General features: G+C 44.6%; 5 protein-coding genes and 1 non-coding gene across 11 annotated transcripts; 4 read left to right on the forward strand and 2 right to left on the reverse strand.

Annotated features, from left to right (window-relative positions):
* The first annotated feature begins 4,088 nt into the window (after positions 1-4,088).
* On the forward strand, positions 4,089-10,186 carry LOC132579385 (putative defense protein 3). The gene is made up of 5 exons (XM_060249699.1): positions 4,089-4,600; positions 6,094-6,206; positions 8,294-8,409; positions 9,337-9,401; positions 10,024-10,186. The coding sequence occupies exons 1-5, from the start codon at positions 4,393-4,395 to the stop codon at positions 10,119-10,121; spliced, it is 600 nt and encodes a 199-aa protein (XP_060105682.1). The 5' UTR covers positions 4,089-4,392; the 3' UTR covers positions 10,122-10,186.
* A 3,942-nt stretch (positions 10,187-14,128) lies between these two features.
* NDUFA1 (NADH:ubiquinone oxidoreductase subunit A1) lies at positions 14,129-18,628 on the reverse strand. Its single transcript, XM_060250236.1, has 3 exons — positions 18,077-18,628; positions 14,913-15,002; positions 14,129-14,216 (listed from the first exon to the last, which is right to left on the reverse strand). Exons 1-3 carry the CDS (start codon positions 18,176-18,178, stop codon positions 14,196-14,198), a joined length of 213 nt encoding a protein of 70 aa, XP_060106219.1. The 5' UTR covers positions 18,179-18,628; the 3' UTR covers positions 14,129-14,195.
* On the forward strand, positions 18,317-30,821 carry UPF3B (UPF3B regulator of nonsense mediated mRNA decay). 3 transcript variants are annotated; one of them, XM_060250233.1, is made up of 10 exons: positions 18,317-18,808; positions 22,291-22,397; positions 22,549-22,655; positions 23,692-23,790; positions 24,345-24,455; positions 26,471-26,514; positions 26,948-27,136; positions 28,046-28,224; positions 28,787-29,105; positions 29,863-30,821. In XM_060250233.1, the coding sequence occupies exons 1-10, from the start codon at positions 18,407-18,409 to the stop codon at positions 30,007-30,009; spliced, it is 1,704 nt and encodes a 567-aa protein (XP_060106216.1). In that variant the 5' UTR covers positions 18,317-18,406; the 3' UTR covers positions 30,010-30,821. The 3 variants fall into 3 exon arrangements, with proteins under 3 accessions (XP_060106216.1, XP_060106218.1, XP_060106217.1); XM_060250235.1 differs by having other exon boundaries at positions 28,046-28,206; XM_060250234.1 differs by having other exon boundaries at positions 28,055-28,224.
* A 3,679-nt stretch (positions 30,822-34,500) lies between these two features.
* On the forward strand, positions 34,501-39,265 carry RPL39 (ribosomal protein L39). Its single transcript, XM_060250010.1, has 3 exons — positions 34,501-34,641; positions 37,288-37,391; positions 38,932-39,265. The coding sequence occupies exons 1-3, from the start codon at positions 34,639-34,641 to the stop codon at positions 38,978-38,980; spliced, it is 156 nt and encodes a 51-aa protein (XP_060105993.1). The 5' UTR covers positions 34,501-34,638; the 3' UTR covers positions 38,981-39,265.
* Positions 37,720-37,851, forward strand: LOC132579789 (small nucleolar RNA SNORA69). The gene has a single exon (XR_009556007.1). It is a non-coding gene; the product is annotated as a small nucleolar RNA SNORA69 (small nucleolar RNA).
* A 1,599-nt stretch (positions 39,266-40,864) lies between the features above and the next one.
* Positions 40,865-53,867, reverse strand: SOWAHD (sosondowah ankyrin repeat domain family member D). Of its 4 annotated transcripts, none has more exons than XM_060249978.1 (2): positions 53,689-53,867; positions 40,865-42,659 (listed from the first exon to the last, which is right to left on the reverse strand). In XM_060249978.1, coding segments are annotated over exons 1-2 (1,179 nt in total). In that variant the 5' UTR covers positions 53,691-53,867; the 3' UTR covers positions 40,865-41,482. The 4 variants fall into 4 exon arrangements, with proteins under 4 accessions (XP_060105961.1, XP_060105960.1, XP_060105964.1 ...); XM_060249977.1 differs by lacking the exon at positions 53,689-53,867 and adding an exon at positions 48,330-48,403; XM_060249981.1 differs by lacking the exon at positions 53,689-53,867 and adding an exon at positions 48,175-48,206.
* Between the last annotated feature and the right edge of the window lie 10,970 nt (positions 53,868-64,837).

Genomic DNA, 64,837 nt, shown 5'->3' on the forward strand with positions numbered 1-64,837 from the left:
CCATTCCACCATGTTCCCCCAGAAAAAAATAACAGCCCTTGGAAATAATGATCAAGCCTGCTTCACTAGGCATCCAATTGATCACAGCACTTCTTCCTCCCAAAAGCAGCTTGGGGATGTTTAATTACCTGTGTGATTCTACCTTCCAAGTTCTTCTCTCTTGTGATGAGATGTGCTTTATTTCTCCCAGGGACGCTGCTCCCCAGGGCTCATTATGCAGTGGACTGGCAGGCGTCCCTAGTAAGTGTTTGGTCATAATCGTCACCCAGGCAACACCAGTTCAGCCAATAGAACGACAGCATTGATGTACAGGCATTCCATCCTGTTTAAAAGAAGTGTGCTGTTGAAGAACGGTTTGTTGTGCACATCAATGTTATCATTGGGCAGTGAGAGGCCAGAAGGAGATCACTGCCAAGTTTCTGTTTTCCATTTTGGAGTGGTGCAGGATCTTTACCCTCCATCCATTGCTAAATGTTGGCTGGGCAGTGTTGGAAACAAAATGTAATATGGACTTTGGCCTGTCTCATATGCAGGGCAGTCCTATATGAAAAAAAATGTAACAATTGGGGCCTGATTTCAATGTACTGCCTGATATGCCAAAGAACTCACTCATGCAACTTTGCAGTCACATAACACCTTATTGGCTGCTATTCATGCAAAGTAGCTAATTACAATGCCAGCATAACTCCCACCTCCCAGAATTACAATGGATTTCCAGACTACAGAAATGAGCTCCCCTGAGAAAGTGGGGGGAGTGGAGGAAGGAGAGCTAGCTTTACCAAGCTCTCTCAATTGCACAGCAGAGCTACTGAACCAAGACTCTCTTCCTTCTGTTGACTGAGGCTCAACAAGCCAGTGAGGTGGATTAGGCTGAGTGTGTGCGTTTGTCTGTGTCCTTTATAAAGTTTATATTTCCCCTACCTAACATTACATTTTATGACACACATGGCCTGGCCCAAGAAGGTAAACGGCCCTCATAACAAATTAGTTTGACACCCCTGCTTTATGTACCACTTCCCCACATCAAATTCCCTCCCTTCTCAGGAACCACCTCCAAATCTTCCAGATTTTTCCAGTCTGGAGTTGGCAACCCTAGCTGTACATCTCTGCATGAGTCGCTGCTCTGGGCTTATTTCTGCTAATTAGATTAGTTCAGGGCTTTTTTGGTAGAAAAAGCCCAGCAGGAATTAATTTGCATATCAGGCTATACCCCCTGACATCACCATTGTTCCACACAGGGCTTTTTTTTGTAGAAAAGGCACAGTAGTGATTCATTTGCATATTAGGCCACACCCCTGATGCCAAGCCAGCTGAAACTACATTCCTGTGCGTTCCTGCAAAAAAAAAAAAAGCCCTGGATGAGTGAATCCTGCAGACACAATGGGTGGGGTAGGCTCCCTGGCAGGTGGGTATTTCTTGTTCTCATCCTAAAAGTGTTCCTGTAAGAGTAAGTTCTGCCTCCAGTGTTAACTTTAAAAAAAAAGATCAAGGTAGGCAGCCATGTTGGTCTGAATAGAACAAAGTTAGAGTCCAGTGGCATCTTCAAGACCAATGAAGTTTTATTCAAGGTGTGAGGTTTTGTGCACAAGCACGCTTCCTCAGACAATGAAATGGAAATAGAAATAGCAGTTGCACATAAAGAGGGTGGGTTGTAAATTAGCATGCAAAAGAATGTAGATGTTTTTAACAAATTAAAAGAAGAACAAGCTTGACTTGTGTTTATCCGTTTGTGTTCAGCTATGGGGGCAGGGATAACATAGTATGTTTCAGAACTTTACGAAATGATGACTGCAACCACCTGATCCCTGCTTTTCATGGTTTTGCCAGAGCAGCCAATGATGTGAGTGAGAGCTTTAAGAGACATTCCGAATTATCAAGATAATGCCCAGGAATTACAGAAACGTACCATGCTTTTGGGCACAGTACTAATTTCCCTAACTTCTTTTAATTTCTTCAGCTTGTGACAGGAAATCTGGGTTTCAGCTTTAATCAATTTCCAAGCTCAGACCCACTTCCTTTGCAGCGAGGTGCTAGATTTCCCACAGCTAATGGCTGGGGTGCTTTGTAGAGAGATCTCACTCCCTGCAAAAGACAAATTCAGACAGGAAGTATGATGAGTTTGTCATGGGTTAGCATTTCCAGCCCTGTCAACCTTTGCAGTATGCTTTTTTGTTCATTCCTATGACATCCCAAACTTTATGACATCCCAAAAAGAAGGTGGGAGGCATATTTGTCTGCTTTTTCTTTTCCTTATAATCGGCTAAGATACCGGTGAGAACAATTGTGCATTTGTTGTCAAACTACAAAGCAAACGCAGGTGACCTTGAAGTTTGGCAGAGCAGCCACTGATGTGGAGACTTTGAAGAGACAGTTCAGTCTTATCAAGGTAGTGTCCAGGAATTACAGAAATGTACCATGCTTGTGGGCTACCTTTCCCTGAAAACTCTTGATCTCTTGGGTTCAACATCCACATATTTCTCATACTAATAATAGCTCTTTGCCTTGAAAACTGTTTAAAGTGGGAACAGGGAAAAGCGACTTTAAAAATCTTCAAATATACTTTGGAGCAATATATGAACATGAACATATGAAGCTGCCTTATACTGAATCAGACCTTTGGTCCATCAAAGTCAGTATTGTCTTCTCAGACTGGCAGCGGCTCTCCAGGGTCTCAAGCTGAGATTTTTCACATCTATTTACCTGGACCCTTTTTTGGAGATGCCAGGGATTGAACCTGGGACCTTCTGCTTCCCAAGCAGAAGCTCTACCACTGAGCCACCGTCCCTTCCCGAGTATGTATAATAAAGAGCTGATGCAACCGTACTAGAATTTTGTGCGTTTGGATGCAAGAAGTCCTGACTCCTGAGTTCAAACTTCACTGCAATCATGAACTTACTTGCCTATCTTACAGAGTTGATACAAAAATATGTAATGTGAACTTTTCAGTAACAGCACCAAAGCATATAAGGCCCCTCCTGAAGGAGGTCCAATTGGCAGGCTTACCAAATTGCTTAACACCTAGGCTTCCCAATCCCCAGGTCCCAGCGGGGGATCCCCCGGTTTTACAGCCTTCCCCCCTCCCCCAGCCAGCTGGCTGGCGGGGGAAGCCCCACCCCCACAGCCATTATGCACCTCCAGGAACGATTCCCATAGGGAATGATGGGGAATTGATCTGCGGGTATTGGGGGCTCTGGGGGGGGCTGTTTTTTGAGGTAGAGGCGCCAAATTTTCAGTATAGCATCTAGTGCCTCTCCCCAAAATACCTCCCAAGTTTCAAAAGGATTGGGTCAGGGGGTCCAATTTTATGAGCCCCAAAAGAAGGTGCCCTTATCCTTCATTATTTTCTATGGAAGGAAGGCATTTTAAAAGGTGTGCTGTCTCTTTCAATGTGATGGCCAGAACTCCCTTGGGAGTTCAATTATGCTTGTCACACCCTTGCTCCTGGCCCCACCCCCATGTCTCCTGGCCCCACCCCCAAAGTCTCCTGGCCCCACCCCCAAAGTCCCCAGATATTTCTTGAATTGGACTTGGCAACCCTATTAACACCAGGACTTTTTTGAGCAGGAACACACAGATACACAGTTCTGGCTGGCTTGGTGTCAGGAGGTGTGGCCTAATATGCAAATCTTTCCAGATTGGCTTTTTCTTCATGCCCTGTATGAGACAATCAGGGGGTGTGGCCTGATATGTAAATTAATTCTTACTGGGCTTTTTCTCCAAAAAAGCCCTGTTTAACACTATTTGGCTTGGGGGGGGGGGTTGAGAGGTGTGTGTGTGTGTGTGTTTGGCTTGTTTTTGTCAGTTATTTTGATGGTTTTGGTTCTGACTGATCTTCAACTTTGAGATAAATAGGAATATTTAGTTATTCTCTGGACGCTTTAACAGATTTTGCATGCATAAACAATGCAATCATGTGAACCAGAATTAAATCAATATGGGAAAGTAAAGAGCTACCTCCATGTAGGGGAAAATGTGCAAACTGCACATCATTATTTCACCAAATACAGACTCCAGAAAGCAACGCCCCTCATGGGTACATGCCATGAAGCAAATGCATTCAATGATCATGCTTTTCCAGACACAGAAGTCCTTTTCAGTGGAGGTAAATTAGTATCCTTTCAAAGGGGCAACGCACTGTGTAATCTTTGACTGTGCAAATTCCTAAATCCATCTCCTTATTTTTCCCTGAGAGGAAACCTAGTTCCCAGTAAAAAGAAGCGACATGTGAACAAGAGGTCTTTTGAATCCAAAATGGGCAGAAAATGAAATTGTTATGGCTCAATGACTCAGCAGGGCCCTCCCTTTAATTTTAAAGATTTTTTTCCCAAGTCTCAGATAGTTCGTTATTGAGATCAAGGAGAGCAGGCATAACAGCTCCTTTTCTCCTTGGCTATGGCTCACTGGAATTTCTCCCTTCTCTTTGGCTCCGCAGTCCTTTGGGCTATGCTGATTCCATGCCGTGCCTTCCCAACAGGAGCTCCTGCCTCAGCCTGTGAGAACATGTTACCTGTGCACACTGGGGTCCAGCCCCAACCAACTCGGGCTCCCTATGAATTTCTGTTGAGCTCACCGTCTTTCCTAAACGGGCAACCAATTAACAGTAAGTACCTCTTTCTAACTTTTGTTGAAATAATTCGCTTCAAAGCTATAATATTGGGGCGATCAAGTGAGATTACTTTTATCCTCCCTAATCTTTGGTTATGCTAGTAATTGAGGATATTTCCTTAATAGTCACAAAGGGTTGGGAAATGTTTTTGACCTGGCATTTGATAGCTGCTGGCTACTAGGGAGAGTTGCCAGCTCTGAGTTGTGAAATTGCTGGAGATTTGGGAGGTGGAGCCTGGGGTGTGCAGAGTTTGGGGAAGGACAGACCTCAGTGGGCTGTAATTGCATAGTGTTCACATTCCAAGTAGCCTTTTCCTCCAGGGGAACTCACCCATTTTACCTGGAGACTGGTTGTAATTCCAAGAGATCTCCTGCCACCACCTGGAGACTGGCAACCCTACTATTAGTTTGGAACCTTGAAGGGGAGATGGCTGAAAAGGATCAGTAAAGTAAAAAAAAATGCAATCTTTAAAAAGAGAACAACCCCATGTAAGACTGAGGCTGGCTAGGACCCTTGGGGGAAAAGACAAAACGCCAGCATGGATAGGGTGAAGTAGACCTCCATTGAGAGGGAGTTCCAGAGTTGTGCAGGCTCTGAAAAGAAGACTCGGTCTTCTGCAATGCATGTCCACATAGAGCAGGTCCTCTAAGATGATATAACCTTTTTTCACTCAGATTCACCCAGTTTCCCTCCTTACTGTGCCTCATGGACTTTTTTGTCCACGCAAAGCCTGTAATCTTCAAAACAGCCTTTTTTGTGGTCAAAGTGATCTTTTCAGCAGCAGGTAATTATATCTAGCCCTGATTTCAGTGCCAAAGTCTATATAGAAGGAGGTGAAGTAAGGTAGTCTGAATTTGGCACTGGTGACCAAGCTGTCTTTCCGGAATTGGGTACTACAATTAATCCAGAGGATCATAGTTTCCTATGAAACTATGAAAGAGCACCCAGACCTGGTTTACACATGCAAGAGAATGAAATGGCAGGACATGAAATGGTGGAACAACATACTAAAAATGTTGGGCAGCTAAAATAGATTTTGCCATGTTGGCCTACAGGGAATGGGGATGGATTCTAGCTCTGAATGTCCCTTGAAAGAAAGAGAACTAGCGCTGCTAGATGCAAGGTCTTCTCTCGTGGTTGGCTGCACTGGTTCTACATTTACAGGGAGTCTTTAAACGTCATGGAACATTATAAAATGTGATTATCTGTTATTTGAAATGGCATGATCCATTCCACCACCCTGAGTCTCCACTACCTCATTGCTCCTGTTATGTTTGACAAAACCGAGTATTTGTTCCATGTGATTATTGGCTTGCAGCCGATCAGAGTTTCCTGTAGGTGGTAGGGTCTCTGACCATGTATTGCAGCTTTCCCATTTTCCCTTTTCCTGCTGCAGCCTGAAATGCCCCCTTTAAATGCTGGCAACCCCCACTCCCTTGTCCATGCAGATGTGTGTGACAGGATCCAACCCCCTGTTCTCTCTCCAGTTCAGATCCTTGGCCCTGCCTACAAAGGACTGTTATTAGAGGCTCGCTCCTTTGGCTCCAACGCTGCCCTGGGCATTTGGAAAACTCCACCTAACAACACAAAATTCTTGCAGGTAAGAGACACAAATCCATTCCTCTTTTCTAGCCCAGAAGTCCTGGAAGTTGAGCAGAAAGCCTAAAGATTGAACTGTACAATTCTTAAATAATGGATTCAGTTTGGTATTAAGTGGTTCTACCACCCACACTTTCCTTAAAAATTATAATTCTATAATCTGGCTCTTACATGACACCCCCCCCCAGTATCTTCCCAACTTCTGACTAGGTCACACCTGCTTCGTTTCAGTAAATTGGCTGTATCTAATGTTTTTTAGAGTATTTGCTGGTCCCAAGGAGGGAAATTTCTTACCAGTACTGTCTTCTTTTAGCAGGCTTGAAGCAGAGGAGGAGGGAGAGTGTACTATTTCAACCATTTGCTTACTGGTGGTCTGCATTGGCTTATTCCAAATTACATACACTCAGGGCTTTTTTGGTAGAAAAACCCAGCGAGAACTCATTTGCATATTAGGCCATACCCTCTGACATCACCATTGTTTTGCATAAGGTTTTTTTGCAAAAAAAGCCTAGCAGGAACTCATGTGCATATTAGGCCATACCCCCTGACACCAAGCCAGCCAGAACTGCGTTCCTGTACATTCCTGCTCAAAAAAAGCCCTGCATGCGCCTTGCTGGGTTCCCTAATGCTGTGCAAATGCGACTGGACCCCCACAGCCATGGTCTAGCAAATTGGCTGATGATGGTAATGTGTTTAGACCAAAGGGCTGTACTAAAACTATTTTGCAAACCATTTGTAATTTTATTTAGTGGAAAATGTAATGCTATTATATTGCCATGATATTTGAAGGGACCAACTGGCAGAAGAGACCAAGAGCCCTGTAACTACTGTTCCCAAATCTTTGCAGAAACCATATAAATATTACTGGAGGCTGGGACCGTGGGTCTGGGATCATAAGAGCTGCTTAGAGATACAACCAAACAGCTTGAGTATGCTCAGTGGGATTTTTGATTAGCAGCCTCCCAGTTCCTGTTGTACAACATGTATTTGGAAGCCCTTCCCAGGGGCAAAGCACTTGGCCATGGAACATGATGGGAGGCTGTTCAGTATGCACAAATTCTTGGGCACATAGAACAGGCTGTTCTACGGATACTGACAGGGTCACTGAGAGCAGGAGAATGGGTAGACAAGATTGTGGGGAGCTTAATCACTCAGGGGGCCTGTGCAGCATAGGAAGTCATGTTTTGCTTGGGTCCAAGTGGTGGAGGAGATAAATCTTTAACTGGGGAGGACCCCGAGGTTCTCAGCAGCCTCTGGTTGCCAACCAATGCTATTATAAACTCATTACTATACTTCAATGATGTGCCAGTCTTTTGAGGAACAGTCACAAGCTGACCTTTCTTTTAAACAACAAGAACTAGAAGTTGATGCTTCAGCTTTAAGAAAGCCGGAAGATCCATGGACAAAATGTGTAATGCTAGGGGTCTGCAATCAGACTCTCCCATGCATAATTTAGGAGCATAAAGCAGCTGTAGGGTGATAGAGGAATGGGGCCTGCAGGGGTTAGGCTGCAGCAACACCAGGGAAAGGGGTTGAACTAGAGTTGCCAATCTCCAGGTAGTGGATTGAGATCTCCCACTATTACAACTGATCTCCAGGTGAGAGAGCTCAGATCACCTGGAGACAATGGCTGCTTTGGGAGATGGACTCTATGGCATTATACCCCATTGAAATCCCTCCTCTCCCCAAACCCCACTCTCTTCAGGCTGCATCCCCAAAATCTCCAGATTATTTCCTAAAACAGCCCTGGCAACTCTAGGTTTAACTCTGCCATTCACCATGTTGTTTCCCCAGTGGAAAATACCTTCTCCGAGTTGCTTTGATTCCCAATAGAGAGAAAAAGGCAAATAAACATATTGGGCCTGTCTTATTTCTGTCATAACACCAGAGAAGGGGCATTTTCAGTCAAGAATACCCCCTTTCCCCAGCACTGAATCCATGTCAATCTCCTCCATGGCTTTTTGTGACATATCTGGGATATCGGGTCACATAATGACACTGTCATGTGCAGAATAGCCTTTAGGATGAGAAAAAGTTGTACAGCCACAGTTGTACAGATTATGTAAATAGCTTTCTCCCCTTTTGCAGTGCTCTGGAAATCCACATGGAGCTGTGACTCACTCCAACACTAATTTAAAAACAAGGCAGACTACGTATACATGGCTCCCGCCTAACTCTGGCTGCCCCCCAGTGGTTATGTTCATGTAAGTTTCATGAATTCTTTTTAAAAATGATGCCTTCCTTTAAATGTATTTTAGTTCCATTCCTTGTAGAAACAGAAAGTTCTTTAAATGGGCATAAGGGCTGCCAAGAAACCAACACAAGCTTCTTTCTTACTGTTCACGGTAATTTTATTCTTCCAGGATGCAAAGGATGTTTTTTTAAAAAAAAAAGTAGAAAAAATTTTCAGAGACTGAATCCTCCCCCATGCACATAAGAAGTGCCCTGCTGGATCAGACCAGTGGTGCCTCTCATCCAGCATTGTTTGACAAAGAGGCCACAGACAGGACATAGAACCCAAGGCCTTCCCTGGTGCTGCCTCTTAGCACAAATATAAAGAAGAGAATAATAATAAGAAACTGGATTTATACCCCACCCTTCACTACCTGAAGGAGTCTCAGAGCAGCTTACAATATCCTTTCCCTTCCCCTCCCCTTTCCCCACAACAGACACCCTTTGAAATAGGTGGAGCTGAGAGAGCTCTGACAGAAACTGCTGTTGAGAGGAAAAGCTCTGTGAGAACTTGCGACTGACTCAAGGTCTACTGCCTCTGAATGCAGAGGTTCCCTTTAGTCATCATGGCTGGAATGTTGATGGATCTCTGCTGCATGAATCTCTCTCATCCCTTTTTAAAGCTGCCTATGCTTGTGATCACCATTATGCAGTGCATTTCACAATTACTTGTCAAGTGACAGAGTACTTCCTTTTTTCTATCCTGAATATATTGTCCCATCAACTTAATTGGGTGTACCTGAGTTCTTAAGTAAAAGGGAGTTTTCTCCATCCATTTTTCTGCACCCCATGTATAATTATGTAAATTTCTATCATGGCAGATTGCAAAGGTCTATTTTTAAATGTATATTAGAAATCTTGTCTCTCTGCCTCCCCCCCCCCTTTATTTTTTAAATCAGAGCAACGGTTGCCCAATCTCGTGAAATCTACTGGACCAATGTCAAGTCTAAAGTGATCTGGAAAAGTGAGTAATTCTCTAAAGTGCTATTTTGAAATAAGGCCCTGCTTTCAAGGTAACTAACGGCTTCCACTAAAATAGCATATTATGCATGGAAAGAATACATTGTATTTGGGAGAGCAAGACAGCACTGCATTTATCATTACAGATCTGATCCCTCTACTTGGAATCAAAAGAATGGTTTCCTGTTTATCTAGCAACTAACTCTTGGCATTTCTGATACAGTGCATGGCTTTCCAATGGTACAAAAAGTATGCACAAAGTAAATAAATTAACAAAATGTCATTCCTGAGCTGTTTGGAGAAAGAACAGGATAAAAATGAGATAAAGTCCAAGAAAATTGTTACAGCTCATTAAATTGTTACAGATCACTAATTTGGCCCTCCGAGTACAAAGGAGATATATATTTGACAATGGTTAGGAAGGATATCACCTGGCTACATTGTCTCTGTCCATCTGGTTAGTCTTGGAAATAAGAGTGTAGTGGACTGAATGACCCTTGGTCTAATCCAGAAAGACAATTCTTAATGTCCTTGAGTAAAATAAAAACTGAACCTCTGGTTTTATATTGTTTCAACTTTAGCCCAGAGTAGAAAAATCTTAATCTAATTTTCTTTCTATACTACAGATCCCAAAGCTACTTGTGGAGCCCAGATGCTAACCAGAACATGGCCTGCTGCAGCACTGTTATCATCTATGCTACTCATTTTGCTTGTATACCTTTAGAGACCCTTACAAAAATGACTACTTGGTAGTTGTGAATGAATGGAAACAGAATAATAATTTTTGTCCAAATATTGAAGAAAATCCTCTTTTCAGCTCTTCCCTAAGAAAAGAATGGTGTTCCAACAAGCCTCTTCAAATAGAATTTATGTTTCTTATAATATAGGGCAACTAGCCCCTAGAATTCTAGCCCCTAGAATGGGAGAAGTGAAAATAGGACATTTCGTATTTAATGAAAATATGATTCCATTGCTAGGATAAACACTATAGATTTTCAGTGTACAAATAAACCCTATCACATTGTTTCCACATCATCTGGTTTGGCGTAGAACTTTTCAGATTTATTGTGGGCAGTGAAACTACTGGATAAATGTCACTTAGTGTAGCTTAATTACCCAGATCTGGCAATGTTATCTCGAGTAAATGAACCATTAATAATCAGGACTAGGGATGGGCACGAACCAAGCCATAAACCGCGTGGAAGAACATGCCTTCTGCAAACCCTCCCTGAACTCCATGGAAGTTCATGAGCTTTGGGGAGGGTTCATACAGATTACTCCAAAGGCATTTAAATGCTTCCAGAGCTTACTTCTAGGTCAGAGCTCACTCCCAACAGGCCAAATTATGAACCAGGGGAACTGGTTCATAAAATGAAGGAGTTCATTGGAGGTTCAAGGTTTGTGAAAACTCTGAACCACAAACCTCCGTTTTCCTGGCCTATGCTTAATCAGGACTATAATTAAGTCTGCCCTTACAGGAAAGAATATTTGAGCACACCATGAAGTAGGTATGAAATGTTAACACACCTGATGCAAATATTAGCATAATATTGCATGAAGAGGAATTCTTCAGAAATTATAACCAGTACGTTGGATTAGGATTTGGAAGAGGAAATGGGGATGCCCAAGCAGAAGACTACCAGTCTCCTCTTTAGCCAGATGAATAAAAGCATGGCCTCCCCCCTATATAGCTTGGGACCAAAGTATCTGAGGAACTGCTTGCTCTTCTATATATAGCCTGGACACTGATGTCATCTTTACAGGCTATTGTTTTGCATTCAGAAGTAAGGTGTGCAGACATAAAGACAAGGCCTTCTCAGCAGTGGCACCCCAACTGTTTCCATCCTGTCAATTCGCATCAGTGTTTACTGCCTATCATAGTATTTCAGGAGGGTAGCCACATCAGTCTGTACAAGCAGAACAAAATTCAAGTCAGTAACACTTTAAAGGTCAACAAAATCTTTCAGGGTACAAACTTCTGTGAGTCACTTTGTCAGACATACTCTCATCTGTATCTGATGAAGTCAGCTTTGACTCACAAAAGTTTATCCCCTGGAAAATATCATTGGCCTTTAATGTGCTACGTGTATTTTGCCTGCCAGAGATGAGCTAAGACTTTTTAAAAAATCCCAGATCATGTGTCTCCCACTCTCCCATGTTTAATGGTTCATTAAATTTAATCAATTGGAATGAAATTGATACTAAATTAATTATATGTATTTGCTAATTTGAAATTAATTGGATTTTGTTCGTACTGATTGACTTATTAATTGGCTGCTGGGAGGGTTTTAGTAATTGATTTAATGGGTTAGTATTTATTCATTCTGTTTAACTGTTGAGAATTTTTAGACACTAAATTAATGATTGAACTGCTGATTAATTAGATTTAATTTATTAATTTATTACAGTACTAAATTAAGAGGGAGAAATTAGCATTGGGTAGGGTGTTATATTAATTTAGTGGGTAGACATAAATTGGGAATCCAATCAGACTTAGTGGGAAATAGGAAAAACGAAACTAGTGCAATATTATATTACCAAATTGGAGTATACCAGGTATTGAACGATTGGTTTAATAGTGTGGTTACTAAGTGCTCCATCTTGATTCGTCTGAAGCTCCTACGAAGGCCACTAATGTGAGATGACTGAGCTGGGGATCCCGGTGTTCCTGGGGAGGGGAAAGTATAGTGGTGGGAACAGGCATTTATGTAAGGGAAGGAGGCCAAGATCCATGAATGCTCGACCTCCTTCCAGCCTGCATCCCATCCCAACAGTTGCAAGCAGTGGGTCCAAGTTAAAGCATCCGCCTCTGTCATTGGTGCTGTGCCTATTAATAATAAGACCTCTGTCCTGTGAGAATACCTGCAGGAGCAGAATATAGACCTGGCTTGTGTGACTGAGACCTGGGTGCGAGAGGGGGAGACAGTTGCTCTCTCCCAAGTAGCTCCTCCTGGGTTCTCAGTCCTCCACCAATCACGGACCAGCGGATGTGGGGGGGAGTTGCGCTGTTCATTCGGAAGGATTACTCCTTCTGGGCACTTCCGGCCCCAAAGATCACCGGTGTTGAATGTGCCGGCATGTTGGTTGAGGCGCAAGAGAGTTTGGCTATTTGGCTGGTGTACCGACCGCCCTCTGCACCAGCCAATGCCCTGCCAATCCTTGTGGAGGCTATAGCAGGCTGGGTGTTGCAGCACCCTAGACTTCTGGTCCTGGGAGACTTCAATGTCCATGCCGATGATGTGGGCTCCACATTGGTGTTGGACCTGGTGTCATCCATGGCAGTGCTAGGACTCTCAAAATATGTAACAACTCCCACCCATCAAGCTGGTCACATCCTGGATTTGATCTTTGCGGCAGGAATGACAGTGGACCGAATTACTGCAGATGCAGTGCCGTAGTCAGACCACTACTCCCTGAAGGCTCATCTGAATGCCCCGCTCCAACCCTGCTTGGGCGGTAAGCATTATTTTTGCTCGCCCACAGAGCCAAATGGATCCTATGCAGTTTCAGATGGCTCTTTGGGATCCTTGGTCCCCTGGCGATTCCCTAGATGAGCTAGTGGAGACCTGGCAAAACAGGCTCACCACAGCCATCAATGAAATCACTCCCAGGCTCCCTCTGTGCCCCCAAAGTTGGTGCCCTGGTATACACGGGGGCTACGGCAAATGAAACGGAGGCTCAGACAACTAGAGGCAGTGGCGACAAGCCCGCGACGAAGTGACAAGCAGCTTATAGGATATTTATGAGAACCTATAAGATGGCGGTCAAGGCCGCTAAGAAAGTATACTTTACAGCCATGATCGCGTCTGCGAACTCGCGCCCAGCACAATTATTTAGAACAGTTCGGTCTCTAACTACCCTACTGATGGGTATACCAAATGCTAGGGAATTCGATAACAGTGAGGCCTTTTCGAGCTTCTTCGCAAATAAAGTCCTGTCACTCTGCTATGACCTCCCAGTCACTTTAGAAACAGTAACAGAACTCGAGGCTCCGAGCACATCTTCTAGTCCAGTTTTGGATTTTTTCACTCCACTCAGCCTGGAGGAAGTTGACAGAATACTCTCTACTGTACACCCAACTACCTGTAGGCTGGACCCGTGCCCCTCTTGGCTAATAAAAACTGGCTGTGAGGGGCTACGAGCTCCCCTAAGGGAAATTGTCAACCAGTCCCTTCTTGAGGGAATCTTTCCCCGGCCTCTTAAGGAGGCAAACTGGCAAACTACCAGCCGGTGTCCAACTTGTCGTTTTTAGGCAAGATTATTAAAAGGGCTGTGGCAGTGCAGCTTCAGAGTTTTCTGGATGACGCTTCTGTGCTAAACCCACATCAATCCGGTTTTCGTCCAGGTCATGGGGCAGAGACAGTACTGGTCGCCTTCACAGATGACCTCCAGAGACACCTGGATAGAGGTGGCTCGGCGGTGCTGATGTTATTAGACCTGTCAGCAGTGTTCAACACAGTTGATCATCAGTTACTTACCTGTCGCCTCACCGGCGCTGGAATCCAGGGGTTAGCCTTGCAGTGGCTTTCCTCCTTTCTCCAGGGTTGAGGACAGAGGGTGGCACTAGGGGAAGAACTATCCCGGCAACACCCACTTATTTGTGGCCTTGGCGGGGAAGGCAGGATATAAATTAAATAAATAAAAATAATAAAATAAAATAAATAAAATTCCTTGGGATCTAAGACATTTATGCCCTCTTTCCCCATTCTCAAGTCTATACTCAATATGAGGTACACTTTGTCAAATACATATTTATTCATATTAGGTTGGTTCTGGTAGAATTTATCATGCCGTGGGTTTAGTCAATATTCTCCAAGCCCTGAAAAATATAAAATTAAACAATGTTAAAGGCTTCTGCCAGATATAACATTGATGCCACCCAAGAGTTAACAAATCCCTTTCCAAGGTACTTTTCTGCTTATTTTTGCTGACAATATAAAGGTGGTGATCATGTGCAGTGCAAGCAGTGTTGCACTGCATGATGGGTGATTTTCCTGCCTAGCTGCCCCCTCCCAATGCAGTCTTCTGTTCCCCACACATGCCCCCCTAGGTTGGTTGGCCGATTCCCAGGGACAGCATGAGGGTTTATATATGAGGCTGCCATGAGAGGAGAGGAATCAGTAAAAATCACCTCCCTTTCTGCGTGGAAGTATCTGCCTCCAGAACTTCTTAGATGCAGCATCAGGCAGGCAAGCTCTCAGCACTGTTATTTGATCTCCAGCACTCAGCATTGTTATCAGTGATTTTATTTTCTGTCTGAAGGCCATATCCTACTCTGGTTTCTCCTTGAGATGTGTGGCTGTTAACAGATGTCAAGGGGCGCAGCCTAGCCCAGAAGTCACTCAGGGACCAAGGCAGAGGCTAACTGCTGATGAATGTATTTTTATCTGATGTACATCACCCAGAGCCTGGCCGTGGCTAGGATGGGGCAATTAATTAAACTGAAATAACAACAACCTTTCAGTACTAGTTTTGCCCTAACCACTTTGTACCAAGACATCTGTTCAGAACTCACCTTTGATTCATAGTAGCGATCAGTTTCGGAAACACGCCTGTCCCTCTCCATTAGGTACCACTGATAGGCATTCCGAGCAATCCTCTTCTCCTAAGGGCACAGAAACACATCAGAGAGTATAAAGGAAAGGAAAAAAAAAGAAAGATGGCATGTAACTGGAAAAAAATATAGATGCAAAGCAAACCTGACATCAGAAAGAGGAATTAAGTACAAGTGATGCTGGTTAAAGTGCAAAGATTTTTCTGCAACCACACAACATTACAATCTAACATGTGGCACAATTAAATTTGTAGGTAGGGATACAGTTCAGCAGAGATGATTAAAAATGTTTCTGTCCCATTTCAGACTGCTAGTGTGGGTTTTTGTCACTAAATGTTTCCCCATTTTAACATACAGAAAACTAGCCATGATGTGTAATTGAAAGAGCACTACAAATAGTCTGTTGGTCCTGGTCCAAATGTTGTTAATTCTGAAATGGCTTTTACTGTTGTGATTTCACTTACCGGTACATTTTTACCACATATACCTGTTATGGAGCTGGATATAGTGTGGATGGGCCTCTATGTCCCTGAATTACCAATTATTTGACTAGTCCAACAACATCCACTTAATCTAGCGCAGTTCAGTAGAGACCTAAACACAGATCTATGCCGTTTATTTATTCAATTCCTATTGCACTTTTCCTCAAAGGAGCTCATGATGGTATACATCAGTTGCCTCTCCCTTGGTTTCAGCATCACAACAACCCTGTGAGGTAATTTAGGTTTAGAAATTGAGTGATTAACTTTTTTGCCGCCTAGTAAATTTCATAAAGGATCTGAACCCAGCCTTATTGTCACTTTAATCAATCCTCAATGCAGGCTACTGTCAGTCACTTTATACATGGTATAGAAAGGCTACAAAAATCTTGAGATAAAAAGAAATTTATAACGTGAGACAAGATGGTGGATGGTTAGTGTCAAGCTACTGGGAGATTAAGGTTACCAAAAACCCCTACTCCATCTTTTTGAAGCTTGCTTGCTTTATCCTAAGTTCCCAAAAGTACGGTATTTCTTTGCTTTGGAGTCAGTTCATGTTTAGGCCGACAAAGGGTCTAAACCCACAGCAGTGCCACCCCCCAAATACAAGCCAACCAAGCACACCCCAATAACAAGGACGCTCAATCTGTTATCGCAGCCATGCAGTTCTTGTGAGATGGAAGTGGAATCACACTGCAAACATGAGCTGTCCAGCAGCTATGCTTTGACTTCGTTCTCCCTGACAGGAAGCCATGCCAAGGATCATTCCCAATACACTGTCTTTGGGTTTCTTCCGGTATACCTGGATGCCATGAGAGCAAAGCGAGAGCCCCACGTACACAGGGTGTGACTAGGATGCTTTTATTGTATAGACAATGTTATCTTGGGACTGATCCAATCAGTCATCAAAAACCAGACTTCACACAAAGACTCTGCCATACAATCTGAGTGGATCATTCGGACTTGTGAACAACACAGAGACTCTCACTTTTGTGTAGTTCTGGGTGTCACTTTAGATAACAATTCGGCCCTAAAGATAGTATTATTTAGGTGAGCTAAATCCATCAACGCCATTAAACCTTTCCAAACCTTCCCTTTATGGTGTCATATACCACATGTACTAGTGTCAGAGACCACCTAACCCTGGTGTCACAGGTCATCTGACCTCCCCAGCCTGAGGGCACATGGTCATCTTTAAAAGGTCTGACCCATGGCTCCACAGGTGTGCGTCTTACAGTACCCCTACCTTGCTGTATAGGCCACCCCCAAAACCTGATCAGTTTTGGGTCCCCATAGTAAGATACGCGAGTCATGTCTTGCTCCCCCTTTTTGCCAGTATTGGATGTTTTATCTGAAGACTGACAGGTAAAGGATCACCTTGTTTGTGTTATACCCTTATGTTGCCCCTATACCCTTTTTCATTTCTATTATTTCCTAGGCACTGTGTGGTTGATGAATGGATTATTATTCTTGTATGACTATATTTTCCTAATAAAATATTCCTTTAGTTTACCCAAAGAATATTGCTTCTTTATTAATAGAGAAATTCTTGGGAGACTGACTTCTGTATACACAGGTTTTGATCCTGCTTCAGGTGGTCATCTTTGCCCACCAAACTAATTCCCTAACTTCTTTTGAGGGCAATATGGTTAACAGCCAGATCCCCCCTGGCCACTGGCAGGGTATTGGGGGAATGCACAGTTGCTAGATCCAGGTTGGGAAACTCTTGGAGATTTGGGGAGGGAGCCTAAGGAGGACAGGGGCCTCAATGTGGTACAATACCCTAGAGCAGAGGTGGCCAAACTTGCTTAACATAAGAACCGCATAGAATAAAGGTCAGATGTTTGAGAGCAGGCAGGAAGGAAGGAATATGGGGAGAGAGTGGTGGAAAGAAAGCAACTTTAAATGCATTCTCTAAGCTGCCAGGTGGCTTGGCGAAGTGATTTAAAGAGACAAATGCCTTCACCAAGCTGCACGGAGGGGGGGGGTGCTTTGAGAGTCACACAATATGTGCAAAAGTGCCACATGTGGCTCCCGAGCCACAGTTTGGCCACCCCTGCCCTAGAGTGCACCCTCCAAAGCATCCATTGTCTCAAGAGGAACTCTCCGTAGTCTTCAGATCAGCTATAATTCTGGGGGGTCCCCAGGTTCCATGAGGAGGCTAGCATCTCTATGGGAGATCCAGGTTCAAATCCTCACTTCATCAAAAATCTCAGTGGGTAAGCCAGGGCCTATCACACTCTCTCTCAAACCTGTGTGTTGGGAAATACCTGAAAATTTGGGGGTGGAGTCTGGAAAGGGCTGGTTTGGGGAGGGGAAGGACCTCAGCAGAGTAAGAGGGCACGGAATTTGCCCTTCAGAACAGCCGTTTTCTCCAGGCGAATTGATCTCTGTCGTCTGGAGATCAGCTGTCATTCCGGGAGATGTCCAGGCCACACCTGGAAGGTTACTAACTCTACTCAAAACCCGCACAGGATTGTTGAGGCGATAATGTGGGGTAAAGGAGAACAAGGAGCGCCGCCCTGAGTTCACTGGAGAAGGGAGGGGATAAAAGTGTGCAACAGAGAAAAAGCAAGACCCAGCTAGAGAGTAAAACGGGAGCTCTCTCGCCGCCAGATCTCACCACGGCCGACTAGCCAGACATACCTTTCCTCCGTTCGTGTATCTCTGGATCCAGTAGGTGCTGATCCCAGGGATAGTCAAGCACACATACATGATAGTCAAGGAAGGCAGGATCTCATACCACATCGCAGCGGCACCTGCGCACTCCTCCAATGCGACCACCTTTTTTCTCTCTGTCCTCAACACACACAGTAATCACTACGCATGCGCGAAAATATCTCCCCGACCGCCAGGCCTTTCCCAGAATGCGTAGCGCACTACGGTAGTAGTCGGCGGTTTTGCTATGGATCCAGTAGGTGCTGAGACCAGGGAAGCGAATAAAACAAGTCGGCTAGATCCGTGAGTGGCTAGGGCATGCCGGGAACGAGGAGGTCTCTGGAGCATGCTGGGAGCTGCAGTCCCTCCCGGGGTATGTCGGGAAGAGGAATCTCCATGACAACAATGAGGCCTGGCGTGGCGGTGCGTCCCTGTGCCGCTGGAGGAGGTGTTGCTTTGGGGGCGGCTCTTTTTTCGCTACTCCCGCGAGAGGAGGGATGGCCAATGCGTGCCCCAGTCAGAGCTGAGGCGGACGGAGGACGAAGGCCGGTTTGTTCTGCGATGAAGGAGGATAAGGAGAATGCCAGGCCGAAGGAGAAGCGAGGCGGGCCTCTCACCCCGACGGGGCTAGGAGTTGCCATGGCCGGAGCGGACGCCAAAGGGGGCGGTGAGCCTGATAAGCTCGAGCGGCCTAAAGAAAAGAAAGAGACGCTCAGCAAGGTGCGGTCCTGCCTGCGCTCAGAGGGGCTGCCCCAGGTGGATGCAGTCGGGCGGTGGAGCTGTTCAGTGGACTCTGCTTATCCGGGCTGCGTTGTAGTTAGACTGTTTCTATGTCTGTAGAAAACTAGCACGTCAAGATGGACTCATCTCCTCGACGTGCAAGTTTTCTGGCTCTGAGGATTTTTGTTGCTGTTGGCGGGAGAGTAGACAAGCATACGAATTCCTGTGGCGCCTTCCGTACATTCAGTTGCTAAAACAGGGGTGGCCACACTTGCTTAATATAAAGGCCATACAGAATAAATGTCAGAGGTCTGGGAGCCACAAGACAAGCGTTTCAGATGCTTGAGAATTCCAAGACAAGGAAGGAAGGAAGGAAAATAGATTGGGAGAGGGGAGGGAAAAGAGGAAAGAAAGCAACTTTAACGTTAAATATAGTGATTTAAAGAGAGAAATGCCTTCTACAAGCCAGCCGACCAGGCTGTGGGGGCTTCAAGAGACACATGTGGCTCCCGAGCCAGTTTGGCCACTCCTGTGCTATAATGTGGAGCTTTTCCTGAACTGTATTGTTTTTAGCTGCCCTGGAATGGTGGGTTTTCATATTTGACTAGTTGCATGTAGAAAGATAGCAAGGAGAATGCTAGGCCAAGCCTAACAAGGTAGTTTTCCACGTGCAGGAAAACGGTGGACAATATATTAAATTTTTCCCTGCCTTAAGCATCTGATTTTGTTGATCTAGCTTACAGGCAGCTGCTGGAGCTGTCCCTTGACATTACTCTTTCAGGGTGAGTTAAAATATGTTTCCATTTTTGACGAATTGTGTGTTAGCAACCAGCACACCAAGTAGGAAAGGTAGGATGAACCCCTTTCCCTGGCATGGCTGTTTTTCACTAGAACAAATCAGGAGTCAAGTTGTACCTTTAAGACCAACAAAGTTTTATTCAGAATGTAAGCGTTTGTGTGCTAGAAGCACACTTCATCAGACCTTCTAGCACACAAAAGCTTACATTCTAAATAAAATTTCATTGGTCTTAAAGGTGCACCTTGACTCCTGATTTGTTCTACTTCAGACCAACATGGCTGCCCACTTGGATCTGTTTTCCAGTAGAACTGTGTGTACTACATTGAGGACATATAAACTCCCTATTGGCATCGTTAGTAAGCTTGAAGTTGTGTGATCAAAGTCAAATTTTGATTGATTTTGTTGACTTTGTATACCGGCCTCAAGTTGTGCCCCTTTCCTCTGTTAGGCTTTTGGAGAGGTGAGGTCACAAATGAGCTGTCTTTGCCTTTGGTGGTCACTACTGCAAGGTACTAAAGTGGCACACACTGGGCTCTGTAATAACAAAATACAATCATAGAGCCCTTTTGTGTATATCTGCTTTCTAGTTGTTGTACAAAACCATTTATAAATGATCATTCTCAGTCTATCATCAGTGTGTTTTAGTTGGGAGAATATGGTCTGAGAAAGTTTTCTACCCACATTTAAGTTCTTAATTTCCACCTGTGGTGTGCTTTTGGTAGCACTATAGATTTCTAAAAAGTTAGAAGTTGCCACCAAGAACCTGTACCAATTTTAATCCTCTCAGTAATTCCTTCTGATTGTTCCAGAATTCAAATATATTAGATCAATAGCAGCTCAATGATTTGATTTTTGGTTGTCACACCATCTATTTGAATCAGCTTCCCAGAAGTGTTCAGGAAGATACCCTTCCCCATTAAAGTATGTAAAGCAATATTGGTCAACAGTATATTTGGTGGGGATTGATATCCCCCCCAGTTTCTGGGGAAGAGGCATTGTAATAGTGATGCTTGGTATGTATCTTAGCTGATCTTTCTGTTTTAGTTGTGCTGTTTCTGTTCTTCGGCACACACTTTTGTATGTTGGTTTGAGAGCCAGTTTGGTGTAGTGGTTAAGTGTGCGGACTCTTATCTAAGAGAACTGGGTTTGATTCCCCACTTTTCCACTTGCAGTTGTCCTTGAAAGGGCAGCTGCTGTGAGAGCCCTCTCAGCCCCACCTGTCTGTTGCAGGGGGAGAAGATATAGGAGATTGTAAGCCTCTCTGATTCAGAGGGAAGGGTTGGGTATAAATCTGCAGTCTTCTTCTGACAATGGAGTGAAAGGTAGAATACATATATTTTAATTAATACATACCTCAAAATTCATACATTTTGATTAGTAAATATTTAGTCCCTTTTTAAAAGAACCCTGCATGGTCATTTTAGTTTATGAGCCCTGTGGCAGAGAGTGGTAAGCTGCAGTTCTTCAGTCCAAGCTCTGCTTACGACCTGAGTTAAATCCCGGCGGAAGCTGGGTTCAGGTAGCCGGCTCAATGTTGACTCAGCCTTCCACCCTTCCAAGGTTGGTAAAATGAGTACCCAGCTTGCTGGGGGTAAAGTGTAGATGACTGGGAAAGGAAATGGCAAGGAAAGGAAAGGTCCCCTGTGCAAGCACCAGTCGTTTCTGACTCTGGGGTGACATTGCTTTCACCTTTTCATGGCAGACTTTTTACGGAGTGGTTTGCCATTGCCTTCCCCAGTCATCTATACTTTCCCCCCAGCAAGCTGGGTACTCATTTGACCGACCTTGGAAGGCTGAGTCAACCTCGAACTGGCTACTTGAAAACCCAGCTTCCGCCGGGGATCGGACTCGTGAGCAGAGCTTAGGACTGCCGTACTGCAGCTTTAACACTCTGCGCCACGGGGCTCACGGGGCAATGGCAAACCTCCCCATTAAAAAGTCTACCAAGAACACATTGTGATGTGACGTCACCCCATGGGTCGGTAACATCTCGGTGCTTGCGCAGGGACTACCTTTACCTTTTTTAGTTTTAGTTTGTATTACTAGCAACAAAAATATGTCTTGCTAACTTTTTCAAAGGTGATTTTGGGTATTGTCAACTAACTGGTGTAAAGATTTTAGATATTTAGTTTTAGTATTATTGAAGGGAAACACCTTATCTGATAGAAAGGACCACTGAATGCGAATGGTATTTATGCAACAGGAACATTAAATATGCACTTACAAAAGTACATTAGATGCTGAAAAAGCATTAGGCTCCTATGAATAACATTTGTAAATGAATCTGTAACCAACTGACCATGGGTTGGATCCATCACCAAACTGTAGTTTGCGCTAAAGCTCTTACTGCAAGTGGAAATGCAAGAAAAAGACAGTGGTACCTGGTAGCACTAAGCAAGACTTACTATTTTCCCACTTGTGCAAGATTTTGGTGTAGCCTATTTCCAGGCACTAGAATATATAGGGAGAAAAGCACTAGGTGTTGCACAAGATCTTGCTTAGACAGAACTTCTCAAAGTTTATGTTAACACTTGTGCATCACTGGATTTAAGCTTATACATGGGGGATTCCCTTAAAAGATCTATAACTTGTTTTGAGAAGTAATAAAATGTCAGAAAAAGAAGTTTGTAGAGTATACCTGGAAAGACATTTGTAAAAAATGAAACTTTTCCTCCCCTTTAAGGTAGTGATTCGACGCCTGCCTCCCAGTCTGACCAAGGAACAGCTTGAAGAACATCTCCAGCCTTTGCCTGAACATGACTACTTTGAATTCTTCGCTAATGATTCAAGGTAAAAGGAACTTAGGTCCCTTGGTTGTGCTGCATGTAGCAATGGCATGTCATGAATGTCTTTCAGTTTTACACCCGTCTGTGTTGTGTATATATACGATCATCACTCAGCAACGTTTCCTTATACATTGCCATTTTTTGTCCTTCTGCAGTTTGTATCCACACATGTTTTCCAGAGCATACATCAACTTTAAAAACCAAGAAGACATAGTTCTATTCAGGGATCGCTTTGATGGTTATGTTTTTGTTGATCACAAAGGCAAGTAAGCCTAAAACTTGGTTCTGTCTATCATATCTTTAATCTATTTATATCTAGACATATATTAATTGAGAAGTAATGACTGCAATTTTGGAAGCACCCATGTCTTTTAACCAAGATTGCCAAACATAATTTACAGTCTGTGCGAGCTAACTTGTCAGTAAGTCCCACTGAGTTTCAATGAAATTTATTTGCAGGTTAGTTTAGTATTTCCGCCTAGCTGCCGCAATAGCCCTTATGTATTTTCCTAAATGTAAGTCCTATTAGCATCAGTCAGTAAGTAAGTATGTCAGGACATTCAGGGCAGGTGATCCTCTCCTTCTGCAGTTCTGAAGCTGTGACGACCTGAACCCATCCTAAAGGTTCTAGCTTGGGAGCCACTAATGCAAGATCTGTAAAAAATTGTGTTTGTTTGGTTGTGGGTGTGGTGAAGGAACAGAACTAGTGCCAGCCCTCTTGCTCAAGATCCAGAAGGGCTGTCTTAGGGGCCCCAGAATTTTTCAGTAAACATTAAGATGCATTGAAAATTTCTGATACAGAACTAAATTGCAGTGGCATGCATGCAGGACTCCAATAGCATATCATAGGATGCTGCTTCAGCATCCTCCACTTGAACAGCAGCAGTTGAGCCAGCACTACAGGATCATTCTTCTTGTATTCTTTTCTTTACCATTCTTCATATAACCAAATTTATTTTTATAAAGTAGTGCTACGGTAGTCTCTGTTGTTCAAGAAGCTCTTGTTCACTTAACTTCAACAGTTAATCCATGTTCGTCAATTCATTATAATAATTTTCCCATTTGAAAAAAAATACATAATCTGCTGTGTCATAGTTTCATGGGCAATTCACAGGACACATTTCTTGCCTGTATGAGCAGAACTGATACGCAGTAGAATCTGGCCTGCTCGTGTGGGTAAGCAGTGTGTTGTATGAAACTGGTCCTTGAACACATTTTATAAATTGGGGGTGGGGAGTGGGTTTCCTTGTCTTTAAAACCAATTATGATATTAAGAAATTTTTTCAATGTATGAATAGGTCTGGAGTATCCTGCCATAGTGGAATTTGCACCATTTCAGAAAGCTGCCAAAAAGAAGAGTAAGAAAAAGGATGCCAAAGCTGGGACCATTGAAGATGGTTAGTGACAATTGTTGCTTATTGTTTGTCATTACAGTGTATTGGTGGACTTTGTGAATGGACATGGCAGCTGTAATAATAGAAAAGATGATTAAAATTTGTATGTATAATGTATCACCTGACAACTTCAGACCATACTGCCATATCATGCATACTTTTTCTTTTTGGTCATAAGCTTTCTGATCTTATGAGGCAGACACAGTACAGAAGCAACAGCTTCTTAAGGTTATTTTCATGATTTTAGTCACAGTAATTACCCAAAGTACAATTAAAATGTGGGATGTGCTTGTTTTTTTATTACATTGCTTGCCTTCCAATTAATCTGATGCATTTCAGAGTTAATATGCATTTAGTTTTAGGGCTTGTTGCAATGCAAGCTTCAGACCTGCATTCTTAATAGTATCTAAAAATAGTCATTTGAAGGAAAGCTGTCTTGGGTAGATAATCATCTGACATTGCTGCTAGGACTATTAACTTGGGGGAGGGGTTGTGTTTTGCTGAACGACGTGCAAAAGTATGTGTTTATGATGTGTACACTTTTTCTTCCTCATCAGATCCAGAGTATAAGAAATTCTTAGAGACCTACAGTGCTGATGATGAAAAGCTAACATCCACTCCTGAGACTCTACTGGAAGAAATAGAGGCAAGAAACAAAGAACTGATAGGTACAAAAAGAATTTTACCACTATGATTCCAAGTATGCTTCCTTGAGAATATTTGGTATGTTTTTGTGTACATTTTTTAAAAAACAATATATTGTTATCTCTGCTGCTTTTTCAAAGATCATATCTTCTGAGTGATTGCTTTCATTTTGACAGGAAGAAAATGTATTAAACATTGTACATCTTTGTCATGGTGCTGCTTTAGTCTAAACTCCTTGCTCCTTCATTCTAGCTGTACTTAGTGTGTAAGTGGAGTTAAATGCACCCTTACCTGCATGAAAAGGTAGACAGATATTCAGGGCAGAACAAGCAGCTAGAATGTAGCATCAACAGATTTCTTGATTGTTGCAAGTTTGCTCCCTGTGTATGTGCATTCAGCAGGAAATACTTAGGAGGGAGATAGACAGACAGACAGACAGATACGTATATATTATGTATGTGTATACACACACACGCACATATCCACTTAAATAGGAAATAACCTGGATTTGAAAATTGTATTTATGTAAAAAGAGTACCCCCACACTCAGCCAAAAGCTTGTGAGGTAGTTTACAAAAGTTTAAAAACAATACCGGTATCACAATATAAAACAAATCCACAGCATCAAATCTCAACAGAGGCCACAATATTAAATCCCATCATATAACTGTATTTTCTTAGAGCTAAATAAATAAAATTAGAAAAAGTAGAACAAAAATCCAAGTCACTGAAAAGGTTAAAATAGACTAAAGCAGGGGTCCTCAAACCCCAGGCAGTGAACCGGTCTGGGTCTGTGTCCTGTTAGCAACCGGGCCACAGAGTGAGGCAGAGACCTTCACCTACCCCTTATTTAAAAGACCCCAGGGAGGGGCAGGGATGGGGTGTGGACTTGGGGACAGCCTGGGGCAGCAAAAACCCAGCACCCCCACCCCAACTGGTCTGTGGAAAAATTGTCTTCCACAAACCTGGTCCCTGGTGCTAAAAAGGTTGAGGATCACTGGACTAAAGCAACTACTTGCCTTTGGTATCAAAACACAAATGCCTGAGAGAGAATTGGTTAAAATTTAGTAATCATATTTGGGGAAAGAGTTCCCAAGGTGAGCTGCCATAGTTTTTGAAGATGGTTGTATGGCGATTAGGCCCTTTTTAACTATTGGATGGATTTGTGTTGAAGAAGTTGATTCTTCAGACACCTTGATTCCAGGCTGTCTAGGTATTTCAAGATTAAAGTCAGCACTTTGAATTGTATCTGGAAACAAACAGGCTGCCTTCAACAGGAATGGGTCATGATGCTTGTCACCTACATCAGATAGCATTCTTTCTGAAAGTATTTTAATATTATTAGGTGATTGTGGTTTCTGCATATGTTACCTGCAACAGCGTCCTTTGCAGATAAAAATGACAAGAGTGGAAGGTTTAAGTACATTCAGTGGGATTCTTTCTAGCATTACATTACAAACTGCTTTTGAAAATTTTATCTGTTTCCATACCATCCTCTAATGTACGTGGGAAGTTACCTAATGGTTATTTTTGAAGGAAGCATGCTGGTCTGTTTGTCTATGAGCACATTTCTTTCAGAAATAATAAGTGCTGTAAAGCTCTGTCTCTACTAGTTTACTTCTGTTGTTCTAGTTTCATTAAATGACCTATCAATATTACCAGCTGTGGTATAGTAGGCAGACTCTTTATATACTGAACTGTACATTGACAGCCCTGGATGTAATCAGTTCACAACTGCAGTACCTGAAAGTAGATACAACAAAAAAAAGAGTTGTAACCAGCGATTGTAATAAGCCCCAAATAGATTTTCTCAGGCAAGGTAATCTGGTTCTCAGAACAAAATATCTGAGCCCCCATTAAAGGAGCTTTCTGAAATATGCCCCAGGAAATTAGTCCGTCTGAATCTAATGTGACTTTCTCCTGAATTAACTGTGCAGACTAGTAGGATAGATCTGTGGTTTACTTTTGTGTTGGGAGATCTTAATCTAATTTTTATAGTTAGAGTGGCAATAACATTTTCTCTCTTTTCAATGCGTAGCAAAAAAGACCACTCCTCTGTTGAACTTCTTGAAGAACAAGCAGGTGAGTATTCTTCCAGAGCTAGAGAGAGAGATTCCCCTACTCTATTCTGTATATGTGTAAGCTGCATTAAAACTTCTACAAATAATTGGAAGAGAAAGTGCTGGACTTTTCTAATCTTGTTGTAGGCTTATAGATATTTTCCACTTTGTTGGGTTAGAAGATCACCCCTTTCCTCGTTTTAATAACTCTGGCCGCTCACTTTCAGTATTGAAGGCTGGGGTAAATACAGTGCCATTAGACATTTCATTCAGTATTTTTGTGGGTTAGTAACTTTTTCTAGAAGTATATTTGCCCTTTTAAAAAATTAACCATAATTGTGTATTCAGTTCACTTGAACAGTCAGGTGCGGGGGCGGGGGGGGGGATGCACACGTGCACTTTCTTAACTCAGAGCCTGGAAGGGTTTTTGCTCTCATTTCATTTTTTCCTTCCAGAGGCTGAGAGAAGAAAAACGAGAGGAGAGGAGGAGGCGAGAACTAGAGAGAAAAAGGCAAAGGGAAGAAGAGAGGAGGAAATGGAAAGAAGAAGAAAGGAGGAAAAGGAAAGAAGCTGAAAAAACAAAGAAGGTGGAGAGATGTCCAGAGAAGGAAAGGGACAGATCCAAAGATGAACCAAAGATTAAGGTATCGTTTTATTCCTGGAGGATAAACAGTGCCTGCATGCACACATATGTAAAATGTTATGACAAGACAAATGTGTACCTTGAATGTGGCCTGGTAGTATTTGCATGCCATTGTTTCATATGTATAAATACAGTCCTTTATAATTGCCATCCTGTGGATGTTTTCTTGAGAATAAATTCTGAGGGAGCCTACAGATTGACTGCTCTGTAATAAAACCATAGTTATGCTGTTGAGTAGCTTTGGTTTATGTCCTAACATGGAGAGTCCATGTTACTGTCTTCTCAGTATATAGCCTGGTTGAAGCCAGTACTTCAGGTGCACAGAGTGAAATGACTTCCAGTGCAATCCTGTGCAGTTACTCCAAGCTAAGCTGACTGAAATCAATGAGCTTAAGAATGGAGTCAATCAACATAGAATTGCACTTCTTCTCTCCCACTCCCCCCCACCACAAAGCTTTCAGTGTCTGCATTTGCTCACATTCATCCCTTGTTTTCCTGCCCTCTCTTAAGTTGTCTCTTCCACTGGTTGAAATCTAGGTTGCAGACTCCCGTGAGTGGAGATTTGACTTTTGCACTTGCTGATAATTTGCTGCTCTCAAAAGTGCAATGTATGTTGTTGGCACTGCAAAAGCAAACAGAACATGTCACTAACATTATAATCGGGAGCGACTAGATCATCTTTATTTCACTAGCAATTTGTTAAGAGTATAGAGAAAATAGAATAAATTCATGCAAAACACAGGTAAGTTCCCAGCTGCCATGAATAATAGAAATAACTAGTTCTGGTGATATCCCCTGCTCTTGTATTATATAATAGGCCCCTCCTTGTAATGAAAGACTGTCCCCTTAGCACAGGTTAGCGCTAGAATTAATTTAGTAAGGAAAAAAACTAAATTTGTTCTCTTCCTAGCTACTTAAGAAGCCAGAAAAAGATGAAAGAGACTTTGAAAAAAAGGAAAAGGCCAAGAAACTGGAGAAAGAGAGTCTGAGGGAGGAAAAGGCTGCCAGTGCAATCAGCAGTGCACCAGCCAAGCGCTCCGAAGGGGAGGTTAAAGAGGAGAAGGCCAAAAAGTTAGTGTTCTCTTCTCAGTACGTATCCTTGTTTAATAGAATATGCTGGTTAATTAGGTTGTCTTATCCAGGAACTGCTCTTGAATTAAAATCTGCTAGCTGTCCAAAACAACTGCGGAGGGTAAACACATAATCTCTGGCAAATCACAGAACAGTTCACCATTTGGTCTTTCAAGCAGTTTACAAATGTCTCCAAGCAGATAGTGAATGATGTAACTAAATTAGGGCCTCTTCACAGTGACTGTAAGAAGCAGGTCTTTGAACTATGTGTACCATATGCGTACATTCATCAAGATGGTGGGACTGGCTCATCACTCCCTATTGAATGTACATATAATAGCAAACTTGGGTTTGTTGTTGTGTAATGTGTAGAACAGTCCTGAGAAATCTTAAATCTGTCAGACTGGTCTGTAATTTATCTTGTCTAAATTACAAGGGACAGTTTTGTCTTGTGGCTTTCGGTACTGCAACTTGAACTAATACCTAAATTTTGCCTGGAGTTGTCATAATGTTTAGTTATCTGAGCCGATGCTTTCTTGTTTCACCTTAATTGAATTTTCAAATGTCTTTCTTCACGCAGATTGGAAGATGATTGTGGCAAAGATTACAGAGAAAGAGAGCGAGAGTATGACCGGGACAGAGAGTATGAGAGAATCCAGCGTGAGAGGGACAAGCTTAGGCGCCAGGAAGATGAACGGAGGAGGCAGAAAGAACGCTTTGAGAAAGAGAAGGTTTTCAGAAGAAAAGAGGAAGATATGAAAAAGGAAAGAGACTCTTTGCGAGAGAAAGGAAAGCGGTCTGAACTGCCTGACTATCTAGGCAATATGGAGAAACCCGAGAAAGTAACCAAAGAGGATAAAAAAGAAGATTTGGCTAAGAGGGATCGCATTAGAAACAAGGTACTGATTCTGTGATCTGTTTTCACTCTTTGCCATGTTGTGCACTTAGCTTTTGTGATAAACTGCTTAGGGGGGAAGGGTTCGATGAACTGCCACAAATTCATCTGTATTAATATCCTGTTAAGGTCTAAATGTTTTATAATGCAGTTTATTTCTAGCTAAAGATGGACACAATTGTAGTTAACGTCCCTTTTCAGGCAAATGTATTTTAAATTAAAAGTTGTCATTATTATGTAACAACTAAACATCTGGATTGACACTTGAGTTGCCAGAATGTTTGTTTAGACCCTGCACACTGCAGTTTATGCTGGAATACCTGGCTGTGCTTTAAAAGAGTCATCTATAGTTTCTTTGCTGTCCTCAGTTCAACAGCTCTACAGATCACGGTCTTACCTGTTGCTTCTCATTTACACAGTTTTTTTTTAAAATCCTGTTCTTTCTCTGAAAAGTTCAGGGTGAGTCACAAGCAGTGTTCCCTCTAAGCTGAGTTAGCATGAGCTAGCTCACAGATTTTTAGCCTCTAGCTCACACATTTTTGTCTTAGCTCAGGAAAGATGACCCCAGAGCACAATAATTTATGCAGTAGCTCACAAAGTATAATTTTTGCTCACAAGACTGCAGCTTAGAGAGAATATTGGTCACAAGTGACTGTCCAGTCCTTGCTTCCGCCCCACCCCAGTTAGGCTGAGATACAGTAAACCAGCCTAAAATGGAGCAGAAAGTTTCATCACAACATAATATATTGTTAATGTTTCAGGATCGCCCAGCCATGCAGCTCTACCAGCCAGGGGCTCGAAGTCGGAGTCGTTTATGTGCGTATGATGAGAGCTCTTCAAAGTCACCTGATAAAGCAGTGGATAAAAAGCTGGAATGTGAGATGATAAATGCGAAAGAGGAAGACTGATGAGTCGTGGGTTTTTGGACCGACCTGTTAACAGCCAAAGAGCATGAACTGCGCTGTCCAGAAGTGCCTTGGAGGAGAAAGGGGGACAGTACTTTTGGATGTCTCTGGTTTCAAAGCCTCAATGCAGAGTCAAGACTCAAACTGTATTCTCTCAGTTCATTGTCACGGGTGGGAGGAGGAGGTGGTGATTGTGGCAGTGAACTGCAAGGGGGGAAAAAGCTTTCCAGTTCCTTAGAAATAGGCTTAATTGCCCCCCCCAATAAGTCATGTGACTAAGGGTATCCCAATGCCATGCTCTCTTTGAAATAGTAGCCATGTACCAGTATTTGCACTTAAATACAGCCATCTTGAACCCTCAGGATTGCTCAAGTGTTAATGCCTTTATCACTGCGCTGTGTGGAATTTGTAACTAACCAAGGTGGGAGGAAGTAGTTCTAGCATTGAGAGAGGTTTTGTCTGTGGAGCTGCTTGCAGCTGATAGCAGAAATGCATTTTTAGATCAGGAGGCAGCTAAGCTTTGTTTCCCCTTCCCCATCACAGCTATAAAATCTTCACTGAAATGAAAGGATTTTTTTGTTCATATCTTGTGTAATATCCAGATACTGATGCAACTTTATTTAGCTGTGTAGTAATTTCCAGCTTTTCCTGGTACTAGAGGGGGAAATGTTCCATTTCAGTTCATTGTCTTTCCTGAGGCATTAGAGCGTCTTGCAACCCAGGAAGAACTTTTACTAAGAGTTGTGGCTCCTCCTTTATGCTAACACAACACAGCTATTTTGTACTAAATAAAACTTGAGAGAAACCATTTAAAACTTGCTTAAATTATTTCTGGCATGTTCCAGTGTGCATGTGGTTTCCAGTTTTCATTCTGATACGATCTTCCTCTTGATGCGTCCAGAGTGCCTTTAAGTTGATGTTCCTGATCCTGTTCCAATTGGTAGTATATTTAAATTTGTATATTGCCTCTGACTGCTAGTGCACTATTGAAGTCAGTTATTCACACTGCACCTCCTGTGCATTACTTTGACACAAGTCATTGTCCTAAATCTTTCCTACAGAATGCAATACAAGGGTGTGTCAAAATTATAAATTTACGTATCTAATGCCTTTTGACAGCTCTTCAGTAGTAGTAATATTTTAATGTCAGGGCTGCTGCAGCACAGTAGCTAAGCAGGGGAGCTCTGCCTTTCAAAGTCATTGCTTCAAATGTCAGCTCTGCCATGAACTCATCATGAGAAGAAGAGCTGGTTTTTGTACCCCACTTTTTTCTACTGTAAGGAGTCTCAAAATGGCTTACAATCTCCTTCACTTCCTGTCAGTATAACAAGCACCTTGTGAGGTAAGTGGGGCTGAGAATTTTGAGAGAACCGTGTCTGGCCTAAGGTCACCAAGCAGGCTTTATGTGGAGAAGCAGGGACTCAAACACAGTCTGCTGCTCTTGACCACTACACCACACTGGCTGTCACACCAGCTTAGGTAGCTTGAGGCCAATCCACTCAGAGATGAATTCAGTCTTCCATTTGCAATGTGAAGATAGTAGAAATTGCTGACATTTACAGGCCTGTCTGTAAGGATGTAAAAGCTAGAAGCAGCTTAGAACGCAGAAGAGTAATGCATAAATAGTTAACAGTATTAGTAAGATCCACCTTGTCCCATGAACAAATGAGGCAGATCACATTTGATCTGCAGACTGGGAGAAGTGCTATCTATGTGACTGCTGTACGACACAACTGTGAAGGGCCCAGTTAAAGCTCCATGAAGCTCCAGTCCTGTTCTCAGCATGTTTTTTAACCTCCATACAGTTTACATACTGCCACTGAGTTTTGGGGCTTTTCCATCTAATAGTAAAATTCCAGCAGGTTGCTGTGTTAGGCTGACAAATATACCCATTTAGACTCCTAGCCAAATTTGCTTTCTCAAAGGGTTGCCAAACTCCAGGTAGTGGCTGCAGATCTACTATTACAACTGATTTCTAGGTGACAGATCAGTTCACCTGGCAAAAACAGCTGCTTTGGAAGGTGGACTCTATGGCATTACATCTGACTGCTCTCCCCAAACCCTGTCCTTAGGCTCCACCCCCAAAATCTCCAGGTAGTTCTCAACCCAGAGCTGGCGACCCTACTTTCTTACAACAAGCAGGGTTTGATTTTCAAAATGGGTGCTGCTCCTCTATCCCATAATCCTTGTGAGTGAAGGTTTGTGCCCCACCAAAAAAACTATTAGAGCTTCAGTAATGAACCCTGATCTGGATAGCCCATGCAAGCCCAATCTCATCAGATCTTGGAAACTAAGCAAGGTCAACTCTGGCAAGTACTTGTTCGATGAAAGACTTCCTTGGAATACCAGGAGGCAGGGGCAGGCTTCACTCAGCCACCCCTCTGAATGACCTCCATGCTCCCAGTAGGGGTCAGTCACCAGTGGCTGCCATTTAAAAAAAAAAATTAATAATATGGCTTGAGCCCTGGTACAAATTGAGTTCCAACCAAAAGTGCTAATACACTATATTTGAACTATGGCTTCAGAGCACCGTCAGCCTGTGTCTCATTGCTGGTGAGACATTTGCCTAAACTGCTGCCTTTGCTTTTAAGCAAGGGAAAATGCCACTGTTTTTTCTTCTGTTCCTGCAATCGGAAAACTTGTTTGGTACCCAGCACCAATTGATCTAATTCAGTTTTGCTTGCAGCGTGGCCTCTTTGCTACTTTAGGACTACAATTGCAGACTTTGTCACTGTGTCTTCAAACCCAACCCCCCTTTTTTTGTACCAAACATCCAGCTTAATGGAGAATTCTAGAGAACTCAAAAGCTTGCAGGCTATTTTGTGATATATTTGGTTCATCTGATAAAACAGTATTTACACTTCTGTTCTTGAAACTTGTCCACAAACAAGTTACTTGTGACCTGACCTTCAATCATATTACAAATCCATTTACATGTGTGTGTGCACAAAAGTATAAAATAGACAGTGGCCAATTGTATCGTGGTAAGTAGGAAGTATTAAAACCAGAACATTACATTAATCTTGGTGGAAGAGCTCTGCAGATTTCAGAACTGACTGCCTTGAACAGTTGATGCCAAATGAGTGTAGGAAAAGGAAAGGCACCCTGTGCAAGCACCAGTCATTTCCAGTCGTTTCTGGGATGACGTTGCTTTCACAATCTTTTCACGGCAGACTTTTTACGGGGTGGTTTGCCATTGCCTTCCCCAGCCATCTACACTTTCCCCCCAGCAAGCTAGGTACTCATTTTACTGACCTCAGAAGGATGACTTTTGATAAAGGTTTTTGATAAAGTTCCACATACTATCCTAGTTGACAAGTTGGTAAAATGTGGTTTGGATCCTGTTACCATTAGGTGGATCTGTAACGGGTTGAGATCACACCCAAAGAAGTGCTTGTGAATGGTTCCTTATCCTCTTGGAGAGGAGTGACAAGTGGAATACCTCAAGGATCTGTCCTGGGACCTGTTTTGTTCAACATCTTTATCAATGATTTGGATGAAGGAATAGAGGGAATGCTTATTAAATTTGCAGATTATACTAAATTGGGAGGGGCTGCAAACACAGAAGACAGAAACAGGATATAGGATGACCTTGACAGGCTGGCAAACTGGGCTAAAATCAATAAAACAAATTTTAACAGGGATAAATGTAAAGTTCTGCATTTAGGTAGGAAAAATCCAATGCATGGTTACAGGATGAGGGAGACTTGTCTTAGCAGTAGTATGTGCGAAAAGGATCTAGGGGTCTTAATTTATCATACGCTGAACCTGAGTCAACAGTGTGATGCGGTGGCTAAAAAGGCAGATGCAATTTTGGGCTGTATCAACAGAAGTATAGTGTCCAGATCACGTGATGTGATGGTATCGCTTTACTCTGCTCTGGTAAGATCTCACCAGGAATATTGTGTTCAGTTTTGGGCACCACATTTTAAGAAGGATATAGACAAGCTGGAACGGGTCCAGAGGAGGGTGACAAAGATGGTGAGGGGTCTGGAGACCAAGTCCTATGAGGAAAGGTTGAGGGAGCTGGGGATGTTTAGCCTGGAGAGGAGGCGGCTGAGAGGTGATATGATCACCATCTTCAAGTACTTGAAGGGCTGTCATATAGAGGATGGTGTGGAATTGTTTTCTGTGGCCCTGGAAAGTAGGGCAAGAACCAATGGGTTGAAATTAAATCAAAAGTTTCCGGCTCAACATTAGGAAGAACTTCCTGTTAAGAGCGGTTCCTCAGTGGAACAGGCTTCCTCGGGAGGTGGTGGGCTCTCCTTCCTTGGAGGTTTTTAAACAGATGGCCATCTGACAACAATGAAAATCCTGTGAATTTAGGGGGAAGTGTTTGTGAGTTTCCTGCATTGTGCAGGGGGTTGGACTAGATGACCCTAGAGGTCCCTTCCAACTCTATGATTCTATGGAAGGCTGAGTCAACCTGGAGCCGGCTACCTGAAAACCCTTTAATAACATACGTATTTCACAGGAGTAGAAATGTTCCTTGAGCAACACCAGGGGTCGCTGTAGCTGAGGAGCATCTAGCCCGCTTCTTCCTGTCTCTGTTCTCTCCCATCACTCAGTGCTCCACCTTTCCTTTCTCTCTTCCGCTGCGACATAGTGGTGACTGGTTGCGCGGTCTTCGCCATGGTAAGTGAATCCGCTGCAATCCTTCGTCGTGGTTCCTTCGCAGGCTTTTGGGCATCTGTCTTGGGGCTCTCGGAGGTCTCCACGAATGAACCCAAATAGAATTAGGAATCCAAACGGTGCTCTGAAAATGTGGGAGCTCCGGTTGTGCTCCGCCCCCCCCCCCCACTTCCACTAGTAGTTTGTGGGCCGAGAGAGAAATCCAAAGGATTTCGTGGACGAGAGGGAGGCTTTAACTGAAGCCAGTGATTTCCCGGAACTGCAATAATAATTGTCATTTAGCAGTTGTATGCCGTTTTCAATGTTCACAGCGCTGTATTTTACTACAGTCATTCTTGAATCAGTCGGCCGGTGTTATTACTCCTGCACTGTGTGTTGGAGGTGGCTGAGACAGTGACTTATTGAAAGGTGCCTACTGAGTTTGTAGCTGAGGTTTCAACCGGCGACCTCCCAGATCTCAAGCTTGCTCTCTTAGGCCCTACGCTACACCGGCTCAGTGGGAGTGGGGTTGCCTTGGTTGAATCAATAGCAAAGGTTGCTCCACTTTTTAGTCTAAATTGGCTCCTCAGTAAATAAAATCAATCATAACGATATAATGCAAGGTATTTGAGACGCCCAAGGTACACAGCAGGCTCTGCCAGTCCATTGCAATACTCTGGACTATTACCTCGTTTGTTTGTTAAATCCATATAGAATAATATTTTTTTCCAATTATTGATACTGGTTGTGAACCCCCAGTGCCTGATACTCCACTACTGTCCCTTCCTGTGCTGCTCCCAAATGCTTAGGGATGTTTGCATTGGGCATGTTATGAAAAGCACAAGTAGGGGGTATATAATTAAGAAACAAGTCCCACTGAATTCAGGGGAGCCGTACTCATAAGCCTGTGTGCAGATAATTACAGGCATGGGTCCTGGTCTGGCTGTTGCATTTCATAATGCAAACAAAACTTGTGTACTGAGTGTTTTTTCCATTACAAAAGCAGTCCCTGCCTGACATCTCATTTTAATAATTCCATTTACCTAAAGAAAAAGAAAAATACCCTGGGGAAAAAGGTAAATTTAATGTGAATATGTTTATAGGTTTTAATGCATAACAAGCTTACATATTGCTATTTCCCCTGTGCACACTTCATGTACATGTCTTTGAAAACATACCAGATTGCTGGACATTACACTCTGCTCATAGGTTTTGTGTTTATTTTGCTTCAAAAATGCCTTCTCTGTATGATCTAGCAGAGACCCAGATTGGACCTCAGTAACTCTGGAGTATTGCAAAATGAGGTTAATATTTATGAAGGGCTTCCACTTAGAGGAGGGCAGGGAGCTGTTTCTGTTGACAGCAGAGGAGAGGACTCGCAATAATGGGTTTAAGGGTGGGAAGGTACCGACTGGATATTAGGAAAAACATTTTTACAGTAAGAGTTGTTTAACGGTGGAATGAGCTACCAAGGGAGGTGGTGCGCTCCCTCTTACTGGCAATTTTTAAACAGCAGCTGGACAAACACTTGTCAGGGATGCTCTAGGCCAGGCGTGTCAAACTTATTTGTTATGCGGGCCAAATCTGACGTAAATGAGACCTTGTCAGGCTGGGCCATGTGTGTACCTATTTAAGATTAGGTAGCAGAGATATGGACTTTATAAAGGACACAAAGATTTCTTTAAAAAACTTAAAACATGCTTAAAACATTAGCACTCGGTCTTAAAGGTGCTTGCTTTGTATTTCTCCCATAGGATCCAGGGAACTGGGCAAAGGACGCTCTGGCTCTTTCCTTCCTTCCCCAGGGAACCGGGCAGGGGGGAGCTTCAGCCAATAGAATGAAGAGGGACTTGGCTCAGTAGCTCTGCTGTATGATTGAGAGAGCAAGGGAGGCGCCTCAGCCAATGGAGAAAATAGAGGCTTCGCTCTGTAGCTCCTGTGTAATTGAGCAAGCTTGGCAAAGCAAGCTGTGTTGCAGAAGGAACGAAGAGAGGGAGAAGGAAGTAGACAACAGCCAGTTGCTCACGAGCTGATAGGAGCCATCCAGGGGCCCGATTCGGCCCCCAGGCTGCATGTTTGACACCTCTGGCTGATCCTGCATTGAGCAGGAAGTTGGACTAGATGGCCTGTATGGCCCCTTCCAACTCTGTGATTCTGTGAGTCAAAAGATTTAAGACAAGGTTGCTCTAACGTTACATAAAGGGCAGGGTAATTCTTACCAGTTTCATATTTCTTGCTCTCTGCTTCATGGCTGAGGACAGGCAGTGCTTTTCAGGATCACTATGTAATGGTAGGGTGGGTCACTTTCCATTTCTTTTAGATTTGGAAACTGATGATGTTTCATACTCCCCCTACACATTCTCTTCTTTTCTCCCCTCACTTAAAAGTTTGCTGAACTAGCCCCACTATAACCCCCTTAAAGTATTCCAGTTACTGTTTTTACATCTTGCGGATTCCAGCCATGTTCTTCTGTGAAGCCTGATTGCTTCTTGTCTTGTTATGCAGTTTCCTGTTCAGCCAGGTCCACTTTTCAGTATTGCCATGGTAGGAAGACAACCAGCATGACAGTTTCCAGCCCAAAATTCTTCCAGCTATTTGAAAAGTTAGCCCTCCTCCATACTATAACTAGTATTGTTTGGTTTTTAAATGTTGTTCTTTTTTCCCCCTCAGTCCTCCCACAAGACATTCAAGATCAAACGGTTTCTTGCTAAGAAGCAGAAACAGAACCGTCCCATCCCACAATGGATCCGTATGAAAACTGGCAATAAGATCAGGTAAAAAGTACAGTCTACTTAAGTACTCGATATTTACCATAGGAATGTTACCATGAACAGGTCTCTTTAAAAGGTTTTTCCCCTTCTACCTCTCTTTTGTAGGTGTTTTTATAATATCCTGCCTGATGAAGAGTTCTGGTGAACTTGAAAACTTGCACACAGTTTTGTGTCTTTTGGTTGGATCTAATAAAAAGTGAGGCATGGACTGTGGGCTTGTATTTGGATTTTGCTTTTGGTCCAATATGCCTGGAAGCATCTTTAGTTCTTAGGGATTAGCAGCCCTATGTGGGCCACTATATAGGAATTTGTTTTCTAAGGCTGGGTTCCTAAAGCAGGCTGCAATTACAGTGCTTCATTCCGTGGGAGTACTGCCATTTTCCTGCTGAGAGCAATGCTGTCACTTTGGATGTGATCTCTCTATCTTGTGGGGAAATCACCCATCTTGTGAACAGTGACAAGCATGTTAAGGCAACTGAGAACAGCGTGAAGACCTCAGAACTGAAAGGAATGTGCTGGGAAAAACATTTCCTGCACAAATATACTATGGTGGGGGCAATTTCTATGATATTAGATAGAATAATATGTTTTACCAGACTGTGGAATTTTGGGTGGCCAGGCTACCAGTGGATACCAATTTAGAAACACTGTTCACTTTGCACAGTTGAGTTGACACTGTGGCATGGACTGACTAAACAAAGTAGTGTCAATACACCACATGTGAGTAGTAAAATGTATTTTAGTAGTGCTGTTGTGTTGTTTTCTACATCTCCCATTTTGTTTGTAGGAAAGTATTTTCCCTCCTCTGAATACATTGTGTCTAGGGTAGGTTTTAGGGGCTGTGAGATTTGAACAGTTTACTCAGTAAATGAATCAACCATAGTTCAGTTGATTAATCAATAAGTTGGAATTAAGGGCACCTTTCTAGGGAGGCTTTTTTTTCATAAAGAATTATTTAAAATTCTCATCAGTTCTTCACAGCTTAGAAAGCCAAACTTTTGGGAAATGTACAGGTATTTTCAAACTTCTGTTGTAGTTGCTTCTTTAGATTATTTGTTGCACTAAAATCCTTTCAATAAGTTAACGGCCTTCTTTTTTGTAATAAAAATGCTCTTACACCAAAGGAATTATAATTTTATTTAAAACAATAAAATAAAAATTCAGTTACAAATAATCACTTCTTTCCATCCCCCCCTCCCCACCCAAACCTCTGAGTGTTTGGACTTTAAATCTTCTGAGTGCTTGGAAACGTTTGGTTGGATCCTGAAGTTCTTTTCTGCTGAGTTATATTAAGTTTTACTTTGAAAGAAATATTTCTTCTCAGGGAGACTGTTGGGGGAAGGGAGTCATAGGGCCCCTCCCATTGATAAAGTCGAGGGAGGGGAGAGAGCTGATGCGTGTGGGAAACCCACACTTCCTTTGCTAGCAGCCGTGAAGCCCTTTGTTGAGGGTGTCGCAAGCAGAAATGATGAGAAGGATGGCTTTCTCTTGGTTCAGCCGTGCATGTGCCTTGCTTACTAATTGTGTCCCTTTTTTGTTCTAGGTACAACTCCAAAAGGAGGCACTGGAGGAGGACCAAGCTGGGCCTCTGAAGAGAAGCCGCTCCAGCCCTTGTAGCGCATTTCAGCCTGCATCGAGACTTCATATGGCCCTTTGCCACCAACCTGCCACAGCCCTGTTTTCAAAGCTGACTCATGTTGTGCATATTTTCTTTTACAGACCTTTATTTTCACAAAGGGTTTTTTGAAAGAATTAAAACCAAATAATGGAAAGCTTTGTGTACAATTAGTGCCTTTTTAGTTCTCAGTGCATCTATGTTCAAGGAATTCTTGTTGCTGGTTGAGAGAGGTTCATTAATAAATATGAGATCACACAGAGTCCAGTGAATTAACAATTTATGGTTGGATTTACTGTTTACACTCGCTGCATACGGGGGAGTTGGCAACAGTACAAAAGGCTAATGGCTGTGAAATTGGCACCTATTTGAGAGAGGCTGGAAGCTGCCTGCTGTGTTTTAGTGAGTGCATAGCTTGAAACAAGCAGGGGACAGTCCTCTGTGCCAATGTGGTGCTGAGAAACATATTTCTCAGGGACTGGAAATGCTGTTTGATCGGCTACAGAAGGCCCAAGCAGAGGCTGGGGAGAGGAAAACTAAAAGGTATAAGGCTTAGCGGAAGCTGTGAAGAAGTAAGTCCTAGGGGCTTGATCTGTTAGAGGAAAAACTTAATTCAGAAAGCATGGCCACTCTGAAATTTTTTAAGAGACTCAAACCACTTGCTTTCTTGTCAAAACCTGCTGGGACAATGCTTAACTTGCTGTTAGAAGTAGAAAGTGTAGCTAATTTTTTTCATATTAATTTCACCCAGACATAGCTTGCAACCAAGAAACCTGGCCCCTGTAGTTCTGTGAAGTTTCTAGCAATCTCCCAAGAAGCCTTAGTGGCCACATAAAATAATTCCCAGATTGCCTTTGGGTAGTTCTGGTTACCCCATATAACTGACAGCAGCCAACACAGAAGATCAGAGCCCTGAGAACATTTAAAGATCAAGCATGATGCTGAGGTTTTTTTCCCTAGAATCAGAATCATAGAGTTGGAAGGGACCTCCAGGGTCATCTAGCCCAACCCCCTGCACAATGCAGGAAACTCACAAACGCCTCCCCCTAAATTCACAGAATCTTCATTGCTGTCAGATGGCCATCAAGCCTCTGTTTAAAAACCTCCAAGGAAGGAGAGCCCACCACCTCCTGAGGAAGCCTGTTCCACCGAGGAATCGCTCTAACAGTCAGGAAGATCTTCCTAATGTTGAGCCAGAAACTCTTGATTTAATTTCAACCCATTTGTTCTGGTCCTACCTTCCAGGGCCACAGAAAACAATTCCACACCATCCTGTATATGACAGCCCTTCAAGTACTTGAAGATGGTGATCATATCCCTATAAGAAGCATGTTTGTGCAACGAAGCATGCGCTGCTAATTCAGCAGTGTGCGATCCAGATTAATTCAGTGAGTGTTCACAGCTCTTAAGCAGTAATTTTAACTCAAGCTAGTGCTTATGCTGCTGTTGTAGTGCAATTAGGATGGTAACTGTCATTGTGTCACTAGCCCGTATTGGCTTGTAACTGTACTTCACTTTTCCAAAGGTACAACTCCTGACCCCTTGATAACTTCCTTTGTTGAATGTTTATGTTTTGTTATTTATAAATTACGTTTTGAAGCATAACAGCCTTGCAGAAGGGGAACATTCTCACCTACAGTTTAAGGAGAAAACGTTTATGAAAGGCTATCCTCAGTCCTAGCAGATACGGTTTAATTTTAAGACCTGTCTTCTGTCCTGTCAAGTTGTGAATCCCTCCTCTCCAGTGTTGGAATGCACATGGTCCTTGTTTTTAAAACACAGAAACATCACAATAGGTTGACAGCAGCTCTATAAACCCACCTAAAGTAGATGAGATCTTGGAACACACACAACACTCCAGTTAATCTGCTTTTTGTTCTTTATTTGAAAGTGCTCTGATTGTTCCAAATTTGCATCTGTATTTTTAGACATGCAAATCTCTTGAATTTCTGATTACAAAGATACTTATCAAAATGCATGGATGGTGCTTATGAGAAGCTTTGTAGCCAAAGGGGGTGCCTGCCCCAGATTTCCAGGGGCTTAGGTGTGGGGTTTTACTGTTCAGCATTGCTCCTTCCCCCACCCAAAGCCAGAATAAATTACGCAGAATAAAAACCTATATAAATCAGTAAAATTTGCTTGCCCAGGTTGCAGAATTTCTCTTTTCCTGGCTCAGTACTTAAAAGGTTAGTTTGTCTTTTAAATTGTCTATTGTTTTCCCTATGGATGGACTTTAGCACAGCACGAGATGGGTCTTTAGTTCATGTACTACCACTCCTTCATTTTCTTCCAAGACCTTGGACTTCTCACACCTAAGGCTAAACTACGAGTCTGGGCGGGTTGGCTGAAGCCAGCATCTTACAGATAACCTCACCTACCTCCCAGGCTTCCTCCTGCAGCATTCCCACCCTTTCATGATGGCTTCTGTCACAATCCACCCAGTCAACAGACTCAAGTGCCTCTGCTACTGAGCAAATGTCTACCGCTCTTGGAAGAATGCGATGGCTTGCCTGAACAAGTTCCTTAAAGTGGTCAGTCTGGCAATAGGCCTGCGGCTGTTCTCTTCCTCTTGAACACCCTCGCAGCCTCTTTTGAACCCGTTGCTCCTACTGCGTCTGGATGACACACAGTTGTTGTTGGTGTTGAACACTCCTTGGAAGGCTACGTCTTCCTCACAAGCCCCCAAAAGCTCCTTCAGCTCCCTTGGAGCATCTGCTCGGAGATACTGCCATGCTTGGCGGCCGTTATGATCCCGGAGGCTCGTGTTGGCCCCATAGGCCCCCACCAGCACCTTGATGACCATCTCATGTCCCTGAAGAGCAGCCAAGTGGAGAGGAGTTAGCCTGCCACTAGCAGTGAATATGTTGACATCAACCGGATAACGCTGCTTCTCAGCAAAAGTGATGACTTCTATCAAGTCCTCATGATGACCATGTTTGGCCAACCAGTGGAGGACAGTGAAACCGGTCACAAAATCTGTTCTGGAGAGCAGGCTGGGATCCTGGTCCAGCAACCGGAGGATACTCCTTGCATCTCCTTGGGCCACGGTCAGCATCCACTCATGCTCCAGCGGGTCTAGCACCAATGACAAGTCCTCCAAGTTGGCTTCCACAAGAGGATCATGGCCTTGCTGCCCATCAGGGACCTCTCCCTTCAGCAAAGCCGCCAGCCACACAGGTTTGGCTTCGCTGCTCTGCAGGAGGATCTCCTTCAGTCCTTTCCTCCTCGTGCTGCTTCCAGCCGCAGAGAGCCTGGCTGTGTCTGTTCCTGTTGCCCAGTTCTGTGAACGTCTGCTGGCCCTGCTCAGGCTCCTGTTGAAGTTGGACAACTGTGCCCGGCGGCGCATCAAGCTCTCAGTCCGGACACTGGGGCTGGGGGATTGGCTGCCCACAGCCACCTGCGTTTGAGGTTGGGAGCTGTCCTCTTGCGCACATGTCCTCTTGCACTCCTGGGATGTCTGCTGTCTATCTAAACTTTTGTCCCTTTGCTGCTCTGACATGCTCTCTCCACCAAGCTCCATCATTCCTCCAGAGTTTTCTACATTTCTGTTGACGTTAACCAGTTGGGTTTTATTTTTTGTAAACCCACAAGCGCTGCCTTCCGGCTGGTGAGATGGGCGCTCCCGAGCTTTCAACAGCGCAGCTTCCTGATTCTGCCTGCAAAGGAGAAGAAACAGTTTCGGTACTCAGGAGGAAGAAAACGCTTGTGGTGAAATGGGCTGCATGAAAGGCAGCAATTGCCTGGTCTGCGAAAGAGCAGACAGGCACAATTGCTTTTGTCAATGGGCTCAGAGCTGGTTGGTATAACCCTGCCTGTAAATTTCTCCGCCTCCCAGCCCTTGCCTAATACATGCTCCAAATACAGCCCCCCCTCCACATTTCTAAAGCCTGAGTTAAACTTAGTACTTCCCCTTGGGACTTCACATGCACCTGGCATCTCCTTTAAAGGGGGCCCCTGCGTATGAAAAGCAGCTACATGGCACAGGTAGCTTCTTTGCATGGATAGGAGCTCAGTTCAAACACAAACTGCAGCCTGCACAGAGTTCCACAGAAGAATGTTTTTGCCTCGTCTTCACCTGGATGACTTTTGAAGTTAGAACAGAAGCATGTTTTTTAAAATATCGAGACAGATAATCAGGGCTTTTTTTGTAGCAGGAACTCCTTTGCATATTAGGCCACACCCCTGATGTAGCCAGTCCTCCAAGAGTTTACAGTAAGTCCTGGATTAAGAGCCCTGTAAACTCTTTGAGGATTGGCTGCATCAGAGGTGTGTGGCCTAATATGCAAAGATGTTCCTGCTACCAAAAAGAAGCCCTGCAGACAGTAGTTTTGATCAAAGCAGCTGCAGAGAGGCTTCACTGTCCAGAGTCTACACACATTCATATTTGTATTACCTCTGGGGTTAAACAAACCTGACAGGTTTGTAGGATACCAAAACCAGTGTGGTGCAGGGATCGAAGTGTAGGGCTTGGGAGACCAAGGTTGAAACCCCCACTCGGCCATGGAAGCTTATTGGGTGATCTTGGGCCAGTTTTTCCCTCACAGCCCTACTCTACCTCACAGGATTGTTGTGAGGATACAATGAAGGAAGGGAGAATTATGCTGCATGCTGCTTTGGAGTGACAAGCAGGCTATAAATATCCAAATAAATAAATACAATGCTAACACCAGTCAGGATGACTGAGCAAAAAAACAGGCAGTAGTTAGAATGTTGGAGTAGTTACTAGTACCTGAAATACCTGGGTTCAAATCCTTTCTCAGGCCTGAAGCTCACCTTGGGCCAGTTCTCTCTCAATTAGCTTGCCTCACAGGGTTGTTACAGGGATAAAATGGAGGAGTGATGCGCCACATATGGTACTTTGAGGTTATAAGAAGGAAAGTGAACCCTCTTTCAAAGTGGGAGGGGGGGCAGAGGAATCTGTCTCCAACCTGAAAGTAGCATGAATATTCAATGTTTCTGAGTTTTTCCCCTGAATGGCACAGTATCTTAATATGAAATCTATACAGACTTTCATATTTCACCACAATTTTATTATTTTCCAAGGCTTATTGTTGATTCCAACCCGCCTCATTCTTTTCCTGAGTATCCCGATTGCTGCTTTAATACATTTTTCTCAGTTCTGGTTTTATCTGCTTGCTGCTTTAATCCCTTTTTCTTTTATACCAGGCTTCTTTCTTTTTGTACTGAGATGTGTTTTAATTACTTCGTTGTCAGGCTGCCCTGGATGTTTGTAATGAAGTCCTCAGAATATAAAATGTTTTAAAAGAAATTCTCACAACTACCCTGTAAGGCAGGCGCTGCAGTTCGATTCCGTTCCATACTACAGACAGCAACAGACCAAAAGAGAGGCTAGCTTTGAGGCAACCTTACAAATTCATAGCTGAAGTGAGATTTTTAACAGTCTCTTAATGCTTTGCACTCACCTGTCACTTTATTTAACCATAAATTCCAACTCTCAACTGTACTGATTCATTTCTTAAATAAACGCAACCTGCACCTTGCCAAGGACACACTGCTATCTGCTCTGACTTCACAACCTTTCATGAACTGAGACCCACCACTGAAGTTCTGACTCCAGGCAAGGGTCTAAGTCAGAATTCTGGTTCTTCTATTTGACATGACATTGAATGAGCTTTTGATACTTGGTGTGAAAGAAAACAACAATTTAAACAAAATGCTAATTCTACATTCATAATTTATTTATTTACATTATTTTTAGTCTGCCTTTCTCATTGGGACTCAAGGCAAATTATACAGAGCATAATGTGTAGCATAATGTGGTTTTTAAAAAACATGTTATGCTTATACTATTTTAGTAACAAGGACATCCCTGTAAGGTGGGTCCAGGTTATAGCCCAGGGGTGGCCAAACTTGCTTAATGTAAGAGCCACATAGAATAAACATCAGGTGTTTGAGAACAGACAGGAAGATAGATGGGAGAGGGAGAGATGGAAAGAAAGCAACTTTAACTTTCAATGCATTCTCCAATGCACTTGGAAAAGTGATTTAAAGAGAGAAATGCCTTCTCCAAGCCAGCCAATAGGGTGGTGGGGGCTTCGAGAGCCACAAAATCTCTGTGAAAGACTTTCATAATTCTCGAGCCGCAATTTGGCCATCCCATTATAGCCCCATATTTAATTGCTGGCAGGTAGAGGCTTCTTTAAGCCACTACAATAATACTTAATATCTGTACAGCCCTTTTTTGTGTCCAAAGTGTTTCACTTTAATGAGGTTGATCCTATGAACACTGATAGCAGGGGGAGCCATGCCTAATTTGTTTCTTTGTTGCCGCCCTTTAGATTTTGTGGCCTTCTGTTTCTCTCGAACCGAGCAATACCCTTCCAGGAGTCATAGGGGACAGTGAGAGGGGAAACCTACTTTTGCAAGTAGCAGGTTCATCCACCCTGAACCACGATCACCGTACTCCTGACAACATCCCTATAAGGCAGATCATACTGGAGCCTGAGCCACAGAGAGATTTGCCTAAAACCAGTTATTAAGTTTAGGACTGGGGCTTAAACCAATGCTCTTGGGGACTGCAGCACGAAAACTGGGTTTGTTAACCACTGTGTTAAACCAGCTCACTAGCTGAGGTTCACAGGGGCTTTCCAAATCACAGTTTATACTCTCAGTCCCTCTTCTACGCTGGCAGGCTCCGATCCAGGAAATGCAACCTTTCATTTGTGTGTCACATGTGACTGTTGCTGCTTCCCTCCTAGTGAAACATTTCTCAAGGTGTGTTTTAAAAAAAAGAGTTAATGTTGTCTTTATTTGGCCCCTGGTAAAAAAAAACTGTTGCTCCCACCCACCCGCGAGCGCACCCACCCCTTAGCTAGCATTTTGGAGGCTGCTGCCACCCGGCCGGGATGATTCCTCACGGGGCAATCGGAAGGACCTTGCAAAAGCAACCAAGATGGCCCAAGAAGCGTCACAGGGAGGAAGAAAGAATGACAGTCCCCTTCGCTAAGCTACCTTTCCAAATGCACCTCCAGGGCTGCTGGGAGGACGCGGCGACCGGCACCCCCAGCCTGGAAAGCCTCTCCGCGGACACCTGCACCGGCGCGGCCGACCGCGGCGCTCCCGGGTGCCTCCTGCAGCCGCAGCTCCTTCCGCGCGTCGGCGCCGCTTCCAGACAGCTCCTCCTCGCCCTGCTCCTTCGGGCAAAGTTTGCCATCGGGGAGTTGCGCCGCACGCTGGAAGTTGAAGCCGCGCCGCCCGGGTGACCTTTGCTCTGCCGGGGTCGATTCTAAGCCCGCTCAAGCGGCGGCGGCGGCAGCCTGGGATTGGCAGGCAGGCCGGCTGGGAGGCGAGAAGCGACCCCTCTCGTGGGGAGAAGGAAGGGAGCGCCGGGGCGCCGCCAGCAAAAGGGACAAACAAGCACCCGGGACCGCAGCCAGCAGGCCACGAAGGAAGGAACCCGGAAAACCGGTCGGGTCGGACACGCCGCAAGGAGGCTGTTGTCCAAGGTCGACTGGGGGCTCCCTCGCCGGAGGCAGCGTGTCAGGCAGGGATGTACAATGGTCAGAGTGGTGGACGAGGATCTGGAAGACCCAGGTTGGCATTAGGGTTGCCAGGCCCAGTGCTCCCTCTAAGCTGAGCTAGCCCGCCGTTTTTTAGCCTCTGGCTCACACATTTTTGTCTTGGCTCAGGAGAAATGGCCCCAGAGCAAACTAATTTATGCAGTAGCCAGATTGCTTGCTTGCAACTTTAATGCCAGTAGCTCACAAAGTAGAAATTTTGCTTGCAAGACTCCAAGGCCTAGAGGGAGTATTACCCAGCCTCCCACTTTTGGCAACCAGTGGTAAGGTTGAGGGGGGGTAGGGCTGCTAGAACCAGCTTGGGAGACTCCTGGAGATTTGGGGGATGGAGTCTGGGGAGGGCAGGTGCCTCAGTGGGGTACAATGCCATAGAGTCCATCCTCCAAAGCATCCCTTTTCTCCAGAGGAACCTATCTCTGTAGTCTGGAAATGAGTAATTCCAGGGGATCTCCAGGTCCCACCTGGAGAGTGGCATCTGTAGTTGGAATCACCCCATCCCTCTGCCTTGGAAGCTCACTGGGGTGACCTAGTCGGGCCTGTCACACTGGCAGCCTAATCCACTTCACAGGGATGCTGTGAAGAGAAAGTGGAGAAAGGGGAAATGTTCTAAGTCATTTGGGGTCCCCATTGGGGAGGCAAGTGGGATATACAGTTCTAAAGGAAAATAGTTGTGGGGGGGGGGGGGGGGCGGTAGAGCTTCACATAGCCAGTGTGTTGGACAAGGACCTGGAAGACCCAGGTGCCAATCCCCACTCTATCCTGAAACTCACTAGGTGACTTTAGTCAAGTAATTTCCTTTCAGCCTGACATGCTTTACAGGGTTGTTGTGAAGACAACATTTACTAGGTGAGGGATATGTACACTTGAAGGAAGGGCAGGATAAAAATAAGATTGATAGGAACAAATAGGAAAATACACTGAGACGATAGGAGTTTCTTGTAGAGAATTCTTCAAAATTGGATGCCAAGTTGTTTCAGGAAATGCTGTGATAAGCAATGCTATTATCAGCGATGCATTGTAAAACTCTGGTAGGTTTGACCAGTGGATGGATGGATGGCCATTCAGTGACTGTAAATTGTCCTTGTATGGCCATTCATCCATTCAGAATCCTTGTACATTTCAAAATTATCATCCAGCAGAAACCAGATACTTACACATTTAGAACTTTCTTTCTGTTCTTTCTTTAGATAATTATATCTTTTTTTCCTCCTTGATGAGGACCCAAAATAGCTTCCAATAATGTTTTTCCTTCTCCCATTTTATCCTCACAACAACCCTAAGAGGTAGGTTAAACTGAGAGAGGGTGTGTGACTGGCCCAAAGTGACCTAAGAAGCTTCCATGGCAGATTGGGGAGTCAAACCTGGGTCACTGACATCCTTATCCTACTATCTAATGACTAGAGCATTCTATTTCTCAAAAATGAGCACCAACAGCGGGAGAAAGTTGAAAGGGGCACATCTGAATTTAGCCTAAACCTCTCATAAACTATCTTTAAGTCACTTAATCCTAAAGAGAGTTACTCCAGAGTTACGCCTATTCATTTCAATGGGCTTAGAACGGAGTAACTCTCCTTAGGATTGCATTGTAAGCATGTAAACCAAAATAGGGTTGTTATTGGGTAGAACATCTTACTTCAGTGATGATTTCCTGGTTGGTCTGAGGTCTTTCACGCTCTCTCGAACTATCCTTTGTAGAAAGAATTAGATCGTCTACCTTCTAAGGTTGTTGCTGACATAACGGATGAGAAGCACACTAAGGACTTAAGCAAAAAAAATACCCTTACATACCAAGTATTGTTATTTGCACATGCACACATTTCTATGGCTGCAGATTCCAGAAGATTAGCCATTTTAGGGTGTGGCAGAAACTGAAGAGAAATCAAGCGCAGTATAAGGGGTTTGAGAAAAAGAGTTGATCAAACAAGAAGTTAAATCTCTCCACGCTGTATTAAACAAACTGAGCAACTTTAGTATTGTGTCAGCATCCCCCACCCATCATCATACTGGGAAATGAAACTGATCTAATGGGGAGGGGGAGATCTTAAAGTGGATTACAGAGATTGTGAACGGGAAACACTTTGAATGTTCAAAACTGCTAAAGGCGAGTGTTATGAAGTGCCTGTGGTTTCTGGTGGCCACAGTTTTGGTAGCCATCTGCATGCAGGGAAATGAAACCTGGATTTCACTTCTAAGGCACTCTTGGTATAGATCTCAGGAGGTTCCCCATCTCCACCCAAGCTTAGCAACAGGAAGGCCAGTGCCTCATGACTCCTGCCAACCAGACCCCAGTGATCTGTCCTCTGTGGGTTTCTTGCATTGCTGGGAAGTCAAGCGTTTCTTGAGAATAGCGCTGCCACTTTCTCAGCAAAGGAGAATTGTTTAATCATTATCCACAGTTCCTGGTCTGCAAGGAGATAACAGTTACCAACTGCCTTTGGTGAGGCCTGAGGGAGAAGAGGAAGCAGCCAGGCACCCCTCCACTGTGCCCAGAGCTTGCTCCAGTGGTAAACCCCTTCCTCCCAGCTACCAAGTGCATAACTAGCAAAAAGGAGGGAGTTTCCCCTTTTTCATGCCCCCAGGGATTCAGTTGCAGCTTCCAACTGCCACCACTAAAGACAGAGATAGAAGCAGTCAGCCACCCTTCTTTCAGACCTCATTCGAATGTCACTGAAAATCTCTCTGTGGGTGCCTGTTAAAATCAGATTTTAGTTTTCTCTGTCATTTTGGAATTGCTGTGTGAGCTGCCTTGGGAACCCAATTTTGATGAAAGCAGAATAAAAATATGACAAATATTTCACATGTGAATGAAAGTGAGGGTCAGGCATGTCCCAAGAGAAAGAAAAGACAACGTTTAGGATGGTGGTGCTAGTTTGGTGTAGTGGTTATGTGTGTGGACTCTTATCTGGGAGAACCGGGTTTGATTCCCCACTCCTCCACTTGCACCTGCTGGCATGGCCTTGGGTCAGCCATAGCTCTGGCAGAGGTTGTCCTCGAAAGGGCAGCTGCTGTGAGAGCCCTCTCAGCCTCGCCCACCTCACAGGGTGTCTGTTGTGGGGGGAGAAGGTAAAGGAGATTGTGAGCCGCTCTGAGACTCTTCGGAGTGGAGGGCGGGATATAAATCCAATATCTTCTTCTTCATTCATGCCTGTCTTAGAGAAAACCTCAATAGAAACAGGAAAAGGAAGGGAAAGGTCCCCTGTGCAAGCACCAGTCATTTCCAACTCTGAGGTGACGTTGCTTTCACAACGTTTTCTCAGCAGACTTTTTATGGGGTGGTTTGTCATTGCCTTCCCCAGTCATCTACACTTTCCCCCCAGCAAGCTGGGTACTCATTTGACCAACCTCGGAAGGATGGAAAGCTGAGTCAACCTTGAGCCTGCTACCTGAAAACCTGATCAAACTGATCGAACCTGATCGAACTCAGGTCGTGAGCAGAGCTTAGGACTGCATTACTGCAGCTTTAACACTCTGCCCCACGGGGCTCTTTAAACAGGGGTTTAAAGGTAGGTAGAAACAGGGGTAGCATAAACTTAAGGTTTCACACAAGCCTATTCCTTTTGCAGAGTTGATTAGCTGCAGTGCTCTCTAGTGGCCAAGCTCTAAGTTGCAGAGAAATCCAAAACAGCAGTTACGCATGAAAATGGAAAGGATTTTGGCAAAATCACAAAGGACAAGCAACTATATCCAAACAAGGACACTGAATTAATCCTCCCACATATAACTTCACCCCAGTATAGGATGGACCATTAATAATTTGTTATGTTGTATCCCCTAGCCCTTATATACTTAGCCAGAGGAGGAAGTGGGAAAGCATAGCTGAACAATCTCATTTGCACAACAACCCTGTGAGGCAGGCCATGCTGAGACCGATTGGCCTATGGTTAGCCAGTGAGTTTCATAGCAGGGTGGGGATCTGCAGCGAGTCTTCTGCAGTCCAAATCCAACACTTCAACCATTTCTTCACATTGGCTCTGAAAAGCATTGTACTCATTTGTTCAATGGATTTATCAGTATACAAAGCCTTCCAAGCTGTTTATAAAGCAAAGTAAATCCATTTGAGCAATCAAAACACCCCCCAAACAAGCAGAACTAAACAAGAAAAGGAACAAATGGTTCCTTTAAAATGCCTCCCCCCAACGCAATAAAGATATCTTCACCAGCCTTTGAGAAACAATGAGAGAGAAGAATGGGGAAAGGAATACTTAAAGAAGACACTTCACCTTTGAGGAATGTACCAGGATTAGGGTTTTATTTGCATATGTCAATAGCATGATCTGTCTTTTGCAGTTGACAATTGCTCAAAGCTTCCATGTGACCAAGTCCTGGTTCTCTCAGATGTCAGATGAAGTGTTAATTTTGATTCCAGATGGAACCCTTTCTACTGAACATTCCTTTTTATATTAAAAAAAAATGTTTGTATGTTATGTTGCTAGCATACTAGGTAGAAGAATTCTCACCTACCTGTCTCACTGACGTGGTTTTCTGTATGCAGGGAGGGACACAAAAGGCTAGAGACTTTTTAAAACGCAAGCTGGGAATTCAGCGCTAGTACATTGTGGCAATAAGTCATTATAACTTCATTGCAGTATAGCGATCCAGCAATTACCAACTTTTTTAAAAGCCAGAAAAAGTCCTCTGGTGGCAGGGAGCAAGGAAGTGCTGTGCGAATGCTCCATTGGCAACCTGAAAGCAGAGGCACTTGCAGCTTAACAGGAGCTACACAGAGAATTGTCTCCTTGTGGAAGCTGCCCAATCCCAACTGAAGAATCATGCTGTTGAAAGCGAAGACTCAAAGTACTACTTCTATCATCTTGAAGCTGAAAGATGACAGGAATTGGGAACTGGCTAGTGCCAGGCATGATGTTATCTAACTGCAGAACTGCGTCCTTTATCCCCCGCCCCCTCCCAAGCATGTTATTTATTGATTGGTTCTTATTTAAAGTACTTGCATTCTGCTTTTTTAATTTATGTATGTCCAAAAGATGGCTAACTAAAACCAGATCAATAACAGGTCATAGCAAAGGCAGAAAGTAGATACATTTAAATGAGGGCCCAAATTGCTGTTCTAACTGTGTCATCCTGGTGACTAACACTTTGAAGGAAGCAGTTATTCCCCCCCCCCTTTTTTTTTGGTATATTGTGGGTGTGTGTGTGCATGCGCGCGCACCTGGAAGTCATAGTGACTTCTGGTGACTGACCCCTACTGGGGGCCTGGAGGATATTCAGAGAGGTGGCTGAATAAAGCCTGCCCCCGCCTTTTGTAAGGATGCTTACAACATCAGCCCTTAAAGACATTTGGTGATTGCACTGTTCCTTCCTTCCTTTTGTTTTCATGGGGGTTGTGTGTTTTTTGTGTGAGTGCACTTTGCAATCAGGCAGCTTCTGGTGACTGACCCCTACTGGGGGCCTGGAGGTTATTCAGAGAGGTGACTGAATAAAGCCTGCCCCCGCCTCCCGACTGCTGGCATTTCAGGGAGGTCTCCCCTCCAAGTACTTGCCAGAAATGGGCATGCTTAACTTCCAACATCTGACAAGATTGGGCTTGCCTGGGCTATCCAGATCAGGGCATGATTGCACTGTTTCTATCCTGTAATCTGCCTTGCGTTTTAGTGAGAAAGGAAATTTCAGTGAGAAATGGAATAAATTAAAACAAAAACAGACTCCTATAAAAGCTTCAGGGTCAAGCTTGTTCTCTTGTTCCTTCTGAAAGCTGCGCAACCTCCAGCACCGTGCTCTCCTCAGCAGGAGCTGAATATTGCACACAGCACTGTGACACCCTTTGGGTGGCATCTCCCAGTTCCCTGGTATGTTGCAACCACTTCTGCTGCACTCTTAAGTCCACAGGTGAGACCAGAAAAGCTTCAAAATGGTAATGGGTGTATATGTTTATCTTTTTAATACATTAACTTATGTGTACTCCACCTTTCTCCCCAATGGGAACCCAGGGCAGCTTATGGAATTATCTTCTTCATTTTATCCTCACAACAATCCAGCAAGTTAAAGTAGACTGAGGGTGGGTGACTGGCTCATGGTCCCCCCCCCCCCCCCGCAGCTTCCATGGCAGAGTGGGGATTTGAATTAGGTCTCCTAGATCATAGTCTGGCACTCTAATCACTATGCCACTTTGGTTCTCCTTTAATTCTTCCAGGGTGCTGCCATCCTGAACATCGCACATCATGTAGTCATATCTTCCAATATTGCACAGAAGAAAATTGAGACCTGGTTGTAACTCCTATTGTCACATGCTACCCTCCCCACTCCTTACACATCACTGAAAGTTCTCATTCACTGCTATATGCTTATTCAGTTACTGTTGGTGGTTGAAGAAGAAGAGTTGGATTTATACCCCACCCTTCACTCAGGGGCAGAGCGGCTTCACTCAGGGCTTACAATCTCCTTCCCTTCCCCACAACAGACACCCTGTGAGGTAGGTGGGGCTGAGAGAACTCTTTTGAGAGCTGCTCTTGAGCAGAACAGCTCTGAGAGGGCTATGACTGACCCAAGGTCATCCAGTAGCTGTATGTGGGTGGAGGCATGGAGAATCAAACCCAGTTCTCCAGATTAGAGTCCACCGCTCTTAACCACTACATCAAACTGGCTCTCAAATAAATAGTTTTCATATGCAGTTTTTTCCCCCCTTCACCATTGCTTTCAAACATGATTGCTTGGGGGGGGGGGGAGAGCACTGACCATCATCCTCTAATTGGCCTCATTCCAGATGTCCCCCATCCTTCTCACTGTACTCTTTCCAAAACCTGATTTTCTATTATTATTTTTAGGAAAGCATAGTCCAGGTACTTCCTACCACATTATCTGGATGGGAAGGTGCCCATTTGCAAAGGTCCCACCCACACAATTTCCCTACTACCGTTTGCCACACTCTAATTGCTGTAGTGTTCTTATGCTGAAGCCCTATAACAGTTACCAACACAAAAAGCTGGCAATGCAGCAGGGAAAACAGCAACTGCATGAAGCTGAGGTGGGAAAGCATGTGGAAATTCCCATGTGGACACTTCTTTGCCCTTGTGAAGGAAAATGACACATAGCATCCTTGTTATATGGAATCATCCTGTAACAGCGTAGCCCATGCTTGTAAAAGCCAAAGGGGCCTTTAAATTTTACCACTCAAAATCAAGCATGTACTTACATGTACCATAAATCCACCTGAATATTGGCCTGCTCCTCAACTGGAGCCTCCAGTCATAAAACTGGCCTCAGAAATCCAAGGTGAAGAAACTTCCTTCCTCCTGGGGTCAATAACTTGTCTGCAGACCTTGCTTGCTCAGACTTTAATACTAGCTGAAGTAAAATATCTTAGGGAGCAGTACTCCTGAATGCTTCCCTAGGCCTAATAAACGCTTTAAAACCCCCAATTAAAGCAATAACCCACACACCAGCAATAATGATAGCTGACTGATGAAAAGTGACATAGGGGCAGAGGCTTCCAAGGAATTTAGAGAGATCCCAGACAGAATAAGAATCAAATACATCAAAGGGAAAGAATACCTGAATCACTGGGAGGGACCTCTCAGTGCTGGATAAGAATAATCCCAAACCACTAAGTCAGTCAGCAAGACATACTTCATTGAGATGGAAGAGCAGATAGTGAAAGAAGGCAGGCGGCAGAGGGAGGACAGGATATGGCAGCTGCCCAATCTTGGAGTCCAGTAGAGAGTTCAATAGGGATGAAGGAAGGCCCTCTCTATGTGTGTGAAAGAGATACAGGTTACTGGATTATGGGTGTGGCTTCCTGAGGTAGTAGACATATTAACTTGGTTTAAAGTGATAAACGAGGATAAGTTGATGTCTTCTGTAGCAAAATGCCTACTAACTGATCATATTATTGGAAGTTTCTAACTGTGGTCTAGAACAATGTCTGAGTCCAGTGGCACCTTTAAGAACAACAAAGTTTGATGAACTTCTTCAGGGTTTTCCCTCCCTGTTCCAGGCTTGTCTCAGACCACTCCCACACAACATGATCAAATTAGGCATGGCCTCATTCTCCATTTCACTGGGCAGAGTCTCTCTTTTAGTTCAGATTCAATTCATATCTAGGGTTGCCAACCACCCGGAGATCTGTGATGGTATCACTTTGCTGTGGTTAAACCCCACCTTGAGTATTGTGTTCAGTTTAAGAAAGATATAGACAAGCTGGAATGCATCCAGGGGAGGGCAATAAAGATGGTGAGGGGTCTGGAGACCAAGTCGTATGAGGAAAGGATGAAGGAGCTGGGTATGTTTAGCCTGGAGAGGAGACAACTAAGAGGTGACATGATCACGCTCTTCAAGGACCTGAAGGGCTGTAATACAGAGGATGGTGCGGAGTTGTTTTCTGTTGTCCCAGAAGGTCAGACCAGAATTAATGGGTTGAAATTAAATCAAAAGAGTATTTGACTAAATATTAGGAAGAACTTCCTGAGCCTCTCAGAGTGGATGCTCAGTGGAACAGGCTTTCTGGGGAAGTGGTGAGCTCTTCTGCTTTGGGGGGGAGGGGGCATTAAACAGAGGCTAGATGGCCATCTGACAGCAATGCTGATTCTGTGAACTTAGGCGGATCATGGGAAGGAGGACAGGAAGGGTTGCATCAGTGCTTAGTTCTCATGGACCTTTCTTACATGCCCAGGGAAATGCTATTTGCCACTTTGGGGTTAGCAATTTTTCTCCAGGCCAGTTTTCCCAGGGATCTTGGAGGGGGTTTTTTTGCCATCTACTGAGCATGGAGCAGGTGTCACTGGGAATGTGGGGGAGATATTTGTGGATTTTCTGCATTGTGCAGGGGATTGGACTAGATGACCCTGGAGGTCCCTTCCAGCTCTATGATTCTATGATCTCCCCTCTATTGCAATTGATCTCCTGACAACTGAGATCAGTTCCCTTGTAGAAAATGGTTGCTTTGGAGGGTGGATTCTGTAGCATTATATTCTGCAGAGGTCCCTCCCCTCCCCAAACCCCGCCTTCTCCATTCTCCACCCCCAAAACCTCCAGATACTTCCCAACCAATTCACATGGGAGTTGGGAGGGAGAAGAACCAGGGCCTCAACACCAAAAAATAGGAAGTGGGGAATCAGGGTAAGAACTGATACACTTTAAAAAAGCATAACTGTCCAACTTTAGAGACCCTATAAAGGGAGTTGAGCCTTGAGAGGAGAAGACTAAAGTAAGAATAAAACCTCTAGCAACTCACACTAACAACAGCAAAACTAGGGACAGTCAGGACTTTAAAAAAAAAAAGCAGGAACGCAGTTTCAGGTGGTTTGGCATAGGGGTGTGGCCTAATATGCAAATGAATCACTGTGTGAAACAATGGTGATGTCCGGGTGTGTGGCCTAATATGCAAATTAGTTCCTGCTGGCAGTTATTAGAAATAGAGATGACCTTTGGATGAGACAGTCATTTGCTGCATATATGTTGTATCCATACATGAATTATAGACCCAATTTCCTGTCATGCATCTGGGATTTCCGGATAATTGATTGGTGACAGCACTTACCACACACACACAAGTAAAAAGTAAAAGGTATATGCATGGAAATTATGAATCAGCTAAATTGATACATGAACTCAGAGACTCGAAATGTACTGTAATGCAACATTTAGGAACTATGGCAACAATATGTTGCAGGAAACTGCTACAGTGCTGGTTACACAATCCGGATCCCCTGGAATTACAGCACATCTCTACCCTACAGAGATTTGGAAATGCCTACTTTGGAGAATGGACTCTGTGGAGGCTCCATTCCCAAATCTCCAGGAGTTTCCCAACCTGGATCTGGCAACCGCACTCCTCCAACTGTACACGTTTAGGTGCTTTTCCAAATATGGCCACTAGGGACAGTAGCTTCTCCTGAAAGCCCCGCATGCTGCAGTCCCTAATCACATTTGACCATGAAAATAAATCTCATGGCGTTCAGTAGGATTTACTTGTTGGTTCAGACTGTAAAGCTCAGGGCAGCTTCTCTTGTTATAGTTTCTATCTGAGAACTGAACAGTGACATGCTAAGACAGTGGCATGCTAAAGACTCAAGTAAGACCCAGTTTGAGCACGGTAGGCTTCATGTGCTACTGGTAGCTGTTTTATGGTCTGCTTCTGATCCAGGGATTGTTTTGTATGCATCATTTAATTTTTTTATTTGTTTACCTTGATATTTCACCTTTGTGCCTGACGAGGGACACTAAGGAGGTTGTTTTAGTCCTCTCGGTTTGTGCTTTATGCAACTGGTACACTATGGAACTCAGAGAGATGAAACAGGAATTCAGATGACTAAAGCGAGTTTAGCAGCGAACTTGTGACAAAGCTGCAAAAACATCTTAATGGCCATTTATGAAATCCCATGAGGTAGTGGTTTAGGTTGTTGAAAACAAATTTTATACAGCCTCCATCACATCTGCTAGCTCTTGCCCAACACAGGGTAATCAGATCCTTAACTTTTTTTTACTGAGAGAACTCAAAATGTTAGGAATTCAGTCATTACCTATGAAGTTTTTGCAAGTTTCTTTGCCAATAAAGTCTTGTCTCTCCTCTATGACCTCCAGGCCAGCATTGATACAATATGTGAACTGGAGGCCCCTTCACCATCTTTGGATTCAGTATTTGACAATTTCAGCCAACTTTCCTGATCTGATGTTGATAGGATTCTGGGTGCAGTTAGGCCACCTATATGAGACCCATGCCCCTCATGGCTGGTGAAGACCTGTGGTGATGGAATAGGGGGTACCCTGGTAGACATTATTAATCTGTCCCTGGGTTCAGGGGCCTACCCAGAGGAACTAAAAGAACCTGTGGTTGTATCACTTGAAGAAACCAACTTTTGATCCCAATCCTTGTCATTACCACCCAGTCTCAAATATTTCATTTTTGGGTAAGGTAATTGAGAGAGCAGCAGCAGAGCAGCTCCAGAAATTCCTGGGTAACACATTGGTATTGGATCCATTTCAGTCCGGCTTACACCCCAGCCATGGGATGGAGGTAGCATTGGTTTGGTTGCCCTCACAGATGATCTCCGCAAACAGTTTTACTGAGGCAGGTTGGCACTGTTGTTATTGCTTGATCTTACAGCAGTGTTTGACATGGTTGATCACAATCTTCTGACCCACGGCCTTTCTGATGTAGGAGTCTACAGGGTAGCCTTGAAGTAGCTAACCTCATTTCTCCAAGGTCAGAGACAGAAAGTGGTGCTTGGAGAGAGGGTGTCAACTAGGCACACATTAGCATGTGGGGTCCCTCAGGAGCCAATCCTCTGTCTGATGTTGTTAAACATCTACATGTGCCTCCTTGCCCAACTGATGCAGAGTTTCAGGCTGGGATGTCACCAGTATGCTCAGCTGTATCTGTTGATGGGTAGCTAGCTGGATATCTCCCCAGTAAATCTGGCAGAGGCTTTGATGGGATGCTTGAAACAGAGCCGGCTGAGACTGAATCCTGTTAAGATGGACGTTCTGTAGCTGGGCAGGGGTGCAGACCCCTAGCTCTTGATGGTGTGCCCTTGTTACTTGCAACAACTGTCAAGAGCCTGGGTGTGATTCTGGATGCCACCTTGTCAATGGAGGCCCAGATAACAAACATTGCCGGACTAGTGTTTTTCCAGCTACACCAAGTCAGGCAGCTGGCCCCCTACCTGTCCTGCACTGACCTAGCTAATCCATGCAATGGTCGCCTCCGGACTAGACTACTGTAACTTGCTCTGCATAGGGCTACCCTTGAGACTGACCTGGAAACTCCAACCAATCCAGAATGCAGTAGAGCAGGTCTTCACAGGGACGCCATGTATGGCACGTATTCAACCTATGCTGTGTGAGCAGCACTGGCTTCTAGTGGAGTACAAGATCAGGTTCAAGGTTATGGTATTAACTGTTAACAGCCTGGGACCCATATATCTTTGGGACCACTCTCCTGGTATAACACCACCACCCCAAACACCACACTCAGTTGATAAGAACTTACTGGTGATTCCTGGCCTGAGATATATCTGGCGGTCCTCAATCAGGGCCTGGGTGTTTTCTGGCCAAGCCCCAACCTGATGGGACTCTCTGCTGAACAACATCCATGCCCTGCAGGACTTAATACAGGTCCTCAGGGCATGTAAGACAGAGATATTACACCAGGTGTTTGGTTGAGGACAGCTACAGTTTTCCATCTGACTGGCACTCCTTTTTCTTCTGCCTCCACCCCACAAGGCAATGGCAGTTTTATCACCATCTTATTGGTTTTAGGCTATTCCTATTGTATTAATGTAAATGTATCTATTTTTATTATTTTAAGAGTGAAGTTGTATTATGTAAATGTAATTTTAGCAATGTACACTGCCCTGATTTCTGTTCTACAGGGGATGGCGGTTTATAAATCTATCTATCTATCATCTATATTCTTCTTCACCAGTTTGGTGTAGCAGTTAAGTGCACAGACTCTTATCTGGGAGAACCAGGTTTGATTCCCCACTCCTCCACTTGCCGCTGCTGGAATGGCCTTGGATCAACCATAGCTCTCATAGGAATTGTCCTTGAAAGGGCAGCTGCTGTAAGAGCTCTCTCAGCCTCACCTATCCCACAGAGGATTGATGAGTGGCTAGCTGGATACCTCCCCAGTAAATCTGGCAAAGGCTTTGGTGGGATCCAACTTTTCATCATCATCATCATCATCATCATCATCATCACCACCATCATCTGTCTCTCGGCTTGGCTTCGCGAACGAAGATTTAAGAAGGGTGCAATAGTCCACGTTTGCTGCAGGCTCGCTGGTGGCTGACAAGACCAATGCGGGACAGGCAGGTCCGGCCACAGTGGCTGCAGGGAAAAGTCTGATTTGGGGTTGGTGCTGTAGCAGTGCGATTCTTCCTCAATCTCCTTTTGTCCTCAAGACCAGCTATGCGTGCGTTCTCAAAGGAAGAGACAGCCTGGTGGATGGTGTGCCTCCATGCTTTGCGATCTGAGGCTAGGTCAGACCACTGGTGATGGTTGATGTGACAGGTGCTAAGGGATTTCTTCAAGGAGTCCTTGTACCTCTTCTTTGGTGCCCCTCTATTTCGATGGCCGGTGGAGAGTTCGCCATACAGGGCAATCTTGGGAAGGCGGTGGTTTTCCATCCTAGAAATATGCCCTGCCCAGCGCAGCTGCGTCTTCAACAGCAGTGCCTCGATGCTGGTAACCTCTGCCCGCTTGAGGACTTCAGTGTTGGTCACAAAGTCACTCCAGTGGATGTTGAGGATGGTGCGAAGGCAGCGCTGATGAAAGCGCTCAAGGAGTCGCAGGTGATGACGGTATAGAACCCACGATTCGGAGCCATAGATGAGGGTTGTCATCACAACCGCTTTGTAAACATTGATCTTTGTGCCTTTTTTCAGATGCTTGTTGCTCCACACTCTTTTGTGCAATCGGCCAAATGCACGGTTTGCCTTTGCCAGCCTGTTGTCAATCTCCTTGTCGATCTTGGCATCTGAGGAGATGATGCACCCCAGGTAGCTGAACTGCTGGACTGTCTTCAGAACTGATTCACCCACAGTGATGCAGGGAGGGTGATAATCTTCCTGGGGTGCAGGCTGGTGGAGAACTTCTGTCTTCTTCAGACTAACTTCTAGGCCGAATAGCTTGGCAGCCTCTGCAAAGCAGGACGTCATATGCTGCAGAGCTGATACCGAGTGGGAGACGAGTGCAGCATCATCAGCAAACAGTAGCTCTCGGATGAGTTTTTCCATTGTCTTGGAGTGTGCCTTTAGTCGCCTCAGGTTGAACAGGCTGCCATCGGTGCGATAGCGGATGTAGACACCATCGTCCTCATCTAGATCTACTGCGGCTCTTTGAAGCATCATGCTAAAGAAGATCGTAAAGAGAGTTGGCGCAAGAACGCAGCCTTGCTTTACACCTGTGCCTATTGGGAAGGGCTCCGAGAGGTCGTTGCAGTGTCTGACTTGGCCTCGCTGGTCTTCGTGTAGCTGGATGATCATGCTGAGGAACCTTGGGGGACATCCTAAACGTTCCAAGATTTGCCACAGGCCTTTCCTGCTAACGGTATCGAAAGCTTTGGTAAGGTCGACAAAAGTCACATACAGACCCTTGTTCTGTTCCCTGCATTTCTCTTGGAGCTGCCTGAGAACAAATACCATGTCGGTGGTGCTCCTGTTAGCTCTGAAGCCGCACTGGCTCTCTGGGAGGAGTTCTTCTGCAATGGTGGGCACCAGTCTGTTCAGGAGTATTCTGGCAAGGATTTTGCCTGCGATGGAGAGCAGGGTTATCCCCCGGTAGTTGGAGCAGTCTGACTTTTCCCCTTTGTTCTTGTATAGGGTGATGATGATTGCATCGCGAAAGTCCTGTGGTAATTTGCCTTGTTCCCAGCAGGTGACAAGTACTTTGTGAAGTGAGCTATGTAGTACTGTGCCCCCATGCTTCCAGATCTCTGGTGGAATTCCATCAACTCCTGCTGCCTTGCCACTTTTCAGTTGCTTGATGGCTTTAACAGTCTCTTCTAGGGTGGGGATCTCATCCAACTCTGTTTTCACCGGTTGAAGTGGGGTGAGGTGGATTGCTGAATCTTGAACTACGCGGTTGGCACTGAAGAGAACCTGAAAATACTCCGACCACCGGTTCAGTATGGATGCCTTGTCTGTGAGGAGCACTTGGCCGTCTGCACTATGCAAGGGACTCTGAGCCTGATAAGATGGACCATATACTGCCTTCAGGGCTTCGTAGAACCCTCTTAAATCACCAGTGTCTGCACACAGCTGGGTTCTCTCTGCAAGCTTGGTCCACCACTCGTTCTGAATGTCTCGAAGCTTGCGCTGGAGGTTGCTACATGCAGCGCGAAAGGTTGCTTTTTTCCCAGGACAGGAGGGCTGAGCAAGATGTGCTTGGTAGGCAGATCTCTTTTTTGCCAGTAGTTCTTGGATCTCTTGATTGTTCTCATCAAACCAGTCCTTGTTCTTCCTTGTGGAGAACCCGAGGACTTCTTCAGAGATCTGCAGGACGGTAGTTTTTAGGTGTTCCCAGAGTGCTTCTGGAGAAGGGTCTGTGGGGCAACTGAGGTCCTCAATTCTTGACTGGAGTTTTGCCTGGAAGGCAGCTTTAACTTCGGCTGACTGGAGGCTGCCAACCTGAAACTTCCTCCGAGGGATACCTCCTCTCCTGGGTGTGGGTTTAAAGTGAAGACGGAGATTGCAGCGTACAAGACGATGATCCGTATGACATTCTGCGCTGGGCATTACTCGGGTGTGTAAGACATCTCGAAGGTCTCTCTGGCGCACCAGAATGTAGTCGATAAGGTGCCAATGCTTGGACCGTGGGTGCATCCAGGTTGTCTTCAGACTGTTCTTCTGCTGGAAGATAGTGTTGGTGATGGTGAGCTGGTGCTCCATGCAGAATTCTAGCAGGAGGCGCCCGTTGTCATTGCAGTTGCCAATGCCGTGTTTGCCAAGTACTCCTTTCCAGGCTTCCGAGTCTTTACCTACTCTGGCATTGAAGTCGCCAAGGATGATCACCTTGTCCTCTGTAGGGGTCTTCCGTACGAGGTTGCGTAGATCAGCATAGAACTTGTTCTTTTCTGCAGGATCTGCTTGAAGGGTTGGGGCATACACACTGAAGAGTGTTGCATGCTGCTTGTTTTGAAGTGGGAGGCGCATGGACATGATGCGATCTGAGTGACCTGTTGGCAGGTTTTCGAGTTTGGAGGCAATGGAGTTCCTGACCATGAAGCCAACGCCAGAAAGGCGGCTCTCAGCCTTTGACTTACCCGACCAGTAGAGGGTATAGCCAGCACCGTGTTCTTGAAGACTACCTTCCTCAGGGAAACGGACCTCACTGAGAGCTGCTATGTCGATATTCAACCTGAGAAGTTCGTGGGCAACTAGAGCAGAGCGTCGTTCAGGGCGACCACTGTCTACTGTGTCAAGCATGGTTCTGATGTTCCAACACGCAAGCTTTAGTCTTTGCACACTTTGTGAGGCAGGTGCATGCCTTTTCTTTGTTGTTATTTTTCGACCGCAAGTAAGGATGCCCGTTGACCGCGGCTAGCCAACTGGGGTGGGGGAGACGAGCTTTGTTTAGGCCACCTTTTCTAGGCCCCTCTCCGTGTGGAGCAAGCAGTGCTGTCCCTAGATAAGGCTGCTTGGTCGTTCAGGGTGCTGCCGAAAGATGCTTTCGTCTCCGGGTTAGCATCAGGCGACCAATATCCTGAACCGCCTACATGCAGGATCGGGACTGCGGCTTCCAGTGGCACCTTCCACCTGCCGTTTCGCCCCTTGCCTATCGCTGCAGGACTTGATGCGTTGTGGATATGCCCTTCAGGCCTGCGCAGAGGAATTTTTTAGGTGAAGCGCAGTGTGCGCGGTACTGGCTCCACCCTTTCACCTGGGGGTCATCTGCCATGGCCCAGTAAGCCGGGACGCCGGCAGTGAGTCCTCCAGGTGGTAGGTGTTACATTAACGAGCTCTATCTGCCCGGGTTTGATGTTAGAGTTTTCCTTCTCTTAGGCTGACGAAGTTGGTGGGCCCAGCCTGCCCATCCGGTTATACCGCCGGACAATTCGGTCGCACCATGACGTAGCAAACTCTGTGAAAACGGGGGGGACCAGCGAGAAGGTGTTGCTACGGATGCAGTAATGCAGGAGAGGCCATTGCAGTGACCATCTGCCAGGCATAGCCAGACAGTGACCACGCGGCATTCACTACACCGGGAGAGGAGAGGCTATGTATTGCGCATGCACTTTCCCTGGGGGGGTAGGATTCCCAGAGGGAGCCCACCCCCCACCCCCCACCATCATCTGTATGCCCTGGCTTATTCTTTTAGTGTCTTGTTAGTGTCGTTCTGGCTTTTTTAGGGGCTTGTTTTAATCCCTTTCTCCCCAGTGGGGCCCAGGGCAGCTTACGCCATTCTCCTCTCTCCTCCTTTTTATCCTTACAACAACCCTGTGAGGTAGGCAAGACTGAGAGAGATTGACTGGGCCAAGCTGTCTCAATGAGATTATACAGAACAAGTTAGGCTCAAACCTGAATTTCCCAGATATTTATCTTACACTCTTAACTGCTACACCACACTGAACCTCAATACTATACTAAAAATGGGAAGTGGGGACTGAAGCTGCTAGAAATGTGACTTGTCTAAGGCAACTCAGTGTGTTCCTGCCTATGGAAGTTTGAACCAACTCACAGATCTCTGTCCTACTCTCACACCCAAAGTCCTCCAAATACACAGGCAAGCTGGAGGTTGTTTTTGTAAACTCTTTTATTTGCATGTTGCTTATATATCATTTGGGGTGACTGGCAACATGTTACAGACAATTATCCTGTGTAATGATACAATACAATATCAGGAGGGGAAAAACCCAATAACATCAGCCACCCATTTGTTCCCAGTCCAGCTGACCTCACAGAGTGAGGATGAAGTGTGGAACCAGTTGTGCTGTTCTGTGCTCTCTGGGAGAAAGCAGGATACAAAGTAGAGTAGATGAACCTTGCCTAAGGCTTGCCAACTTCCTGAAGATCTCCCAAAATTACAGCTGATGTCTAAACTACGAAGATCTGTTTCTCTGAAGAAAATAGCTGCTGTAGAAGATGGATTCTATGGCATTATAAGCTGCTGAGATTCCTCCCCTCTCCATACTGTTCTTTCCAGAATCCATACGCAACCCCCCAGGATTTTACCAACCTGAAGTTGGCAACCCTACTTTAATGGCCTGTGTAAGCTGTGTGGATGCCCAGCCAAAAAAGCTGCCCCAAAGGCCCTGGTGTGTGTGTGTGCGTGAGGCCCGGCCCAATGAAACTCAATAGCCATGCAGCTCTTTTGCCCGCAGAAAGTTTCAGGTTGAATTCTTGGCAGCTCCAGTTAAAGAAGATGATGCGAAGAAAGAAAAAAAAACCCTCTACCAGATAGCTGGAGAGGCTGCTGCTGATCAGGTCTTGACCTTGATGGGGCAACGGTCTGGTTCAGTATAAGGCAGCATCATGAAGTCATGTGTGCTCAGCAACAAAGCAAGCACAGAGATCCCTTCTTAATTCCCAGGATGCATAGCTCAGCCCCTGGAACAGAGAGGAAGTTGCAGGCCTGGAAGTGATACTTTGGCTAGAGTGGCAGGGGAGAATAGAATATTTCCCCAAGGCATGGCTGATGTCAAAGGCCAGCAGGATGGGTCCACTGCGCACAGCCCCTTGACATTTCAATGTTGTGTAGGAGTTCTATGGAAAGGCAGAGGAGCATGATGGAGAGACTCAGGCCATTTCCAGTCGTTCAGGGTACCAGATGCAAAACTGAGGGATTTTATTGCCCCAGAATCTCTTGCAGTACAGGGGAGATTCAGGGAAAGCAGAAAGATGGAG

Source organism: Heteronotia binoei, chromosome 11, assembly GCF_032191835.1.
Source record: "Heteronotia binoei isolate CCM8104 ecotype False Entrance Well chromosome 11, APGP_CSIRO_Hbin_v1, whole genome shotgun sequence".
Lineage (NCBI taxonomy): Eukaryota > Metazoa > Chordata > Lepidosauria > Squamata > Gekkonidae > Heteronotia > Heteronotia binoei.

Bases quoted from the DNA above. Each gene is read 5' to 3' on its own strand.
- NDUFA1 (XM_060250236.1), bottom strand. From the start codon at position 18,178: ATGTGGTATGAGATCCTGCCTTCCTTGACTATCATGTATGTGTGCTTG. The intron at 15,003-18,076 runs GTATGTCTGGCT...CTGTGCCCTTAG, and splicing joins GATACACGAACGGAGGAAAG to GAGAAGAGGATTGCTCGGAA. The intron at 14,217-14,912 runs GTGAGTTCTGAA...TATATTTTTCAG, and splicing joins ATCGCTACTATGAATCAAAG to GGCTTGGAGAATATTGACTA.
- RPL39 (XM_060250010.1), top strand. The intron at 37,392-38,931 runs GTAAAAAGTACA...TTTTTGTTCTAG, and splicing joins AAAACTGGCAATAAGATCAG to GTACAACTCCAAAAGGAGGC.
- LOC132579385 (XM_060249699.1), top strand. From the start codon at position 4,393: ATGGCTCACTGGAATTTCTCCCTTCTCTTTGGCTCCGCAGTCCTTTGG. The intron at 4,601-6,093 runs GTAAGTACCTCT...TTCTCTCTCCAG, and splicing joins AAACGGGCAACCAATTAACA to TTCAGATCCTTGGCCCTGCC. The intron at 6,207-8,293 runs GTAAGAGACACA...CCCCTTTTGCAG, and splicing joins ACAACACAAAATTCTTGCAG to TGCTCTGGAAATCCACATGG.
- SOWAHD (XM_060249977.1), bottom strand. From the start codon at position 48,391: ATGGCTAATCTTCTGGAATCTGCAGCCATAGAAATGTGTGCATGTGCA. The intron at 42,660-48,329 runs GTATGTAAGGGT...TCTCCTTTGCAG, and splicing joins TGTGCAAATAACAATACTTG to GCAGAATCAGGAAGCTGCGC.
- UPF3B (XM_060250233.1), top strand. From the start codon at position 18,407: ATGCCGGGAACGAGGAGGTCTCTGGAGCATGCTGGGAGCTGCAGTCCC. The intron at 18,809-22,290 runs GTGCGGTCCTGC...CTCCCCTTTAAG, and splicing joins AGAAAGAGACGCTCAGCAAG to GTAGTGATTCGACGCCTGCC. The intron at 27,137-28,045 runs GTATCGTTTTAT...TTCTCTTCCTAG, and splicing joins AAGATGAACCAAAGATTAAG to CTACTTAAGAAGCCAGAAAA.